Source organism: Corythoichthys intestinalis, chromosome 13 (assembly GCF_030265065.1).
Source record: "Corythoichthys intestinalis isolate RoL2023-P3 chromosome 13, ASM3026506v1, whole genome shotgun sequence".
In the NCBI taxonomy this organism is placed as follows: Eukaryota; Metazoa; Chordata; class Actinopteri; order Syngnathiformes; family Syngnathidae; genus Corythoichthys; species Corythoichthys intestinalis.
The window spans coordinates 48,893,702-48,948,290 of NC_080407.1; the positions used below are offsets into that span (position 1 = coordinate 48,893,702).

General features: G+C 38.9%; 2 protein-coding genes across 2 annotated transcripts; one reads left to right on the plus strand and one right to left on the minus strand.

Moving 5' to 3' along the window:
• The first annotated feature begins 17,044 nt into the window (after positions 1 to 17,044).
• zgc:194930 (uncharacterized protein LOC557813 homolog) lies at positions 17,045 to 45,724 on the plus strand. Its single transcript, XM_057855364.1, has 4 exons — positions 17,045 to 17,390; positions 23,447 to 23,504; positions 23,749 to 24,490; positions 45,427 to 45,724. Exons 2-3 carry the CDS (start codon positions 23,473 to 23,475, stop codon positions 24,464 to 24,466), a joined length of 750 nt encoding a protein of 249 aa, XP_057711347.1. The 5' UTR covers positions 17,045 to 17,390; positions 23,447 to 23,472; the 3' UTR covers positions 24,467 to 24,490; positions 45,427 to 45,724.
• Positions 32,163 to 53,372, minus strand: rell1 (RELT like 1). The gene is made up of 8 exons (XM_057855363.1): positions 53,214 to 53,372; positions 49,425 to 49,655; positions 43,573 to 43,644; positions 43,121 to 43,175; positions 40,065 to 40,313; positions 39,861 to 39,987; positions 36,473 to 36,501; positions 32,163 to 34,005 (listed from the first exon to the last, which is right to left on the minus strand). Exons 1-7 carry the CDS (start codon positions 53,236 to 53,238, stop codon positions 36,484 to 36,486), a joined length of 777 nt encoding a protein of 258 aa, XP_057711346.1. The 5' UTR covers positions 53,239 to 53,372; the 3' UTR covers positions 32,163 to 34,005; positions 36,473 to 36,483.
• Positions 53,373 to 54,589: the final 1,217 nt, after the last annotated feature.

The window sequence follows — 54,589 nt, forward strand, 5'->3', positions numbered from 1 at the left end:
TATTGAGAAAAAAAAATGACTGAAAAGAATGTTCATTAAATCATTAAAAAATTAAAAATAATAGTTAACTATTAATGTGGTTTTAGTTATTATTGTCTTGTTATAAAGGCGTACATAATAAATCAAATATTTGCTATTTCAGTGCCATTGACGATGATTTTCTCTAAAAACAATTGAAATTGAAAATTCAAAAAAACTTCTTTCGATAAAAAAATAAAAATCGAATGTTTACTGAATAAACTAGAGCTGCAGCTATCGATTATTTTAGTAGTCGATTAATCGCTGAACTACTTAAAAAAAAAAAAAAATCGAGTAATCAGATAAGGAACATAAAAATAAAATAAAATAAAATACTGAGCCTCAAACAGTATTTAAAAAAAAAATGAGGATCTAAGTACAACAAAAGAACACCTGGCTAACTTATATAGCTAAAGTCCGCTAGCTTAAATGCTATAAAATGCTAAAAAAAAAAATTTTTTTTTTACAGTGCTCTTAAGAAATGGTTCAAAAACTGCTAAATTACGAATGCATAAAAAGTCATATTAGCGCAAACAAAAACTTTTGTTGGTCTTAACAGGGAGCAGCTGGATTCAGCCATGTGAAATGATATCATATTCACTGTTGCCGCTAGAGGGCAGTGTATTCACCCAAATCAATAAAACTAAATGAAAACACATTCAAAAACAAACCATTACAACACCACTTTAGTTTAACCAATATTTGAAGCAGCAAAATTGAATTCTAATGTTTTTCCTAATCAAATTACTCGAGTTAATCGATTAATCGTTGCAGCACTAAAATAAACACATTCAAATTTACTAAATAAAGTTAAAAACAAATACAATCAAATTTTCTAACTTTAAACGGATTGGACGTCCGTCATTGTCAATGGCAGCTGATGAGTTAAAAGCCTCAAAAACGACAAAATTATAACAATTTGAGTTTGACACCCTTGCTGTACATAAAAACAGTACCTTTACTACCCGTTGTTTTGTTTTTTTAGACGCTATATACAGAAACAAACGTCCATTCTCATTCTGGCTGCTGCAATTTGTGCAACTCTTTAAAACGTTAAGTTGTGCTTAATGCAATCAAAGTGAGTGCCTGGAATTTCTTAACGTCCTTTACGTGCAGACTACAAGATTTACGACAATGCAGGGAATTTGTAAACACACACACACACAAAAAAACGGCGAGCTCTTTGTAGAAATCTCACAGAACGTTCGACCGCGGATCTACGGTTCCGTTAACGTGTAAACTGTGTGTTTTAAAGGGGAACGCCACAGTGTAGCAGAGCACCATACACAGTTACGCCTTAATTAGTGTACTTGCTTTGGGTCTAGTGGAGTTCAAGTGTTGAAATAGAAAAAGGACAGATATTAATTAGCCGTCCGTCGGGTCACTAAAACAATTTGGCCGTGTGCTTATACTGTAGATTTAGCGGTTTAGACACAAGGTGGAAGCACTTTAACGGTGGTTTGTGAAGATAGTGGATCATAGTGTTGACTCATTCACTGCCATTGACACTGATAGACATCAAATCCATTTGAATGATCATGTTTCAGAAGTAAAATTCAAGCTGATTTGACAATCGGGAGGTTGTTGATGTGTTTCCGGGTTGTAAGCGATCAACAGCGCTTGCTAGCATGCCCATAGAAAACGATATAAACAGATCTAATTGTTCAAACGAAGCCATGTCGTGGTCAAAGAGTCAACAGTACAGTAGGTCAGGATGGTTAATTTGGGGTTTGGGAAGTCCCTTTTGTTCCCAGCGGTGAAAAAAACAATGTGACCTCACTCCATTCTGCTTGGTTAGACTGCCTGTTCCCTGCAGAGCTGCTGGCTTACAAATGTTGCTGTTCATAGTGCAATTATTGTAAGTTTTAATAATTTTATCCTGAAAACATAGCCAACACTATTGATTGCATCGGTCATTGGTGATCCTAATGCATGCAAATGTTGTTTTTTAGTGGCATGCTAGCAAACAAATTGACTCACGCTAGCTTGGCTAATCCGGAGCCCTGAAACGAACAACAAAGTAAACTGAATTTTTTTAAAATTCAAACACCACCAACTCCACCGTATAATTAAAACCTTGCTAATTCATTTTGAAAGCAACTCTAGTCCCTCTATCACTGAGCTGACTTTTCCACTTGGATTTTGCCAACAGATACGAACATTGTCATTTCACACGTGTCAGGAATTGACGTTCGGACACGAGTGCAATTTCTAAAACGAAATTGACAGATTCCTCAATTTCGATAGCCCTAACGTCCTTTTAACACATTGGCTGCTATTGACGGCGATTGAGTCCAAATGTATGAATAAACTCACCTCAGAAACTTTCACTGGCTTAGTTTACACGGACAAAATTCCTTTAATCCGGATCGGAGATGATTGGATGCTCCGTTTTTGTGGACCAAAAAAAAAAAAAAAAAAAAAAAATGGTAACATTTTATTTGACAGTCATATCATAAGACTGTCATAATCACTGGCATGCACACATAGACGCCAGGTGGTGCTCAAGCACTGGCCTTTGCCCTCTTAACTGAGCAAGTTCCTTTACCAAGGTTAAGTCATGAGCATTATTAGGGCCCGAGCACTAAGCGTGCGAAGGCCCTATTGTAATGCAAAGGATTTTTTTTGGGGGGGCCAATTTGGAGGCCTGAACATGCACGAAAAGTCACCAAAATTTGCACATACATCCGGCTTCGCATAAATTTCCGTAATCTTGCGACGTTATGAAAAAATGTCACAATATGGCTCAGTGGCGCCCACTTGAATTTTTTAAAAAAGTCCTCTCTTTTTAGGTTTTTTCAACGTAGAGCAATGAAATTTGGAGAGTCAATACCCTGTGCAAAACTGCTCCAAAAAGTCTCTTGCACCCATATTCCAAACCCAACAGGAAATCGGATATTTTTGATTGAATGTGAAATTTTTATCGATTTACAGGGTGCACATTTAAGACCTTGTTGCCGAGGGAGTTAGTTAGATCGTCTTCAAATTTGGTGAGACTGTTCAGGAGACATATGCGATCTTAAGTTTTCAAAATGGTGCATTTTCATTCATGGGTCTGACCTGGCCGGGGTGCCAAAGTCAGCCATTTTTTTGGGCAAAAGACAAATTCAGTAAATGACTAAAAACTCCTTGATACAAGGTTCAGTCGTTTTCATATCTGGCATGTATGTGAAGCACGACTGCATTTAAATATTCCCCTTTAGGCCTTGCGCCCCCTGCTGGGAACAGGAAACACTCTTTTTTACTAGACAGGCTCCTACTCCAAAGGTAAAAAATCAATTGGCCTCAAACCTACTTCAGGGAAGCGTTTCGACATGTGTTCAGGTGCCTGATGAAAAATATTGAGGTTTCGTTGAAGCGGAGGGGTCCAAACAGGAAAGTGAAAAGACACCATTTTGTCTCACTACAAATTTTGAACAGTCATAACTTGGCTGATATACAACATATCTGCACCCGTGCTTGTTGAGAGTCATACACTAAAGGCTCCTGTATGGGTCATTTGCATCAACTCTGTAGCGCCAACTAGTGGCAGCAGAATTTGAGCCTTTAACAAGCTCACCAGAATTTGCACATTCTGTACAAGCAGCTTGGCGTAAATTTCGATAATTTTGCAACCTCTCGAAAAACCTTAACAAAATGGCTCGGTGGCGCCCCCTTGAATTTTAAAAAAAGTTCTCTCCTATTAGGTTTTTTGAACATCCAGCGAATACATTTTGGTTTTGAATAAGAGCATGGCTGCACAGAGTCTCCTTTTTTGTGGAACCCTCTTCAATAGGGTTTTTTTCTCCTAGGTGTATGTATACATTTTTAACCCCCCCTCCCAAAAAAGAGGTGAGTTTCAAGCAAGTTAGGTTCTCATGAGATGATGAGAGGGGGAAGATCTGCCACAACCCTGTCCTGCCTGACGTCAGAGTTGCGCTAAACTGCGAGGGCCCGTTTAGTACTGCTTGCAGGCCTAGTTATATTTGTAATGCATGTTCCCCCAAAGCACAAAATTACTGATAGAGCGCCCTCTGTACTCCAAACTCGGAAACACATGCCCGCTTGTGTGCCCAACTGCCCATCGTTTGTCAACGTGAATGTGCAGGCGGCACATTACTCGCAGCAGGAGCAGTACAGTACAATAGCTTCAATCCACGCCCTTTCTTCGGCTCCGCCTGCAGCCCCTACGCAGAGGTAACACATAATGTGTATGTATGTGCCCCCCTAAACTTCCGTTGCTTAACTATTTATCTCAAGAAGTAGCCTTCGTCTCTGTGCAGCTCTCCAAATTACCCAAATGCCCAGTCCCACCTGTTAAATAAGCTAGGCTAGCCGCTCTTCATAAATCAATTAGTACATGTTTATCCTGTTTTTATTCCGATCGGTCTTTTTAATGAGGGAAAAACTGTGTCCGTGTAAGCGTTGGCACTGCGAGAAATTCATTTCAACTCAAAACGCCACAAAATTGGATGTCTTATCGTGTTCAATGGCACTGAAAGAGTTAACGAGGTAGCAGCATTAAGCTTTAAAATGTCTCTTGAGGATATTAAAAAGATTGACCATAATATGTACTTACCAAAGTGGTAGTTGGGTTTATTTTGTTTAATAAGGCTTGTCATGTAATTATATTGTTGCCAAATTGTTTTAGTGTTGGACTGTGATTTTGTTTATGATTAAGAAAATGTGTGTGTAAAAAAAAATGTTTAAAAAAAAAAAAAAAAAAGTCCTAATATATTGGAATGCCAATTTAAGCGTATATTTGAATGTGGCTATAAGGACGCCAGTAAATGGTATTAATTGTGTGTTTAAGAAACTTGAATGACTTTTAATAACTTATTTGTTTGCAACTTATAGTTGGCATACTGGTGATGAATGTTTCTATGGTATTCTTTGTATTGTCAGGATTGATTACCTGTTTAGAGATTTATATTTTCATAAATGTTGTACTTTGTTACTGAGTTATTAACTGGCTCTCAAGCAGAAAAAAAAACAACAAGTATGTCCGAAGCAATATCAAACTAGTGTGTATGCATTGTTTGTATGGAATATTTGAAATGAAATAAAATCACTTTTATTGCCGCCACGCGGTTGCGACGTCTGGATTTTTTGGGTAGGGGAATAAACCCTCACCTCAGAAACTTTCCTGATCTTGAACTAGCGCTCCCACAGTGAAAATGGATAGGACGTCTATCTACAGTTAATAATGTGGCCTTAATGCCCAGATGATTATCTATCCATCCATATATATATATATATATATATATATATATATATATCCATATACAGTGCTGCTCAAAAGTTTGTGAACCCCCTCAACATTTTGGAATTTTCTATTATTTCAACCTGATTTCCTAATCAATCAATTCAATAGTTTTTTTTTTGTTTTTTTAACAGTTGTGTTGTCGAGACTAAATTAAAAAGAGTTTTCATCAACTGATGTAGGTGCAAAATTGAACTGTTTGGTCACAACCAAAACCGCCATGTCTGGCGAAAAGTCAACACTGCATACCACCAAAAGAACCTTCTCCCAACAGTGAAGCATGGAGGTGGGAATGTCAAGATCTGGGCTTGCTTTTCATCCTCAGGACCTGGACAACTCCACATAGTCCAGGGAATCATGAATTCTGAGGAATATTGTCAAATCCTAGAACATAACCTGACGCCATCTGTTTTGAAGTTAAAGCTTGGCAGAAGGTGGATCATGCAACATGATAATGATCCAAAGCATTCCAGCAATACAACCAAGGAATGGCTGAAAAAGAAGAAGATTCGTGTTCTGGACTGGCCCAGTCAAAGTCCTGACCTAAATCCCATTGAAATGCTGTGGCGGGACCTGAAGCGAGCAGTTCATGCCAGACGCCCATCAAACCTCTCTCAACTGACTGCGTTCTGCAAGGAAGAATGGGCAAAAATCCCCCAAAGTAGATGTGAGAGGCTGATTAGTCACTACAGAAACCGTTTGGTTGAGGTAATCTCTGCAAAAGGAGGCGCAATATCCTATTAACTGAAGGGGTTCACATACTTTTGCACACATGATATCTGAGTTTTTCTTAAATCAACCACTTTTGTTAAATAAAGAATGACAATATAACTATTTCTTTTGTTTCAGTCCATTATTTGGAATGTCAGTATTGTGGATTTGGGTATAACTTAACATTTAATAAGGTTATTTTAGTTTTTTTTTCAAAAAATCTGACCATCGCTGTGGGGTTCACAAACTTTCGAGCAGCACTGTATATTATATACAATGTAAAAAAAAGGCTTACTAAGATTGGACTTTCAAAAGCGCTATAAATGCGTACACAAAATAAAATTCCCGAGTCTTTCTTTAAAAAATGCAGAATTGCACTTTCATTTCACAGAAGCATAAAAAGCACTTAAAACTAAATTACAATACAACAAACGTTGAGGATCTAAGTACAACAAAAGAAAATTGCCTAACTGCAAATGTCTGTTAGCTTAAATGCTATATAATGCTAACATTTTTTTTTTTACAATGCTCTGAACAAATCATTCAAACTCATTCTGCTAAATATACCTATAAACTAAATTACGAATAAATAAAAAACATTAGCTCAAACAAAAACGTATCTAATGTTAGTCTAAACAGGGAGCAGCTGGATCCAGGGGTTGTATAAGAACTTTTGTTTGGTGCTGTTCCAGTGAGATTTACAAAGATGACTGCCTGAAGAAAACATCAAAATCTAATGCAGATTCTTGACTCTTGACAAGGTGATGATGCTGGAACTTTGGTTTGGTGCAGTTCCAGTGAGATTTACAAAGACTACTGCCTGAAGAAAACATCAAAATTCCCTCAGTCCTTGATGATATGGGGCTGCATGTCAGGCATAGGCACTACAGAGATGGCTGTGGTTAAATCTTCAATAAATATTAGACAGCCTTCTTATCCTTTCAATTGAAAATATGCTGTTTTCCAAGATGACAATGCATTATGCCACAGAGCTAAAACTGTTAAAGCATTCCTTGGAGAAAGACTCATCCAGTCAATGTCATGGCTTGCAAAGAGCCCAGATCTCAACCCTATTGAAAACCTGTGGTGGAAATTGAAAAACAATAGTCCACAACGAGGCTCCGACCTGCAAGGATGATCTGGCAACTGCAATCAAAGACAGTTGGCACTAAAGATGTCCCGATCAATCGGGATGCCGATCGACCGGGTCCGAACACGTCATTTTCAAAGTATCGGAATCGGCAAAAAAATATCGGACATGCCTTTTTTTAATACATATACAGTATATATTTTAATTGAATCGTTTTCTAATTGTATTTAACGTTACAGGCGAAATGTCTTACACTCATCAGAGTCTTCAGTTTTGGCTTAAAGTAGGGCTATCAAATTTATCGCGTTAATGGCGGTTATTATTTTTTTTAAAAATTAATCACGTTAAAATATTGAACGCAATTAACACATGCGCTGCACGACCTAGTCACGCATTGTCGCGTTTAATCTATAATGGCGCCGTTTTACCTATATATAGAGCTAAAAGGCAGCATAAATGAGTAGAGTGAATTTTGGCAGTCTTTGGAGACTTTTTTTTAAAATTGGCTAAAGCCTTACAATCCCTTTCACAACAATTAGAAATATCATGGGAAGCAATGTGGGGAAGCAAGGTCGTAGTTGATCTTTTTCTGAACACCCTATGTTATTTCCCAACGAAGAGAAGATATATCAATTGGTGCCACTACACACAGTCATGGTTGCACTTCCCATCATACATTTGGGCAGAACAGTTAAATGGCTACAGTCTAATTTACTGAAAGCTCAACAAATACACTAGATGGCAATATTTAGTCACAATATACATAGTCACATTTATCCTTTAAGAATTACAAGTCTTTCAATCCGTGGATCCCTCTCACAGAAAGAATGTTAATAATGTAAATGTCGTCTTGAGGATTTATTGTCATAATAAACAAATATAGTACTTATGTACTGTATGTTGAATGTATATATTCGTCCGAGTTTTATTCATTTTTTTCTTAATGCATTGCCAAAATGTATATGATCGGGAAAAATTATCGGGAATGATTGGAATTGAATTGGAAGCAAAAAAAAAAAATGCAATCGGATAGGGAAATATCAGGATCGGCAGATACTCAAACGATCCGGATGGGGAGCAAAAAAACATGATCGGAACAACCCTAGTTGGCACTAAATTGATGAAGAATACTGGTTGTCACTCGTCAAGTCCATGCCTCAGAGAATGCGAGCTGTCATAAAAGCCAGAGGTGGTGCAACTCAATACTAGAGATGTGTTTTGATTGTTATTTCTTTGTTTGTTTCTCATGATTCCATATTTTTTTCCTCAGAATGGAGTGATTCCATATATATATTTCCCTGCACTTGCTCTATAAAATTAACATTTACTGACCACCACAATGTTTTTTCATTCCTTTTCTTTAGTGTTTCTGACTGCCAAGGAGTTGCACTTTTGAACTAATTACTATTTTTTCAAGCTTTTTATCTTAGTTTGTTCTACATAATAAAATGTCTGAGTGAGTGCTCGTCCGAGACTGGTGATTCCATACTTTTTGCTAGGGGTTGTACTGTACTTCCAGAACCAATAGATTTCGTAAGTCGAGGTACCACTGTATATTGCACAGCTTGTAAAAGCATCCGTTTGGCCGGTAATTGCACGTCTCCGCTTGGCGGAAATGCCGGACAAGCGTGTCCAATCCTTCCCCGCCTCCGGCTGACACTGTCATTAGAATTAGGCACCGTGTGTGGTTTGCACCTGTAAAATCACATGCTTGCCAACAAATCCAGAATGATTGGCCAATGAAACGCCTTGGGGCTCAGAGCTGCTGTTTTAATTTCCCTGCGGTGTCACTGGGAGCCAATCTGCGCGGGTGCGCTTGTCTCCACGGCAACGTGGGGTCCGCCGGCCGGCTTGGCCGCGCCCTTCGTTCGCGTGATGGTGAGATCGCGTCTGTAGAGGCTTTGTTTTCCTTCCTGCTGTGCCAAAACACCTCTGTATGTACTCGGATCGGAAATAGCCTCGGCACTGTCGTCGGTATTACACTGTCTGCTTGGACCCTTCTTTTGTCCTCTCAGGTTTTTCCGTCCGTAACGTGTATTCATAGCAACGGGGAAGCCTCTGACTCACTTGGTTATTCTCCCACCCTCCCACCCAGGAGCCTCTGGCAGTCACTGATAAAGCAGTCAAGACTAAACAGGTTAACCTTAGCCACAGTCGTGAGTGGAAAATACTGCAGTGTTCCAATGAAAATGAGACATATGTCATTGAAAAATGAATAAATTGGACGCTAACACACCTCGTTATCGATGCTGGCTTTTCAACTTGGTGTTTTAACAATCTGGATGGTCCTTTTCATCTTAGGCCCAGAGGGCAAAACAGCATAGTGATTTCCACAAATTGACCTCTACAGAGTTGATCATCTTAAAATACAGAACTACACAGAAAACTATGGGTGTAATAAATCACTACATAAGACATATGGTGCAGAAACACAAACAGTTAAGAAAAAAACTTATGAGGTGAACACATAATACAGACCCTAATTTTCGGACGATAAGGCGCACCTGACGACAAGCAGCCACCCACCAAATTTGATACAAAAACAGCATTTTTTCATAGATAAGTCTATAAGTCTGGACTATTAGACACAGCTGTCCTCACTGTGTTATTGGATATTTACACCAAAAGATAATAACCGATAACATTTTATTTGACAGCGGCATTATAGGACTGTCATTAGACCAAATGAACCATAAGCTTCATTTAGCCGTCACTGCCCCCTATGGGGAGACATTCAACCTCTGCTGCCACCTGCTGTCAACACTGTTGTCATCCAACATGCCTTCTAGCATGCATTGCAGTGCAACAGATGTAAATAACAATCAAAATTCACGTTCTGTGCTTATTATTTCTTCAGTTACTTTTCTAGTTGTTTCACTAATTGCTAGTTATGCTATTAACACGTTATTTGAAATTGGCCATAAAACTGTCATAATCTTCTTGAGTCCAAAACCTGCAATAAAATTATTTCCAAATTGCATAAAATTATTAGACTAACCAAGATGGAGAACACTCAGTATATAAAACAAAAATGGGAAGGGGAGGGAAATATGCGACTAGACGAAAAAAGCTGGGAGAACATGTGCCAACTGCAATGGACTATAACGAGCTCAAATATATGGCGTGAATTCTGCTGGAAAAACATCATGAGGTACTTTATAACCCCGATCCAAAAACGACACCTGGGTAAAGGAGATGCCTGCTGGAGAGACTGTGGAACAAATGGAGCGGACCATTCACACATATTTTGGAAATGCAATGTTATTAAACCATACTGGACTGAGATTCACACACACTTGGAGAATATTTTCGGGCAACATATCCCTTTTAAATGTGAATATCTGTATTTGGGTGATTTGAAACTGAATAAGCTGAAAGTCAATGATAAAAAACTGTTCAATATTTTATTAGCAGCCACCAAGAAATCTATTACCAGGAAATGGCTCAAGAAACAATCACCAACCATTGAGGAATGGATAGATATTATACATGAAATTTACATTATGGAGAAGCTGTCATTTTCACTTACATTGCAGATGGATAGATTTTACTTGATATGGTCCAAATGGACTGAGTACGTGAAACCAGTTAGAATGGATTTCAATTGACGCTCAAACAAAAAAGTACATCCCTATCTTGCTGGGTAAGAAAACAATTCCTGATGTGCTCCCAAATTCTTTATTTATTAATTAATTAATTTTTTTCTGTTGTTTTTTTTTTTTTTTGTGTTTTGTTTTTTGTTGTTGTTGTTGTTGTTGTTTTTTTTCAAGTTATTGTGTTATTTTTTTCTCGTTTCCTTTAAGAGGAAAAGCAATGAATCGAGAAATGGACGATCTTTATTCACTATTGTAAGTACAAAGTACTGTGTATTATTTGTGAGTCGGAAAAAAAATAAAAACTTAAATTATAAAAAAAAAAACTGTCATAAGACCAAATGAACCACCATTAAGCTTTGCAGCCAATTGGTTCATTTATAACCGATAACATTTTATTTGACAGCGGCATCATAAGACTGTCATAAGTCCAAATGAACCACCATGAAGCTTTGGCTGCAAAGCTTCACTGCTTCAATAAGCTTCATTTAGCCATGACTGCCCCCTATTGGGAGACATTCAACCTCTGCTGCCACCTGCTGTCAACACTGTTGTCATCCAACATGCCTTCTAGCATGCATTGCAGTGCAACAGATGTAAATAACAATCAAAATGCATGTTCTGTGCGAATTATTTCTTCAGTTACTGTTCTAGTTGTTTCATTAATTGCTAGTTATGGTATTAAAACGTTATTTGACAGTGGCCATAAAACTGTCATAAGAACAAATGAACCACCATTAAGCTTTGCAGCCAATTGGTTCATTTATAACCGATAACATTTTATTTGACAGCGGCATCATAAGACTGTCGTAAAACCAAATTAACCACCATGAAGCTTTGGCTGCAAAGCTTCATTGCTTCAATAAGCTTCATTTAGCCATCATTGCCCCCTATGGGGAGACATTCAACCTCTGCTGCCACCTGATGTCAACACTGTTGTCATCCAACATGCCTTCTAGCATGCATTGCAGTGCAACAGATGTAAATAACAATCAAAATTCACGTTCTGTGCCAATTATTTCATCAGTTACTATTCTAGTTGTTTCATTAATTGCGAGCAATGGTATTTGTTAACACTTTATTCGACAGTGGCATCATAAGACAAAATGAACCACCATGAAGCTTTGCAGCCATTTGGTTCAAAGCTTCATTGCTTCAAGAAGCTTCATTTAGCCATCACTGCTCCCTATGATGAGACAGTCAACTTCTGCTGGCAACACTGTTGTCGTCCAACATGCCTTCCAGCATGCATTGCAGTGTTCCAGATGTAAATAACAATCAAAAATCATGTTCTGTGCTAAATATTCCATCAGTTACTGTTCTAGTTGGTTCATCAATTGCTATTTATGAAATTTGGTAACACTTTATTTGACAGTGGCGCCGCCATGAGATTGTCATAACACCAAATGAACCAGCATGAAGTTTTGCAGCCAATTGGTTCAAAGCGTCATTGCTTCAAGAAGCTTCATCTAGCCATCACTGCTCCCAATGGGGAGACAGTCAACCTCTGCTGCCACCTGCTGTCAACACTGTTGTCGTTCAACATGCCTTCTAGCATGCATTGTAGTCCAACAGTTGTAAATCCATACACAGAGTCAAAGCGGGACGAAAAGACAATATTTTCTTGTTTTATAAAATTACCGAATTTAACAACATGGTCAAAATTACGTCGGTCATCGTTAAGAATTTCAGTAACGGTAAATTTTCAGTATACCGCCCGGCTCTAATATGTAGCCTATTAAAACGTACATGATATGTTAGAAAACGTTCGGGAAGAGTAGAATGAAGTTTTTTTCAGGGTATTTTTCCCTCCAGAAGCAATTGAGTGCCCCCTCCACTAGATGGCGCCCTAGACAACTGCCTAATTCGCTTATACCCAGAGCCAGCCCTGATAATACCAATACTAAAACAGAATCAGACACGATTTTTTTTTTTTTTTTTAAAACACAGAACTCAACAGTTTTTCGTTCAACACGATATTCTCAACTCAAAGGAATTGAAACATCATATCAACATTTAAGCTTTTTTTACAGGAGTAAGATTGTTGTTCTATCTCCTCAGTTTCAGTAATGTCAGTTTGAAGATGCCAAAGTTAAAAGCAGTTCATGTAAAAACAGCTCATTTTCTAAGCAACTCTAGTTCGTCTATCACCCTCAGTGGCAGCCAATTAGTGAAGAACCAGGGGCGTCACTCGTTTTTAAGAATGGGGGGGGCTTAGCCCCCAGGAGATTCACAGGATGAAAGTGAACGTAGCATACAAGCACAAAAGACTGATCATATATTCATTGTTATTATTATTGTTGTTGCCGTTTCAGTCTATTTTTAAACAGTAAAACAACAGGGAGAAAATGGCTACAATCGCAAGTTACTTGGTAGATGGAAGCATCAAAGAAGTCTGTTTTAAAGGGTGGCAAATCGTTCTATCACTCTGCTCTGATTCCTACAGGTCAATAAAGGTGGTGGAGTGATTATTATAAGTGTATTATTATGACTATCCACTGATGATAATCATAGGTGAATGAGCTCGGCTCCTGTACTCGTCGATGCGTAAAGTGAGAGAAACAGCTGATACTCCAGAAGGAAGTCACCCCAAAGATAGTGGTAAAAGGAGTGTACACTAAACTCTATAAACAATCAGGACCTTCACAATGCATTTCAGACTAACTAGCTAGCAGCAGCTAAGTAGCAGCATTATTTTAGAGATGGGATGTAAATTTTGGCCGCAAAACAACTATGTGCGTAGAGATTGTAGTGTACAAGCCAGCATTTTATTTGTCATCCTTCATCCATGTATTCACGCTCTGCTCTGTGTGCATCAGAGCTACACTCACATATGCCGGTAGTCCGGTACAGACTGCAAGCAAGGTGACAGGGAAAACGTAGACTGGATTTTCAGTGATGTGGGCGTTCTCTATGTGAACAAGTGGATTGGATAACGACACACTGAAGGGGCTGTCTACTAATGGATTTCCCAAAAATCGATTATTAGATGCATCGCGATTCGACACGTGACGATTGGATTACAATTCATAAAGGTTCAAAAACGATGATTTTCCCTAATAACTTTATGACAGCCGTTCGTAACGGTACGGAATTCCCGTCAGCCGCATGGACACCTTTAACAGACGCACGCACAACGTTATGATGGATGCTGTCGGTTACTGAGCGAGAGATATACTCCTTTTCAAAAGACTGGAAAATAAATTTGTGTATGAGACAGGCAGGCGACCACAGTTATTTTTTAGAGGGAGAGGTAAAGAGAGAGTTCTTTGCTCCTTGTCTTTCAGTTGTCCAGCAGTAATTTTATGTCATGTCAATTGAAAAATGTCCTGAGTGTGTTGGTAAGACCCGTGTGCGTCTATAAGAGGTGAGTACACGAACCCTCTTGTACTGTGTAGCCTTTATTGTTGTTGTTTCTGAGATATTAACAGTTAGAGTCGAGCGCTAAGCTAATTAGCTAACGTGTATTTCATATGCAGAACGTGTAAAACCATGATTAAGTACAGCAGTAACACTACAAACATGTGAAATAGTGCAGAAATCTGTGAAAACAAAGTACAGTGGTTAAAAGAAATCTTAATTTTAAAGACTTTGTTTACAGATAATGTGGAATTCATTCCACCTGTGTAAATCTTATTGTATTGTTGAGAGAAATAAGTACTGCCTTTAAAATGGTTAATGTTTTTGTACATTGTTTTTAAAAAAAATAATTTTTTTTAAAGCAATTTAAGGGCAACTTTTTGTTGTATGGGCATGTTTCCATCGTGCCTGTTGAATTATTAGGATATTTTAAATAAATAATGGACATAAATTTTGTCAAAACCGTGATCATCGTTGAAGAATCGAATCGTAGCACGCTGAATCGTAATCAAATCGAATCGCGGGGTGCCTAAGATGGCACACCCCTATCTACCTTACTCTATGAAGTGAGGGGAAACTGACAGATTTATGATTAAATTTAAGTTAACAATGATAGGTTTTATCATTATTGATTTAAACTAATATCCTCGCAACTTCATAGTGAAAATGGCAGCATTTTTTTGTAAAAAAATAGAAAAATTAGGGGGGGCTTAAAAATATGAAGTCCCCTCCCCTAAAATTGGCCTAACGACGCCCCTGATAATAACGTTTCTTTTTCAGCTTTATTTTCACTTGAGTTCAATTTTCTGAAATCGTGAAATACTAAATAAATTCAAAACAATTAGTTTCAAATTACCTTGACAAACATCTCATTCATCATTTTCTTGAAAACAAACTCATTGAAGGTTAAATCCTACCTTGAGCAATCTGTGTCACTTCACTCCAGATGATCCTCTTTTTCCAAAACGTCTCATAACTAGAAAAAATTCACACACAAAAACTTAACTTCTCTGTCAAGTACGCGGTTTTGGAACTAAATTACTCATCAGTGTCATTTTCATGATTGAAATTTGAGTAACAACTTACTGAATCCTTGTGGGGAAATGACATGTTCATGTTACGTTAGCTTGAATTTCCCACTCTTCTTCCGGAAAAAAAACATAGCGCCATTCTGATTGGCTGCTAGGCGAGCGCCGCCTTAAAGCTACAGTACATAATTAACATGAATGGGCTTCGGTTAAAAAACCTAATTCACGTGATATTTCTGTTAATAATCACGCAGAACATAAATAACATGAATTAGCTTCGGTTAAAAATCCTCATTCATGTGATATTTGTGTTTATAATCACGCAGAACATTTGTTTGTTTGACTTTTTGAGTCCTAACGAGGATGACAACCAGCTGCTATCTCATCTTACATTTAGCCCAAATGGAGCAGATGTTCAATTTGGCCCAACATTACAGTTCATATCATCAAGTTGTCACAGATGGTTCGCCTGAATTTTTGACACATGTCAAGGAGACAGGTGAACAAATTAGATAAGCGATAAGATCGCTTTCCTTCGCAGACAACCCTGTCTCATTGCATCTGTAAACAGTGGGAACCGGTTTTTCGGTCGTGTCTTCAGGCATGTTATTTTTCAGTGAAGTCACCGTCAGGCCGGGACAGGGACTAACATTTTCTCAAATTCTTCTTTGTCGTGGACTACATTGGAGTTATAGCCAATTATCAAATCCATCGGCAATTTTTTTTTTTTTTTTTTTTAACTGTCCTGTTCAGCTGTTTGACACGGAGAATGGAAGTCTAAGTGTCCGATTGGTCTGAACAGTTTTAATGTTTCACATTGAGAGTATGACATACTCCCATTATGATCATTCAACATACCTCGTTTATTGTGACAAAGCAGCGAACAGGAAGAGGTTATGGGGGAACAGAAGACAACAAATAAAAGAAACACAAACAACAACAAGAAACACATTGAACGCCTACACTAACTATGAATATGTCGGTGCTATCGTCAACTGGATGTATTTCCGGTTGACACCATGTTGACCAGGGAAAGAAGGGGAGGGGGGGTGGGGGAGTCTATAAGCTAAGTGATTGTATGAGGTGGAGTGTACACAAATCAGCTCTGTGAACTAAAAAGCAGTAATCATGTGAATCCCTTGTGAGTGTAAGCCCATCGGCAACCGACCCTACGTCACCCCATCGCCAGTCCCGGCACTGGGTCCCCGCATCTGAACGCGCACAACCACATCCAGCAGCGCGCAAGCCCCACTAAACACGCGACAGCCACGCAGACGGGCAGCGACGGCGCACAGGCGCCACCCCAGGGCCACGGCCCCCACCCAGCCAGCTTTCAAATGCATTTTTTGAGTTTCAAATGTATTTTTGGATTCAAACACATTTTTTTTATGAAGTGACTTTTTTTTTAAATTGACATTATGGATTTTGATTGAAGCAACTTTTTTGGGGGATTGAATAATGAAGACACAAATTTACCTCCATATGGCTACGCCCAGGGGATACAGTTTTTGACTGGGGTAACTATATTGGCACGACACCGACAGGCGTACCATATTCAATGGATGACGATTATGGCGAAAAGTATAGCTATCCTAAGCAGCCTGATTTAGAATTCCCCTTCAAAAAAAAAACAAAAATGCTCATTTTCAACTTATTATTATAAATATTCTTGTAAGTTATTTTTATTGCTTACACTGCGTTTTGGAGTCATCAACATGTTGTGCCCCCACCGCCCCAAAAGTCAAACTCCGCCTATGGTGCCATTACTTATGTCTGGCCCATTTTTGGAGTTTTGTGTAAAATGAACATGATTTAATTTTTTTCCCATTCTCTTTTGTGTTTTTTCATTGCAAGCAAAATCACTGACGATATTACTAGCAAAGCAATTGTAATTGCAATCATTTTCTGGGAGAAATTGTGCATTATCTGACAGAATTGCAGGGGTGCCAATACTTTTGGCCAGCAGTGTATATCGTCCCTAACAATATTGAGATCAAACCTACGCCCTTGGTTTAACTCGTTTTTCTCTACGGAAAATTTCATCTCGTTTTAAAGCGTTAGTTTGCTTAGCGGCTTTTATTTTGTTAACAGGAAACGCGTGTGCATCACTAACTCTAACCTGACGCCTGTCCGCTCGACTCGTGAGTCTTTTCCTTACAATCATCCGCGCTCAGGAGTCCGGACGGGAGACATGGGACTGATGATTGTCCGAGGTGGGGGCGCCCCAAACAACTTCACTCGAGGAACGGAGGTCCTCTCATCACAAAGTTGAGATCTTTTCAAAAGAGCTACATGATAAGAGCTTTTGGGATACCTTGGGCAAAGTGCCACACCTCGTAGCGCAGCAGGTAAGTCAAAAACTACATTTTTCTCCCCAAAACAATTTTTATTGTCAAAAAAAAAAAAAAAAAAAGTGTTCATTGACCATCAACATTTATGAATTAATTTTTAACGTATAGGAAAAAGGCACTGCTAGAAATGAATGTTTAAAAGTCAATACACCTGTTGCGCTCTTATTTTTTATTATATAAAAATGAACGGATTTTCCCCTTCAGTTTCAAACTGTGTCAAACTAAGTACCAGCGCATTCAATAATATATCCAAAACATTGGTATTAGATCTTCAGTGAGTAGGTTAATGAGTGAAGGGATCTCGTCATTGATGGTGGTGGGGGTTGTTCATTACCTGGGAAGCGCAGCCTTGAGCTCTGTTTGCACAACATTCCAACCTGCAACATGGCGGCGCTCATTCCATTTTTTGACCAAACAGTGGAAGCAAAAACTGTTTGCTCATGGCGGGTAAGTGACACGCAGCAGAAGATGAACATTCGTTCTTTGCTGCCGCTCTAGCGGCGACAGTGAATATGACAGAACTCGTCTAACATGGCTCAATCCAGCTGCTCACTGTTAAGAGCAACAAAAGCTAAGTTATTGTTTGAGCTAATGTTTTAGGTTTGTAGGTATTATTAGCATTTTTTTGTGGGAATATGTGTTTGAACCATTAGTTAAGAGCATTGTGAAAAAAAAAAGTTAGCATTTTTTAGCATTTAAGCTAGCGGACTTTTGCTATGTAAGTTAGCCAATTGTTTTTTAGTTGTACTTAGATTTTATACTGTTTGAAGCTCGGCTCAGATATTTTAATTTTTTATGTTCCTTATCAGATTACTCGATTATTCAATGAAGTAACTGTTCATCAATTAATCGACTACTAAAATAATCAAGCTTCGAGGATTGGTTGGAGAGATGTTGGAGGTGGTGTATTTAGTTTCATTGATTAGGGCGAATACACTGCCCTCTAGCGGCAACAGTGAATATGCCATAACTCGTCTAACAGAGCTGAATCCAGCTGCTCACTGTTAAGACCGACAAAAGCTGAGTTATTGTTTGATCTAATGTTTTTTTATGCATTCTTAATTTAGTTTATAGGTACTATTAGTCGTTTTTGTGATAATATGTATTTGAACCATTTGTAAAAAAAAAAAAAAAAAAAAAAGTTAGCATTTTTTAGCATTTAAGCTAGCGGACTTTTGCTATGTAAGTTAGCCAATTGTTTTTTAGTTGTACTTAGATTTTATACAGTTTGAGGCTCGGCTCAGATATTTTAATTTTTTATGTTCCTTATCAGATTACTCGATTATTCAACGAAGTAACTGTTCATCAATTAATCGACTACTAAAATAATCAAGCTTCGAGGATTCGTTGGACAGTGAATATGCCATAACTCGTCTAACAGAGCTGAATCCAGCTGCTCACTGTTAAGACCGACAAAAGTTGAGTTATTGTTTGAGCTCATGTTTTTTTTAATGCATTCTTAATTTAGTTTATAGGTATGATTAGTCATTTTTGTGATAATATATATGTATTTGAAGCATTTGTTAAAATAAAAAAATAAAAAAAGCACTTTTTAGCATTTAAGCTAGCGGACTTTTGCTATGTAAGTTAGCCAATTGTTTTTTTAGTTGTACCTAGATTTTATACCGTTTGAGGATCGGCTCAGATATTTTAATTTTTTATGTTCCTTATCCGATTACTCGATTATTCAACGAAGTAACTGTTCATCAATTAATCGACTACTAAAATAATCAAGCTTCGAGGATTCGTTGGACAGTGAATATGCCATAACTCGTCTAACAGAGCTGAATCCAGCTGCTCACTGTTAAGACCGACAAAAGCTGAGTTATTGTTTGAGCTAATGTCTTTTTTTATGCATTCTTAATTTAGTTTATAGGTACTATTAGTCGTTTTTGTGATAATATGTATTTGAACCATTTGTAAAAAAAAAAAAAAAAAAAAAAAGTTTGCATTTTTTTAGCATTTAAGCTAGCAGACTTTTGCTATGTAAGTTAGCCAATTGTTTTTTCAGTTGTACTTGGATTTTATACCATTTTAGGCTTGGCTCAGGTATTTTGATTTTTTATGTTCCTTTTCCGATTACTCGATTAGTCGAACTAAGTAGTTCATCGATTAATCGACTACTAAAATAATCGATAGCTGGGACTTAGAGACGTTGTAATGGTTTGTTTTGAAAGTGTTGCATTTAGTTTTACTGATTAGGACGAATACACTGCCCTCTAGCGGTAACAATGATTATGCCATAACTCGTCTAACATGGCTGAATCCAGCTGCTCACTGTTAAGACCGACAAAAAGCTAAGTTATTGTTTGAGCTGTTTTTTTTGTTCATTCGTAATTTAATTTATAGGTATATTTAGCCGTTTTTGTGGGAATATGTGTTTGAACCATTTGTTAAGAGAATTTTAAAAAAAAAATAAAAAGCATTTTTTAGCATTTAAGCTAGCGGAATTTTGCTATGTCAGTTAGCCAATTGTTCTATCGTTGTACTTAAATGCTCATTTATATTTTTTTTATACTGTTCGAGGCTCAGCTCAGATTTTTATTTTTTTATGTTCCTTATCCGATTACTTGATTATTCAACGAACTAGTTCATCGATTAATCGACTACTGAAATAATCAAGCTTCGAGGATTCGTTGGAGAGATGTTGTAATGGTTTGTTTTGTAGGTGGTGCATTTAGTTTCATTGATTAGGGTGGATACACTGCCCTCTAGCGGCAACAGTGAATATGCCATAATTCGTCTAACAGGGCTGAATCCAGCTGCTCACTGTTAAAACCAACATAAGCTAAGTTTTTGTTTGAGCTAATTTTTGTTTATGCATTCGTTATTTAGTTTAGAAGTATATTTTGCCATTTTTTTGTGGGAGTATGTGTTTGAAAGATTTGTTAAGACCATTTAATAGCATTTGCAAATTAGTCAATTGCTGTTTTGTTGTACTTAGATCCTCATTTTTAAATGCATTTTTTTCTCTTGTGAAATGAAAGTGCAATTCTGCATCGTTTGAAGAAACACTCGAGAATTTTTTTTTGCATTCGCATTTAATGCTCTTTTGAAAGTGTCATCTCAGCTAGCCAAAATAAATATTATTGCAAGCATAAACACTTGTTTTACATATCCTATATAGTATTCATGTTTATCCATTAAATGTTTGTAATCTCGATGTTTCAAACCAGCTAATTGATAGAGTAATCTGCGGCTAAACATTATGTTTAATGCGGAAAAAAAATGTATACCGACTACTTTCAGGGAAAACTGCAGGTTTGGTGTCGTAATAACAGTTGTTAGATCATATGTACGTTATTTCCAAGTACACTTAGAGCTGGAGGGGTTCAAGGTCTGTGGAAGAGAAGAAAACGACGGGTCTGTTTGCAAAGCGAGTGGCACGACAAGCTGCGAGCTAATCGAGCGGTTTTATCACGCTGCAGCCTGAGGCCTCTATTTTGGAAAAGAGCGTTAGCGCTTGGCACATGGCTGAAACATATGATTTCAGAAGACAGCGTGTCCAGGGCGTTCTATATTAGTCCTGTGACATAAGACCTCTGTGTTCGAGAAACAAACATTCATACATATTCAAGCTGAACCGTTAGCTTAATGCTAATTTGTAAGGAAAATTAGCATTCATGGTGGTGATAAACCTTCCAATAATAGTAGCACATTAGCTTCTTGTCATTGTGTCCAACGTTGGACACAATCATATCAACACGGAATGATTATTTGTGGGAGTGAGGGGACAACAGAGCGAGACGGAGGTCAGACCAGTTTGCCCACTTTTCCAACGCCACACCCACGCTAATACAGTCAACCCCCGAGGCTGGCGAATGACATTTTAGCATCTACTGCCCACACCGTGTTTGTATTTCTGCGCTTGGCTTGACTGACCTCAGACCAGCTCGTCCCACGAACCAATTTTGCCTTGCAAATAAATCCTCAACACTCATTCCGATGCAAAACAATCGCTCCGGTTGAATGTTTTTCGTTTCAGAGTTCTAAGTGGTAATCTGGTAACATTTAGGTCAACTCATTGACGGGGCTAGATGTTGAGCCGATGTACATTTGCTGCCACCCACCCATTTCAAATGGATTGGACGTCTAATAGCACTAAACTAATGTTAAAAAATACGGTGGAACCTCTGCGGAACACCTAAAGGGGCATCGACAGAAATAAAATACATTTAAACAATCTGGTGAGCACGAGAAACAACTATCTGTTAACTTTTAACTATAAATTAACTATCGGTTAAACATGAGCATTATATAGAATTTAAGCTATTGGACTTTTGCTATGCAAGTTAGCCAAACAATTGGCTAACTTGCACAGCAAAAGTCCGCTAGTTTAAAGGCTAATGTTTCCAACAGTTGGCTCATGTGCACAGCAAAAGTCATTTAGCTTAAATGCAATATATTGCTAATGTCCACAACAATTGGCCAACTTGCATAGCAAAACTCTGCTAGCTTAAATGCTGTATAATGCTAATGTTTACGACAATTGGCTAATTTGCATGGCAAAAGACCTCTATCTTAAATGCAATAAAACGCTAATGTTTACAACACTTGGCTAACTTGCAGAGCAAACATACGCTAGCTTAAATGCTATATAATGCAATGTTAACGACAATTGGCTAATTTGCACAGCAGGTCCACTAGCTTAAAAGCAATATAATACTGTTGTTTACAACAATTGGTTAACTTGCATAGCAAAAGTCTGCTAACTCAAATGCTATATATTGCTAATGTTTACAACAATTGGCTAACTTGCATATCAAAAGTCCGCTAACTCAAATGCTATATAATTCTAATGTTTATGAAAATTGGCTAACTTGCATGGCAAAAGACCTCTAGCGTGAATGCTATATAATGCTAATGTTTACGACAATTGGCTTACTTGCATAGCAAAAGTCCTCCATTTTAAATGCAATATAATGCTAATGTCTACAACATTTGGCTAACTTGCATAGCAAAAGTCTGCTAACTCAAATGCTATATATCGCTAATGTTTACAACAATTGGCTAACTTGCATAGCAAAAGTCCACTAACTCAAATGCTATATAATTCTAATGTTTATGACAATTGGCTAACTTGCATGGCAAAAAACCTCTAGCGTAAATGCGATATAATGCTAATGTTTACGACAATTGGCTTACTTGCATAGCAAAAGTCCTCCATTTTAAATGCAATATAATGCTAATGTCTACAACATTTGGCTAACTTGCATAGCAAAAGTCTGCTAGCTTAAATGCTATATAATGCTAATATTTATGACAAATGGCTAACTTCATTCATTCATTCATTTTCCATGCCGCTTTTTCCTCACGAGGGTAACTTACATAGCAAAAGTCATTTAGCTTAAATTCAGTACGCTAGCTTAAATTCTATATAATGCCAATGTCTACAACAATTGGCTAACTTGCATAGCAAAAATCCTCTTGCTTAAATGCAATATAATGCTAATATCTACAAGGTACAACAAGTGGCTAACTTGCAAAGCAAAAGTCCGCTAGCTTCAATGCTATATAATGCTAATGTTTACAACATATGGCTAACTTGCATACCAAAAGTCTGCTAGCGTAAATGATATATACTGCTAACGTTTGTTTGTTTGTTTCGTTTGTTCGTCTATTTTTTTTTTCCTCATGTCCAAATAAAGAATTCATTCATTCATTCGTTTACTACATTTGGCCAACTTGCATGGCAAAAGTTTGATAGCGTAAATTATATATCATGCTAATGTTTAGGACAATTGGCTAACTTGCCTTGCGAAAGTCCTCTAGCCTTATTGCAATATAATGCTCATGTTTACGACACTTGGCTAACTTCCAAAGCACAAGTCTACTAGCTTAAATGCTAATGTTTACGACAAGTGGCTAACTTGTATAGCAAAAGTCCTCCATCTTAAATGCTCATGTTTACAACAATTGGCTAACTTGCATTTCATAATGCGTTCGTAAGTAGAGGTACACCTGTATTTATAAAATGTACATTCACAGATAAGCGTAAATACAAAAATCTACGTATAAATTATGCAGATTCACTGACATTGGTTCCTCCGCAGCTCCTCCGTGTCTCTCAGCTGGCCAAATGGGTTGTCGATGCTGCCGGATGGTGAAAAGGTGAGAAGACATTTTTTTCTTCTGATGAAAAAAATTAAGCTAGTGAAAATACCAAGTAGCGTAAACATTAGCATGGGAAAACAAGACACCTGGAGAGGTGCAAGATGGACGGTAAACAAACACCGGGAAGAGAAGAGTGTGAAAAACACGTCGGCGAACAGTCTGTTCGAATTCAATCTCTCTGCCAACAAATGCGCTTCCTGGCTAGCCGCGTTACCGCCGCTGATTTTCTGTCTTTTCTCAGCTACGTGTCTGAGCCCTCCGAGGAGGTGGACGTCAGCAAAATTGACGCCCTCTACCGGACGCACAACCTCTCCGCCGGGGAACACTCGCAAAGAGAGGACAAGGAGGGCTTCCACAACCTAGCTTACAGCATTTCTGGCGATAGTAGCCTCAGACTGGAGGTGGACAACAATCACGTCAATTACAAAATGCACCTTCCTCCGCCCGTCCACCAGCCGCACCAGTGGGCGAGCGCGCCCCCGGTAGAAGACGGACTCTACATAATCCAACCGGACGTTCTGGGGCCGCAATGGGTCATGCATGACAAACGGCACAGCCAGGTGCCGGTGTACCCCACATCGGAGGGCTTCGACCGCCCCGGACTCTGGGAAAGCCCGGTCGACGTGACTGCGAACGACAACCTGTCGGCGGACGAGGTGGACGAAGGCGTAGGGGGGACGCCGGAGTACCCGTGCGACACCGGGGACGAGGAGAGCGTCTTGTCGGCGGACATCCGGACCAGCACCGCCAGCTTGTGGTCGGCCGACACTACTGATGAGCGCGGATCCAAGGGGGCCGACGTGTCCACGGTAGAGAGCGGCATCGGGGTTACCAAGAGCGAGGACGAGGAGGACGAGCCGAGGAAGGAGGCGGACGAGGTCGGGAGCGTCACAGACTCCATGGTGGCCGAGGCCCTCAACGCCCTGGAGGCCGCCACAGCCGGAGAGGATGAGGAATGACAAACTGTTTACAAGGGCTCGCAGGTGAATAACACTGTATGAACACTCCATAGAGGAATACATATATATGACCTGGCATAGCAAAATAAGTCGCAAGTACAACCATGCTTGGACAGAGGAAGAACGCAATCTGAACACATATAAATCAAGACTAGTTGGGAAACACGCTCTTGATTGTCTTTTTTGCTGTGCTGGGTAACATACAGTATGTACTAGTGATGTCACAATTGTTACAATTAAAAGTGCCTTAATATCATCATGGTCTTGTCAGACCTACGTTAAGTTGGCCCCCTCATCAGACACAAATTTATATAAAAATGATGCAGCCCCCCATCTACGCCGGAACGGAACCATTTGTTTGTGCTGTAAAATTTTTCATTTAGCATGCTATCGTTTTATAGATATTGGGATATTAATTTCGAGTGATGATGTCAATCGCATCCACTCCTTCGTAGCTAACGGAGCATACCAAGTCTCAATAATTGAGGGGTGTCCCAGCAACTTGCGCAAACGTAGCACAAAGAAATTCCACCCCTTCGGGTCCATTTTGCAATAAATTGGGTGTCATTCCAACTCCCGCGGCTGACGGAACGTACCAACTCTCTTAATAACAGGGGTGTCCCAACAACTAGCACAAACATAGCACAAACAAATGGCAACCCCATTTATTGCCAAATGGACTCAAAGGGGAGTCATTTCTTTGTGTGTTTTTTTTGGGACAACCCTCAATTATTTAGAGACTTGGTACGCTCCATCAGCCGTGAGAGTTGGATACAGAAAAGCTCCAAGTGACGTCATCACTCGAAATTGGTATCTCAAGTCCCCCATTTAATGTAAAATTGACCCGAAGGCGTGCCAGTCGTTTGTGGTACGTTTGCGCTAGTTGTTGGTACACCCCCCCATTGTTGATTGAGTTAGTACACTCCGTCAACCGCAAGAGATATTGCGATATTAATTTCAAGTGATGACGTCATTCGCATCCACTCTGTTGTGCCTGACGGAGCGTACCAACTCTCTCAATGACAGAGGGATGTACCAACAACTAGCGCAAACGTAGCACAAATGAATGCCGCCCCTTCGGGTCCATTTTGCAATAAACGGGGTGCCATTCTAACTCCCGCGGCTGACGGAGTGTACCAACTCTCTCAATAACAGGGGTGTCCCAACAACTTGCGCAAACGTAGCACAAACAAATGACACCCTTTTGGGCCCATTTTGCAATAAATGGGGTGGCCATTTTGTTATTGCAAATGACACCCTTTTGGGCCCATTTTGCAATAAATGGGGTGGCCATTTTGTTATTGCAAATGGGCCCAAAAGGGTGTCATTTGTTTGTGCTAGTTGTTGGGACACCCCCCTATTATTAGGAGAGTTGGTACGCTCCGTCATCTGCGAGAGTTGGACACTGAAAAAGCTGCGACTGACGTCAACACTTGAAATTGTTATTTTAAGCCCCCATTTACTGTAAGATTGACCCGAAGATGTGCAATTTGTTTTTGCTACGTTAGCGTTAGTTATTTGGTACACCCCTCTGACTTGGTATGCTCTGTCAGCAGCGGGAGTTGGATAAGGAAAAGCTGCGAGTGACGTCATCGTTCGAAATTGATATATCAAGCCCCCCAATTCCTGAAAAATTGACCGAAGACGTGCCATTTATTTGTGCTACGTTAGTGCTAGTTGTTGGGACACCCCTCTATTATTGAGAGTTAGTCCAGTCCGTCAGCCGAAAGAGATTATGCGATATTAATTTCAAGTTGTGACGTCAATCGCATCCACTCTGGCAAGAGATATTGCGATATTAATTTCAAGTAATGACATCAATCGCATCCACTGTGTCACGGCTGATGGCGTGTACCAACTCTGTCAGTGACAGAGGGGTGTCCCAACAACTAGTGCAAACTTACCACAAACAAATGGCACCCCTTCTGGTCTATTTTGCACTAAATGGGGTGCCATTCCAACTCCAGCAGCTAACGGAGCGTACTAACTCTTAATAACAGGGGTGTCCCAACAACTAGCGCAAGTGTAACACAAAAAAAATCGCATTTATTGCAAAATGGACCCAAAAGGGTGTCATTTGTTTGTGCTACGTTTGCGTTAGTTGTTGGGACACCCCTCTATTATTGAGAGAGTTGGTATGCTCAGTCAGCCGCAAGAGTTTGAAATGGAAAAGCTCCGAGTGACGTCATAACTCTAAATTGATAACTCAAGCCCCCATTTACTGTAAAATGGACCCAATGGGATGCCATTTGTGCTAGTTGTAGGGACACCCCCCAATTATTGATAGATTTGGTACACTCCGTCAGCCATGGGAATTGGACATGGAAAAAGCTGCGAGTGAAGTCATCACTCGAAATTGTTATATCAAGCCCCCATTTACGCAAATTTGACCCGAAGATGTGCCATTCATTTGTGCTACGTTTGCGCTAGTTGTTGGGACACCCCTCTATTATTGAGAGGGTTGGTAAACTCCATCAGCCACGGGAGTTAGATATGGAAAAGCTACAAGTGACATCATCACTTGAAACTGTTATCTCAAGTCCCCCCCAATTATTCCAAAATGGACCCGAAGACGTGCCATTTGTTTGTGCTACGCTTGCGCTAGTTGTTGGGACACCCCTTTATTATTGAGAGAGTTGGTACGCTCCATCAGTCACAAGAGTTGGAAACGGAAAAGGTGTGAGTGACGTTATAACTCTAAATTGATAACTCAAGCCCCCCATTTAATTCAAAATGGACCCGAAGACGTGCCATTTGTTTGTGCTACGTTTGCGCTAGTTGTTGGGACACCCCTCTATTATTTCAGAGAGTTGGTATGGTCTGTCAGCCACGGGAGTTGGATCCGGAAAAGCTGCGAATGACGTCATCAATTGAAATTGATATCTCAAGCCCCACACTTACTGAAAAATTGACCTGAAGACGTGCATTCATTTGTGCTACGTTTGCGCTAGTTGTTGGGACACCCCTCTATTATTGAGAGAGTTGGTACGCTCTGTCAGCCGCGAGAGTTGGATACGGAAAAGCTGCGAGTGACGTCATCACTCGAAATTGATATATCAAGCCTTTATTTTTCTGCAAAATTGACCTGAAGGGGTGCCATCTATTTTTGCTAGTTGTTGGGACACCCCTCTATTATTGAGAGAGTTGGTACGCTCCGTCAACCGCGGGAATTTGCCACGGAAAAGCTGCGAATGACGTCATCACTTGTAATTGATGTCTCAAGCCTGCCATTTACTGCAAAATTGACTCGAAGACGTGCCATTTGTTTCTGCTAGCTGTTGGGACACCCCTCTATTATTGAGGGAGTTGGTACGCTCCATCAACCCCGAGAGCTGGAAATGAAAAAGCTGCTAGTGACGTCATCACTCGAAATTGATATCGCAATCCCCCGATATTCTGCAAAATGGACCCAAAGGGGTGCCATTTGTTTGTGCTACGTTTGCGCTAGGTGTTGCTACAAACATAACATAAACCAATGGCACCATTTCGGGTCCATTTTGCAATAAACAGGAGGCTGTGTGACGTCATCACTCGAAATTTAATATCAATATGTCAAAGACGATAGCAGCACAAACAAAACCATTTACAGCACAAACGTAGCACAAACGATTCACATCATTTTTATATAAATTTGCGTCTGATTGGGGGCCAACTTCACAGAGGTTATTGTCACATATCGTTATGCATTGAAGTATCATGTCATTATTCTTGCTTAAAGTTTTGGGTAACACTATATTTGACAGTGGGTTCGTAAGACTTTCAGACAGTCATAATTATGACATAACCCTGTCAATGTCAGCTCTTATCATTTCCATCTTTGTCTTTTGGACGATAATACTTATTTCTCATATTTTAGTCATTTCAAAATGTGTCCAATTTTTGTTGACGAAAGCACAGACTGATTTCGTCAAGTTTTACTTGACGTTTACTCAATGTTTTCGTCTGTAAAATTCAGTTTTACTCCAAAAATAAATACATGAATAAAGGTTTCCAACCATTTCAGATGAACATTGATAGTCGAGCACATATTGTAGCATCTACAAGGACAACCTCAACTTGGTGATAATACACGCTCAGCAGGAAAACAGTACATTATTTTCAATTGATTATACCCACCTGGATGCCACGAACTATGTAATAAAAAAATTGTCCGAGTTTAAGAGGACGCTCACAGTTAGCATTAGCATATGAATGCTAACGCTATGAGTTAAACTGGTGTGTGATGATCACTGAGTACAGACCTTTAAAGGCTAACGCAACATTGAATATTCTCTTTTGCGAAGATTGGAAAACAAATATTACCGTGTGTAAAGCGGAGACTTGAGAGGACACTAGTGAGTTGGGAGTGAGGGTCCCGGGGCACGTCACATTAGTAACACCGCTACGATGCAGGCTAACGACACATAAAAATGTTACAAGCTATGGCTTATTTATTTGACTCGTTATGTTTTAGTCTCCTAAGACGTTTTTTTTAGCTTGTAAAATTGTCGACGAAATATTTTCGTTACAGTCATAATCTGCCGGACGACACTTAATGACATCTGTCATAAACATTCACTAATGCTCATGACGGTCTTATGACAGTCTTTTGAACCCACTGTCAAATAACGTGATAGCAAATTTTGGTTTGTGTCAGCTATATTCAGATGTATATTTATGCATTTAGCAACAGTAGCGTTGTGGACGTGTGCGACTATAAACACTGGACAATATCTCAAAACGATTATTCGATGAACTCTTTCATTGCCATTTTCAATGAGATTCTGTTCTGGATTTCAATTATTTCAACATCTATTACAGTCAATGTCAGAACAGCTCATTGTGAACATTCAACGTTCGTAGATTAGACGTCTATTTCCGCCAACGGCAGCGAATGACTTCACGCTGGCCGTACTTTAAGACACCATTAAACTCTTCTGGTCCCCGAGGTGCGTACGCCTGTGTTTGTTTTTCTCAAGGCTTTGTTGCCGTTAATGATGTTACCCTTAATTGCAGCACACGCGCGTCTCAAAGGAGTGAATAGGGCGGGGAAAAAAATAAGCCTCCTTCATCGTCCTCAACGCTCCACTCACTTTAGTAAATTATTACATCCGTTTTAGTGAAAAAAAAAAAAAAAAGAACAGATTGGAATGATGGAAAGTTGATGCGTGATACCCATTCCTGGTTTAAAGCTCAAGTAAACACCATTACGTGTGCAACAGGAGTCAATATTTGCACTTGTGCCTGCGCCTCGCCCTCCCTCTTGTGACCTTGTGTGTTTGGAAAAGTCATCTTTGCTTAAAGCTCACAGCCATAGGCGGGGGTGACGTAGCCGGTCCGGTTCAACCACCCTGACCGCCCTCAAATTACCATCTCGGTTAGCTTGTGGCGTTGTCAAAAGTATCAAAAAGTATAAAAGTATCGATACTGGAATGTTTTTTCCATAGACTTCTTAATATATTGACGGGACACTGGGCGCCATGACTTTGGATTATTCTCAAATGCATGCACGCAGCAATCTAATGCCAGATTTAGGTTGAAAAACAACAAAACCGCATACAAACGGCAACGATCGTCTTCGGAATGATTTGTTCGAGGATTCAAGGTAATTATTATATTTTTCGTACCATGCATGCATTTTGAAACAAATGGCTAGAAATTAGCCGCTACGGCATTGGCGTCATAGTTCGCAATATTTACGTAAAATAAATGCTAACTGCATGTTTTTTTTGCCTTTAACCAAGAATCGAGACCGTTTTACGTCCATGCATTGGTATGAAAAAGTATATGAACCTTTTAGAATTTCTCACATTTCTGCATAAAATCCCCATCAAATGTGATCTGAACATTGTCAAAATCACACAGATGAAAAAACTGTCTGCTTTCACTAAAACCGCCCAAACATTTATAGGTTTTCGGGGAAAAAATAAGTAAGTGAACCATCACATTTAATATTTTCTGGCCCCTACTTTGGCAGCAATAACGTCAACCAGACGCTTCCTGTAGCTGCAGAGCAGCCTGGCACATCGATCAGGACTAATCTTGGCCCATTCTTCTCTACAAAACTGCATTAGTTCAGTCAGATTCCTGGGATGTCTGGCATGAATCGCTGTCTTTATGTCATGCCACAGCATCTCAATGGGGTTCAAGTCTTGACTTTGACTTGGCCACTGCAGAACATTTTGTTCTTCTGAAACTATTCTGAAGTTGATTTACTTCTGTATTGTGAATCATGTAGTATCCATCCTCTTTTTAGCTTCAACGGTCTGACAGACGGCCTCAAGTTTGACTGCAAAAACTCCAGATAAACTTTTGAATTCATTCTTCCAATAATAATTGCAAGTTGTCCAGGCCCTGAGGCAGCAAAACAGCCCCAAATAATGATGCTCCACCCTCCACCATGCTTCACGGTGGGGATAAGGTGTTGATGTTGTTGAACTGTTCCATTTTTCCTCCTCAGATGACGTTATGTGTTATTCCTAAACCAACTTTGGTTTCATCGGTCCACAATATATTTTGCCAAAACTTCTGTGGAGTGTCCTAGTGCCTTTTTGCGAACTTTAAACGAGCAACAAGGTTTTTTTTAGACAGCAGTGGCTTCCTCCGTGGAGTCCTCCTATGAACACCATTCTTGGCCATCGTTTTACATACAGTCGATGTGTGCACAGAGATATTGGACTGTTCCATGATTTCTGTAAGTCTTTAGCAGACACTTAATGGTTATTTTTTTATCTATCATAATATTCTGCGCTGAACTCTTGGCGTAATCTTTTGTGGACGGTCACTCCTTGGGAGAAAAGCAACAGTGCCAAACTCTCCATTTGTAGACAACTTCTCTGACTGTCGATTGATGAACATCCACACTTTTAGAGATGGTTTTTGTATCCTTTCCCAGCTTTATACAAATCAACAATCCTTGATCGCAGGTCTTCAGACAGCTCTTTTGACCGAGCCATGATGCACATCAGACAATGCTTCTCATCAAGCCATTTCTTACCAGGTGTGTGTTTTATAGTGGGCAGGGTAGCTTCAAACCACTCATCAGTGATTGGGCAGTGGGCACACACATGAATTAAAATGTTTGGTAAAAATTGGTTTCAAGTGCTCTTTAAGTCTCCTTAGGCAGAATGTTCACTTGGTTATTTTCACCCCGTCTGTCATTGTTTGCATACTATCCTCATTAAAATATGAAAACCTATAAATGTTTGGGTGGTTTTAGTGAAAGCAGTTTTTTTCATCTGTGTGATTTTGACCAAGATCAGATCATATTTGAAGGTGATTTTCTGCAGAAATGTGAGAAATTCCTAAGGGTTCAGATACTTTTTCATACCAATGTAGCTATAAAGAATTCAAGGATTTAAGCATTTAGTCGCAAAATTTTCAACAGAAAAAGCTCATTTGCTTACTGACCATTATTATAGTTCGCAATATTTACGTAAAATTAATGCTAACTCCACGTTTTCTTTTTGCTTTTAATCAACAAACGAGACTGTTTTACATCCTTATCTATCAAGAATTCAGGGATTTAAGCATTTATTCAGAAAAATTTTCAACGGAAAAGCTCTTTGTTTTCATAAGGCCACAGCTACATTTGCTTACTGACTAGCATCATAGTTCGCAATATTTACGTAAAAAAAGACAGCGATTTATGTCAGACATCCCAGGAATCTGACTGAAATACAGCAGTTTTGTAGAGAAGAATGGGCCAAGATGAGTCCTGATCGATGTGCCAGACTGATCTGCAGCTACAGGAAGCATCTGGTTAATGTTATTGCTGCCAAAGGGGGGAGCACAAAATATTAAACGTGATGTTTCATTTACTTATCTCCCCCTTTCTGTCATTGTTTGTATGCTATCCTCATTAAAATATGAAAACCTATAAATGTTTGAGTACTTTTAGTTAAAGCAGACACTGTTATTTCATCTGTGTGATTTTGACAAAGATCAGATCACATTTGATGGTGATTTTCTGCAGAAATGTGAAAAATTCCTAAGGGTTCAGATACTTTTTCATACCACTGTAGCTATAAAGAATTCAAGGATTTAAGCATTAAGTCACAAAAAAATTCAACAGAAAAAGCTAATTTGCCAAGATTAGTCCTGATTGATGTGCCAGGCTGATCTGCAGCTACAGGAAGCGTTTGGTTGAAGTTATTGCTGCCAAAGGGGGGCACAAAATATTAAACGTGATTTTTCACTTCCTTATTTTTCCCCCTTCTGTCATTGTTTGCTTTCTATCCTCATTAAAATATGAAAACCTATACATTTTTGTGTGGTTTTAGTTAAAGCAGACAGTTTTTTCATCTGTGTGATTTTGACATAGATCAAATCACGTTATTGGGATTTTTGCAGAAATATGTAAAAATTCCAAAACGTTCAGATACTTTTCATACCACTGTAGACTCAAAACACACCTGTTTACTCTTTCTTACCCACCATGATCCTTATCTCGGATTTATCTTGACCTCCTAAATTTTTATTTACTCTTATCCTGCTTTTAATCTAATTTTATGATGATTTGTCATTGTTGTTAAGCTACTGTGTACCCAGCTTTCTTGTGAAGCGTCTTTGCGTGTCATGATAAATTGTCACGCCGCTAGCGATAGAGTTTTGAGTTATTAAGAGCCTCATTATTGGCATTGAAAGAGTTCATCAAGCAAATTTAACATTTCATTTTGTGTTGTTGATCATAATATCCAAGGAGTATTGATAGAGTTGTGTGCTTCATCTGTAATGCTACATGCTAACAATGAGAATTCATGTATACATTCCTTTTTATTTCCATGTTTTCTGTCTTTAAATAAAAAAAACACACACAGCAGAAATGAATAAAACATCCAAAAAGTGATGTGATGACACTGACGTTATAAACAAATACATATATATGAAAAAAAGGAGAGTAACCCTCGGAAAAATGAGAGAAGAGGTAACGCTCTTACTTTGGCATCACTTAAGCTAGCGGCTAACGCTCGCCATGTGAGATAAAAGTCAAACCAAAATGAAGGAAAACAAGATGAAATGGACCAAACAACCTGTAGACCTTGAGAAAATACAAATGAAATGCTAACAGTAAAATTAAGTTGACCTAAAGTCACGTTAAAATAAAAAAAAAGGCATATATGTCTTGAAAAAATATACATTTTTTTGGGGGTAGTGTTGCACCGATAATAGGGCGCTAAAATAACAGATCGAGATCTATTTTTCAATCACTGGTCGCCCTGCCCAAGATGGCCGCTAGCTCATTAGCGGCAGGCTACATCTTGTATACCAATACTAGTATCGGTGCAACACTACTATAGAAGCCATTGTAAATGATATACTCGCACTTATCGATATACACATAAACATTTGACACTTAGCTTAGCTTGTATCCGACTGCTCGTACCGATTCCAGTCCGATTAAACCGAGGAGGCGTTGAAATGAAATCAGAAAGAAACACTTGCGTTGCTCCTCCGTAGCTGCAAACTAAGAGGCTTGCGTGACTACGCCTCGCTGGTCCAGATATTGCTCGTGTGTCGACGTTGTCGTCGGGAGGCTTCAAAAGTGTCTTTGGAAAAAGCTGGCGAAAGCAGGAATAAAGAAAATTAAAAGAAAATCGTTGCCTAGGAATTGTGTGCGATGTGAGCCTGTTGCGATATGCAATGATAATCGTAATAATCGGATAGGGAACATAAAAAAGCCTCAAATTCTATAGAAATATAATGAGGATCTAAGTACAACAAATGAACATTTGGCTAACTTACATAGCAAAAGACCGCTAGCTTAAATGCTATAAATTGCTAAAGTTTTTTTTTTTTTTTTTTTTTTGACAATGCTCTTAACAAATGGTTTAAACACATATTCCCACAAAAAACGGCCAAATATACCTATTAACTCAATTCTGATTGCATTAAAAAAACATTAGCTCAAACAAAAACTTAGCTTATGTTTGTCTTAACAGGGAGCAGCTGGATTCAGCCATGTGAAATGGGTTATATCATAGTCACTGATGCCACAAGAGGGCAATGTATCCATCCAAATCAATAAAACTTAATGCAAACACTTTTAAAGCAAACCATTATAACGCCACGTTAATTAAACGAATAATCGAAGCAGCAAAAATTTAATTAGAATCAATTTTTTTTTTTTGCTTTTAACCAAGAATCGAGAGTGTTTTACGTCCATATCTAAAGAATTCGGAGATTGAAGCTTTTGTTCACCAGAATTTTCAACGGAAAAAGATCTTTGTTTTCAAAAGGCGACAGTTACATTTGCTTACTGACTAGCATCGTAGTTCGTAATATTTACGTAAAATAATGCTAACTGCCTGTTTTTTTTTTTTTTTTTTGCTTTTAACTAAGAATCGAGACTGTTTTACGTCCATATCGATAAAGAATTCGGGGATTTAAGCTTTTATTCACAAGAATTTTCACTGGAAAAGCTCTGTTTGCATAAGGCAGCCGCTAGCTACATTTACGAACAGACTAGCACTGTACTTAGACATATTTACGTAAAATAAATGTTAACTGCACGTTTATTTTTTGCTTTTAACCAAGAATCGAGAGTGTTTTACGTCCATATCTAAAGAATTCGGAGATTTAAGCTTTTATTCACCAGAATTTTCAACGGAAAAAGCTCTTTGTTTTCAAAAGGCGGCAGTTACATTTGCTTACTGACTAGCATCGTAGTTCGTAATATTTACGTAAAATTAATACTAACTGCCCGATTTTTTTTGCTTTTAACCAAGAATCGAGACTGTTTTACGTCCATATCTATAAAGAATTCGGGGATTTAAGCTTTTATTCACAAGAATTTTCACCGGAAAAGCTTTGTTTACATAAGGCAGCCACTAGCTACATTCACGAACAGACTAGCATTGTACTTAGACATATTTACATAAAATAAATGCTAACGGCACGTTTGTTTTGCTTTTAACCAAGAATCGAGACTGTTTTACGTACATATCGATAAAGAATTCGGGGATTTAAGCTTTTATTCAGAAGAATTTTCACCGGAAAAGCTCTGTTTACATAAGGCGGCCGCTAGCTACATTCACTAACAGACTAGCATTGTACATCGACATATTTGTGTAAAATTAATGCTAACTGCACGTTTTTTCTTTGCTTTTAACCAAGAATCGAGACAGTTTACTGTACGTCCATATCTATAAAGAATTCGGGGATTTAAGCATTTATTCACAAGAAGTTTCACCGGAAAAGCTCTGTTTACATAAGGCGGCCGCTAGCTACATTCACTAACAGACTAGCATTGTACGTCGACATATTTACGTAAAATTGATGCTAACGGAACGTTTTTTTTTGCTTTTAACCAAGAATCGAGACTGTTTTACGTCCATATCGATAAAGAATTCGGGGATTTAAGCATTTATTCACAAGAATTTTCACCGGAAAAGCTCTGTTTACATAAATCGGCCGCTAGCTACATTTACTAACAGACTACCATTGTACTTCGACATATTTACATGAAATAAATGCTAACGGAACGTTTTTTTTTGCTTTTAACCAAGAATCGAGACTGTTTTACGTCCATATCGATAAAGAATTCGGGGATTTAAGCATTTATTCACAAGAATTTTCAACGAAAAAAGCTCTTTATCTGTTCTTCCACTTTGTCGGCTTTGACGGTCTCGCCAACAATGCGGCCCCCCTATTTATCGACCCTGTTACCCGTCAATACATTATAAAGTCTATGATTAAACATTGTAAAACGTTTGCACTGGTACATTGCGGCTAATGGCAAAAAGACAATGTACTAACCACTTTAGCCTGCTTTAAAACATTAGCAGTCTTCTCCAAAATTGGTGACGCTTCAAACACGACAACTCGCTGGTTTCCAACATTTGCAATGGGTGTTTTATTAGGACGTATTGTCATGACATTAGTGGTTGAATTTTTTTTGTTTTTGTTTTTTTTTTAAATTGACAATTTTATCGCATATCGGCAATAATTTATGAGACAACATTTCGCCAACGAAAATTTGTTATCACGACAGGCCTAGTAGACGATGCAGTGAATAAAGTCACTCACCTTGATTTCTTTCAGTTGTCTTTGTCCTCCTGGATGAACAAAAAAAAAAATGTTTATGCCAAAAACAACAAACCACCGAAATTTAAATGTGACTTTCGATTTCCACAAAAATAATGGGATAATTATCAGTAAATCTCAATTGAAGTGCCCCGAAACTAACCGGAAGTGACCCAAAAGTGGGATATTCACATCAAAAGATAATAACCAGGACCACATTTTTTGACAGTGGCATCATAACACTGTCATAAGACCAAATGAACCACCATGAAGCTTTGAGAACCAATTGGCTGTAAAGCTTCATTCCTTCAAGAAGCTTAATATGGCCATCACTGTTCTCTTGGGGTCAACAGTCAACCTCTGCTGCCACCTGCTGTCAACACTGTTTTCATCCAACATGCCTCTAAGCATGCATTGCAGCACTAAAGGCAAGGCAAGGCAAGGCAAATTTGGAATTTGGTCACACTTTATTTGACAGTGGCGCCATAAGACTGTCCCTAACCCTATTACTGGTAACCCAAATAAATCAACAAATAAGCCGAACTGGACTATAGACTATGAGGGGAAAAAAGCAGCGGCCTCGAGTCCGAAAATTATGGTCATCTGGAATGACCATTAATGCCCCAGACCCAACTGGAACTGACCCATAAGTACCTCAAAATTAACAAGGAGTAACCCATATTAAACTCATTGCCTGCCATTGACAAACATAGACACCCAATTCATTTAAACTGGGAAGACTGGCTATGAATGCAGCTCTTCAGATGTAAATACCAATCAAAATTGATGTTCTGTTCTAATTATTTCTTCAGTTACTTCAGTTACTGTTCCAGTTGTTTTATTAATTGCTAGTTATGGTATTTGGTAACAATTTATCTGACAGTGGCGCCATAAGACTGTCATTAGGCAATCATAATTGACATGACACTGTCATGAGCATTAATGGATGCTTATGACAGGTGTCGACAGTGACGGAACCGACAGTGAATTTGACAAAGAGTCAAAATTTAAATGGATTGGATGTCTAGTTCCGTCAATGGCAGCAGTGCAGTACAGGTAGTTCCCGGGTTACGAATAAGTTCAGTTCCTACGCTGGCGATGTAATCCGAATTTCTGCGTAAGTCCCGATTAACCCTTTAAATACCCTTAAATCTCAAAATAACTATCCAAAAAGTCCAAAAGTATTGTATTTTGTTTAATGGATGACATGCATAGAGGATTGCTGCGCTCTGGTTTGGCCCACATAAGGCTGTAAGTTATTTCAGCTAATATATGTTTTCGTGTATGCATTTGTAATTCAGTTTAAAGCTACAGTTTGTGAGATATGCATGAGCGGACTTGTGTTAGGTTTTAGACTCATCTAATCTACTAAATTTACATACAGGTAGTCCCCCAGTTACGAACGAGTTGCATTCCTACGCCGGTGACATCACCCGAATTTCTGCGTAAGTCAGAATTAACCCTTTAGGTACCCCAAAATAACTATCCAAAAGTTTTGTACTTTGTTTAATAATAAAGGATACACTGCCCTCTGGTGGCAGCATTGGGTCTGACGTGGATAAAGGATAGCTGCGCTCTGGTTTGGCCCACATAGGGTTGTAAGTTGTTTCAGCTAATATGTTTGTGGATGCATTTGTAATTAAGTTTAAAGCTACAGTTTGTGGAGATATGCGCGAGCGATTTGCTACGAGAATTATAAATACGTTAGCATTTGTAGCATTTAAGCTAGCTGACATTTGTTAGGTTTTAGGCTAATTAAATCTACTTAATTTACATACAGGTAGTCCCCCGGTTACAAACGAGTTCTGTTCCTACGCTGGCGATGGAAGCCGAATTAACCCTTTAAGTACCGCAAAATAACTATACAAAAGTATTGTATTTTGTTCAATAATGGAAGATACACTGCCCTCTGGTGCCAGCGTCGAGTCTGGCTGGACTGTCGCCTTCTATGACTGAGAAGCAGACTTCGACGTCTATGAATAAAGTATAGCTGCGCTCTAGTTTGGCCCACATTATGCAGTAAGTTGTTTCAGCTAATATATTTTTGTGTATGCATTTGTAATTAAGTTTAGAGCTTCGGTTTGTGGAGATATGCACGAGCAATTTGCTATGAAAATTGTGAACATTTTAGCATCGAAGCATTTAAGCTAGCGGACTTTTGTTAGGTTTTAGGCTAATTTAATCTACTAAATTCACATACAGGTAGTTCCCCGGTTACGAACGAGTTCCGTTGATACACTGGCGACGTAACCTGAATTTCAGCGTGAATCTGGATTAACCCTTTAAGTACCCCTAAATCACAAAATAACTATCCAAAAAGTCCAAAAGTATTGTATTTAGTTTAATGATGCAGGTTTCACTGCCTTCTGATGGCAGCGTTGGGTCTGACATGGATAGTAGATAGCTGCGCTCTGGTTTGGCCCACATAAGGCTGTAAGTTGTTTCAGCTAATATATATTTATGTATGCATTTGTAATTACGTTTAAAGCTTCAGTTTGTGGAGACGAGTTTGTGCACGAGCGATTTGCTACTAGAATACATGTAATATATGTAAATACGTTAGCATTCGTAGCATTTAAGCTAGTGGACTTTTGTTAGGTTTTAGGCCAATTTAATCTCTTAAATTTACATACAGGTAGTCACCCAGTTACGAACGAGTTCTATTCCAACGCTAACCATGTAACCCGAATTTCTGCGTGTCGGAATTAACCCTTTAGGAACTGCAAAATAATGATCCAAAAGTAGTGTATTTTGTTCAATGAAGGAAGACACACTGACCACTGGTGGCAGCATTGGGTCTAACATGGATCAGGGACAGCTGCGCTCTGGTTTGGCCCACTTGAGGCTGTAAGCTGTTTCAGCTAATAAATGTGTATGCATTTGTAATTGCGTTTAGAGCTACAGATTGTGGAGAAATGTGTGAGCGATTTGCTATGAGAATTGTAAGTGCGTTAGCATTCGTGGCATTTAAGCTAGCGAACTTTTGTTAGGCAAATTAGGCTAATTTCATTTACTAAATTTTCACATTGATCAGAGTAAATGGATTTTTGAACACCAGTTGTTATGTGTCAAATGTTTTATTGTTAAAATGCGTGTCGTGTTTGAACATAAGTGTACATATGTATGTTACAGCTTAACAAATTGTCAAAAGTGGAGGAACTAAAAAGCTTCAAAAAGCACAATTGCCTTGTTTGCTGTCTGTAAAGCTGAACAACTCCATGTTTAGTGAGGACAGAACACGTCATATTAATGAAGTAAAAAATAAGACACTGTGAGGTACAATAAGACAAAATGGCGGACGATACTCTGGCGTCGTGAAGTTGAAATCGCGTAAATCGAGTCAGGTGTAACCCAGGGACTAGCTGTACTGAAAATTTTCCCAAAAACTAACCTCTTGGGACTCGGATATCGTCCGGCTATTTGACACAGCGTCATCGGATGGGACACTCCTGTTGGGATCTGCTATTAGCAGCGTCCGTCGTTCCCTGGTAGGTTTTTCACATTTTGTTACACGGAACCTGAACGGGAAAACAAAAAATATCCTGTGTTCCACTCAAGAAATGACACATCCCGAAAGTCGGAATGCGGCGCCAACCTGCCCACGGACAGCACCGTGACCTCCCCGTGGTGGGTGCGGCGCTGCTCCACCCTGCGAGCCGCCGGCTTGCTCACGAGCGGCCATTTCTTCTGGTTGCAACGCGTGCAGATGTTTTTGTGACCTCCCACGCCGCCAATGGTGTGCAGGTGGTTGCAGGTGTGCTTGGCGGCCCCCGGGGGCGCTCCTGGGGATGTCGGGGTCATGGGTGGGGAGGGCGTCAGGGGAGATGAGGGGGTGATGGGCGCTCTGCAGAGCAGGGAGAGAGATTCCGCAACAGTTTTCATTCAAAAAAATTGTATTAATTGAAAAACAGATTAACATTCGCAAAGTTGGCTCCCCATCAGATGCAAATTTATATAAAAATGACCTCATTCATTTGTGCTACTATTGTTTTTGAGAAATTAATTTTGAGTGATGACATCAAGCAGCCCCGTTTATTGCAAAATGGAGCTAAAATAGTGCCATTTGTTTATGCTACGTTTCTGCTGTAATTTTTGTTTGTATGTTCTGCTATCGTTTTATAGTAGTGCTGCAACAATTAATCGATTAACTCGAATATTCGATAAGAAAAAAATATTAGAATTAAATTTTGTTGCTTCGAGTATTAGTTTCATTAAAGTGGTGTTTATTTTGAAAGTGTTTACATTTAGTTTTATTGATTAGGGTGGATACATTGCAGTCTGGTCGGCCTCATTTCACATGGCTGAATCCAACTGCTCCCTGATAAGACCAACGTAAGCTACGTTTTTGTTTGGGCGAATGCTTTTTAATGCATTCGTAATTTATAGGTATATTTAGTCGTTTTTTTGAGGGAATATGAGTCTGAACCATTTTTTTAGAGCTTTGTCAAAAAAAAAAAAAAAAAAACCATTAGCATTATATAGCATTTAAGCTAGCTGACGTTTGCTATGTAATTGAGCCAATATTTCTTTTGTTGTACATAGATCCTTACTCATTTTTTTAAAAGTTTGAGGCTCAGATATTTTAATTTTTCAGGTTCCTATCCGATTACTCGATTATTCGAACTAACTAGTTCATTGATTAATCGACTGCTAAAATAATTGATAGCTGCAGCCCTATTTTATAGATATTGAGATATTAATTTCGAGCCATAACATCACTCGCAGCTTTTCCGTATCCAACTCCTGCAGCTGACGGAGCGTACCAACTGTCTCAAAATAGAGGGGTGTCCCACCAACTAGCGCAGATGTAGCACAACAAATGGTACCCCTTTGGGGGGTTGAGATATCAATTTTAGGTGATGACGTCACTTGCAGCTTTTGTGTATCCAACTACCGCGGCTGACGGAGCGTACCAACTCTCTCAATAACAGAGGGGTGTCCCAACAAGGCACAATGCCACCCCTTCGGGACCAATTTGCAGTAAATGGGGGGGCTTGAATTATTAATTTCGAGTGATGACGTGACTCGTAACCACCCCATTTACTGCAAAATGAACCCAAAGGGGTACCATTGCGCCTTGTTGGGACACCCCTCTGTGATTGAAAGATTTGGTACGCGCCATCAGTCGCGACGTAGGGGCTGCGATTGACGTCATGACTTGAAATGAATATTTAAATATCTTCAAAACGATCACAGCACAAACGGGGCACATACCTAGCACAAACGATTAGGATAACTTGCATAGCAAAAGTCCGCTAGCTTTAATGCTAAAAAAAAAAAAATGCAAAAAAAATGCTAAGTTTTTTTTTTTTTTAATGTAAACAATGCTCTTACCAAATGGTTCAAACACATATTGCCACAAAAAGCGGATAAATGTACAAAAAAAAACTAAATTAAGAATGCATTAAAAAAAATATTAGCTCGAACAAAAATGTTGGCCTTAACAGGGATCATCTGGATTCAGCCATGTGAAATGAGTTATGTAATATTCACTTCTGCCACAAGAGGTATCCACCCAAATCAACAATAATCTACATTGCATTGATGCCATTGACGGCCATGTATGTCGAATCTATTGATGCCAATGCACTTGAATTCCATTGATACATATGTGAGTCGATGCCATTGACGGCCATCAACGTCCAAATTTCCCGTTCATTTTCAATGGCAAAAAAACTATGTCCGCAAAACAACAGAAAATGACCAGATATCCATACGACCTGTCCCCCAAATGTCCCCGATTCCATTGACGGATATGTAAGTTGATGCCATTGACGGCCATGGATGTCCAAATTTTCCATTCATTTCCAATGGCATCAACATTGCATTGGGCCAATTTAGATAGATGCCATTGACAGCCATGCATGTCAAATCTATCGATGTCAATGTACTGGGATTCTATTGACGAATACGGATGTCAATGCCATTGCCGGCCATAGACGTCCAAATTTCCCTTCATTTTTCATTGGCATTTACTTTGTTTAATGCCATTGACAGCCATGTTTATTGATTCTATTGATGCCAATGTACTTGGATTCCATTGACGCAATTGTAAGTGGATCCCATGTCAATGCCATTGACGGCCATGGACGTCCAAATTTCCCATTCATTTTTCAATGGCATTAAACAAAGTAAATGCCATTGACGGCCATGTTTGTCGATTCTATCGCTGCCAATTTACTTGTTTTCCATTCACACAATTGTTAGTCGATGCCATTGACGGCCATTAATGTCCAAATTACCCATTCAATTTCAATGGCAAAAAATAAGTGTACTCAAATCAACAGGAAATGACCGTATATGACTAGGACACGCCCTCCAAATGTCCCAAATGACCTGACATGACCAGGACGTGTCCCCCAAATGTCCCCAAATCAACAGGAAGTGACCTGAAATGAGTCCCCAAAATGTCCCCAAACCAACATAATCTGTATGTCCACACAGCAAATTTCTCCAGAAATATCAGTTTCTAGTTTTTATATAAAACTGCGTCTGATAGTGGGCCAACTTCATGGAGGTTTCAGATTGTTGTACCATCAACTTCATAAATCATTCCTCCAAATTTGCCTGCTGTGAATGACGCACAGATTTAAAAAAGGAGTCACGCTGCCATCTAGTGGTAGCGTTCATATATAGCGAGGTTAAGCTTACCCATCAGAATCAATGCTGTTGTCATGAACCATGGCTTTTAGGGCATCAGAGTTGGCTATAAAAAGAAAAAAGGGACATATATTAATTAACAAAATGCAGTAATGACATTTTTTAAAATTATTTTGCAATATAAAGTGTTAGCATCTACTACGCACCACTCTATAGTGAGTACACAAATTGGGATCACAGTGTCCATTTATGCTTAAAACTAGCAATGGGAAGCACAAAAAAAAAACATTTCATAGTTTGACGTCTACCGCCATCAATGGCAGCCCACTTTTATGAAGGAAACCCCTAACCCCAGGACGTCTGACGCGCACCCCTGTCCTTATCGGCCTGCTGCATTCTCTTATCAACGCAAAGCATGGCGCAACACGCGTCCCCGCTGACGTCTCTTGGAACCATTTTCTATCCAGTACAGCTTTAAACACAAAAGTAGGGCAGCCACTCACCTTCATTTTTCATGATGTAATGGACGATCTGTCCAACTGTGTCATTGTTGTCACTGACGGTGTCGTTTAACTCTGCCAGAAGGAAGAAAAAAAAATCAATGAAACTGCAACACGTACTGTCCCTTTAAATGATTTGAGCTACTTATTTTTGAATTTGTGTGGCTTATTATTTTTCCAACAGTTTTTCTCCAAATGGTTTGTATATCAAAACATTCAAGAGCGCAAACGTTTTTGCCAAAAACGTACGGTTTGTCCAAAAATTGCCAAAAACATACCCATTTATTTCTAATGGGCAAAATTCCCCATTGATTACCAATGGCTCTATTCGCCATTCATTTGAATGGCACAAAAACTTCCATTCACTCTAATTGATTTGCAAGCAAAGTGACTCAAAATCAACGGAAAGTGACCCGATATGAACAAAAAAGGACCCCGAAACGCACCAAAATCAACAGGAAGCGATGCAATATCAACAGGAAGTGACCTGGTAATGCCTGATGATTAACCGGATGTGACCCGAAACATCTCGCGTAGAAACCCTGGAATTTGATGTCTTGGCAACAAAGTGCTATCGAGGACACTATTTCTAATTAAAGATTTTGCTCGCAATCTGTTCCTTTTATTTTCAAAACAGCGATCAATTCTTGGTCGAAGCATATTGATAACCTATTGGGATACAAAGTATCGCGATACATCGCAATTTCGATACAGTGGTATGAAAAAGTACTTGAACCTTTTAGAATTTCTCACATTTCTGCATAAAATCAGCATCCAATTTGATCTTATCATTGTCAAAATCACACAGATGAAAAAACAGTGTCTGCTTTAACTAAAACCACACAAACATTTATAGGTTTTCGTATTTTACTGAGGATAGCATGCAAACAATGACAGAAAGGGGGAGATAATTAAGTGAAACATCACGTTTAATATTTTGTGCCCCCCTTTGGTGCCAATCACTTTAACTAGATGCTTCCTGTAGCTGCGGATCGATCTGGCACATCGATCAGGACTAATCTCAGTTAGATTCCTGGTAGGTCCGGCATGAATCGCTGTCTTTTTTTACGTAAATATTGCGAACTATGATGCTAGTCAGTAAACAAATGTAGCTACGGCCTTGTGAAAAGAAAGAGCTTTTCGCGTTGTAAATTCTTGTGAATAAATGCTTAAATCCCTGAATTCTTGATAGATAAGGATGAAAAACAGTCTCGATTGTTGGTTAAAAGCAAAAAAAAAAAAAAAAAAAAAGTGGAGTTAGCATTAATTTCACGTAAATATTGCAAACTATAATCATGGTCAGTAAGCAAATGAGCTTTTTCTGTTGAAAATTTTTGTGACTAAATGCTTAAATCCTTGAATTCTTTTTAGCTACAGTGGTATGGAAAAGTATTTGAACCCTTAGGAATTTCTCACATTTCTGCAAAAAATCACCATCAAATGTGATCTGATCTGTCAAAATCACACAGATGAAAAAACAGTGTCTGCTTTAACTAAAACCACACAAACATTTATAGGTTTTCGTATTTTAATGAGGATAGCATGCAAACAATGACAGACGGGGGAAAAATCAGTAAGTGAGCCCTCTGCCTAAGGAGACTTAAAGAGCAATTGAAAGCCATTTTTACCACACATTTTAAGCCAGGTGTGTGCCCAATCACTGTTGAGTGGTTTAAAGCTGCCCTGCCCACTATAAAACACACACCTGGTAACAAAATGTCTTGATGAGAAGCGTTGTCTGATGTGCTTGGTCAAAAGAGCTGTCTGAAGACCTGTGATTAAGGATAGTTGATTTGTACAAAGCTAGGAAAGGATACAAAACCATCTCTAAAAGTCCGGATGTTTCTCAATCGACAGTCAGAGACATCTACAAATGGAGAGAGTCTGGCACTGTTCCTTCTCTCCCAAGGAGTGGCCGTTCACCAAAGATGAGGCCAAGACTTCAGCGCAGAATACTCAGAGAGGTAAAAAAAGAACCCTAGAGTGTCTGCTAAAGACTTACAGAAATCGCTGGCACAGTCCAATATCTCTGTGCACACATCAACTATATGTAAAACTATGCCAAGAATGGTGTTCATGGGAGGACTCCACGGAAGAAGCCACTGCTGTCAAAAAAAAAAAACATTCGTGCTCGTTTAATGTTCGCAAAAATGCACTCGGACACTCCACAGAAGTTTTGGCATAATATTTTGTGGACTGATGAAACCAAAGTTGAATTGCTTGGGAGTAACACACGACATCATGTGTGGAGGAAAAATGGAACAGCTCACCAACATCAACACCTCATTCCCACTGAGGGAGCATCATGATTTGGGGCTGTTTTGCTACCTCAGGGCCTGGACAACTTGCAATCATTAATGGAAGAATGAATTCAAATGTTTATCAGGATGTTTTGCAGGAAAACCTGAGGCCGTCTGTCAGACAATCGAAGCTAAAAAGTGGAGGGATGCTGCAACAAGACAATGATCCAAAACACAGAAGTCAATGAACTTTAGAATAGTTTCAGAAGAAACAGACTTGAACCTGATTAAGAGAGTCATGCCAGACATCCAAGGAATCTGACTGAACAGTTTTGTAGAGAAGAATGGGCCCTGATCGATGTGCTAGACTGCTCTGCAGCTACAGGAAGCAGCTGGTTGAAGTTATTGCTGCCAAAAGGGGGCCACTAAATATTAAATGTCATTCTTAGCATGTTTTCATTAATTATTAAAATACGAAAACCTGCAAATGTTTGGGTGGTTTTAGTTAAAGCAGACAGTTTTTTCATCTGTGTCATTTTAACAAAGATCAGATCACATATGATGGAGATTTTATGCAGAAATGTGCGAAATTCCAAAAGGTTTAGTTATTTTTTCATACCACTGTATATTAGCTGAAACAACTTACAGCCTCACAAATACATTTTAACTCTACGGCAGCCATAGAGTTCACTTTTGGAACAGGAAAGCAACCAGACGAGCTTGTCGCCGCGGCAACGACAGTACACATGGGCCGCAGCTGTCACAGTTGAAGCCGGTGGCAATTCAAGGAATCTCTGCATGACATTAGTAGCACGACATTAGTAGCACGAACGCACTTCCTGGTGTTCAAAACAAGCTGTGTCAGATAGTACTCATTCGATTATGTAATAAGCGTCCTCGAAACGCACGGGAAGATGCAAAAACTCACTTCCTGGAAAAAAAAAATGAGACGGAATGGCGCAAGTCAACAGTGCAAGGTACTCGAGTTCATTTAGGCATCGGTGACTAAGGGTGTGTCTTTTCATCTGAAAAACCAACAGCTTCTGGCATTGGAAATTTGACTATTTGCTGGGAAAATGCATCGTTTTTCTGGTCTTTGTTTATTCAAATTTTAGCATAGCAATGAGGAGACCTTGTGATTTTTTCTCTTAACTCTTTCAGCGCTATCTTATCATGCAGTGGTCGATCATCCTTCTGCTGGGAACTGAAACCAGTGAGACATTCGCGACATTCGAAATTAATTGGACGTATTTCCCCATCAATGGCAGTCAAACAGTTCATTGATGATAGCTTTGCATGTCATGCAATTTAAGCTGCCATTTTAAAAATTCCGCTGACACCATTCATACAAAACGAGCTGATTTTCAAGCAACGCAGGGTTTTTTTCCCATTTGACACACCCAAAAACACGTTTTTTTTAAAATAAAAAAATAAACAACAACAACAAAAATTCAAAACGCTACTTGTCCTACAATTTGTATCCAAATCACATTACTTATACATAAAAAAAAGAATTCATGGCCCATAAGGAGCACAAAACGGTTTGGCCAAAATTTGTCAAAAACATACCCATTCATTTGTAATAGGCAAAATTTCCATTCATTTCCAATGGCCCTATTCGCCATTCGTTTTTTCGGCACGCTGCGCAGCCCGTACCGTTTGACCGATCGGTCGATTCTATTGATGCCAATGTACTTAGATTCCATCGACACAAATGTAAGTCGATGCCATTGACAGCCATGGACGTCCAAATTTCCCATTCATTTTTAATGGCAAAAAAAAAACGTCCCCAAATCAACTGGAAACGACCAGATATCAATAGGACGTGTCGCCCAAATGTCCCACATTCCATTGACGCATTTGTAAGTCGATGCCATTGACAGCCATGGACGTCCAAATTCCCCATTCATTTTTAATGGCAAAAAAATTAATGTCCCCAAATCAACAGGAAACGATTAGATATCAAAAGGACGTGTCACCCAAATGTCTCACATTCCATGGACGCATTTGTAAGTCGATGCCATTAACAGCCATGGACGTCAAAATTTCCCATTCATTTTTAATGGCAAAAAAATTAATGTCCCCAAATCAACAGGAAACAACCAGATATCAATAGGACATGTCACCCAAATGTCCCACATTCCATTGACACATTTGTAAGTCGATGCCATTGACGGCCATGGACGTCAAAATTTCCCATTAATTTTTAATGGCAAAAAAATTAATGTCCCCAAATCAACAGGAAACGACCAGATATCAATAGGACGTGTCACCCAAATGTCCCACATTTCATTGACGCATATGGATGTCGATGCCATTGACGGCCATGAATGTCCAAATTTCCCATTCATTTTTAATGGCAAAAAAATTAATGTCCCCAAATCAACAGGAAACGATCAGATATCAAAAGGACGTGTCACCCAAATGTCTCACATTCCATTGACGCATTTGTAAGTCGATGCCATTGACAGCCATGGATGTCAAAATTTCCCATTCATTTTTAATGGCAATAAAATTAATGTCCGCAAATCAACAGGAAACGACCAGATATCAACAGGACGTGTCACCCAAATGTCCCACATTTCATTGACGCATATAGATGTCGATGCCATTGACGGCCACGGATGTCCAAATTTCCCATTCATTTTTAATGGCAAAAAAATTAATGTCCCCAAATCAACAGGAAACGATTAGATATCAAAAGGACGTGTCACCCAAATGTCTCACATTCCATTGATGCATTTGTAAGTCGATGCCATTGAAAGCCATGGACGTCAAAATTTCCCATTCATTTTTAATGGCAAAAAAATTAATGTCCCCAAATCAATAGGAAACGACCAGATATCAATAGGAAGTGTCACCCAAATGTCCCACATTCCATTGACGCATATGGATGTCGATGCCATTGACGGCCATGGACGTCCAAATTTCCCATTCATTTTCAATGTCATTTACTTTGTTTAATCTTATTGACGGCCATGTTTGTCGATTCCATTGATGCCAACGTACTTGGATTCCATTGACGCAATTGTAAGTCGATGCCATTGATGGCCATGGACGTCCAAATTACCCAATGGCAAAAAACAAATGTCCCCAAATCAACAGGAAATGAACTGATATTACCAGGACACGCCCCCCCAAATGTCCCCAAATTACCTGATATGACCAGGACACGCCCGGCAAATGTCCCCAAATGACCTGATATGACCAGGACACGCCCCCCAAATGTCCCGGTATGACCAGGACACGCCCCCAAATGACCTGATATGGCTAGGACACGCCCACCAAATGTCCAGAAATGACCTGATATGATCAGGACACGCCCCCAAATGACTTGATATGATTAGGACACGTCCCCCAGATGTCCCCAAATCAACAGGAAGTGACCTGATATTGTCCCGAAATGTCCTCAAACCAACCTGGGCGGGTCTAAGATCTGCATTTGATAATTTGATAAGATCTGTAATTTCTCCAGAAATTGCAGTTTCTAGTTTTTAAAGCAAGTCTGATTCGTCCATCCACGTCAACGGCAGTCAATAACTTAACAATTATATTATAATTGTTACTTTGCATATTAGAAACAGTTAGCTCTCATTCATGACTGGGTTTCCTCACCTCCACCCAGTTCCGGATCCTTTTCCTCTCCTTCGCACGCCTCTTGCACTTCGTCCTCTTCCGGCGCATCGGCAGTGGTGCAGCGGTAACCCTTCCGCTTCAGCACGTGACAGATGACCACCCCTAGCAGCCCCAGGAGGAAGAAAACTGGCACCAGCACAAATGCCATGTACTCGGGGTTGCTCTCCGTCTTGGCCCCATCATCATTCCCGGTTACTGTTGTCTGGCTCGCTGGAAGGGCGGATGGAAAGATGGGATGAGATAGGATGGTAACTTGAGCGTTACAGCCCAGAGATGTGCAAGCGCTACAGCTTTGGAGGTCAAAAAAACTGAGTTGGTCCATTGAGCTAACTCATATTCTGCGATTGAAGGTGCTAAACGACCAATCCATTTGAAGTGGGAGGGATGGCAGCGATTGAACGAACATTGGTTTAAACGTAAATAGCGGTCAATGGCGTTGTAATGGTTTGTTTTGAAAGTCTTTGCATTTAGTTTTATTGATTCGGGTGGATATGCTGCCCTCTAGTGGCAACAGTGAATTTGGGATAACTCATTTCACATGGCTGAATCCAGCTGCTTCCTGCTAAGACCAACATAAGCTTTTGTTTGAGCTATTTTTTTAATGCATTCTTAAATTTGTTTATAGGCATATTTAGCCGCTTTTTGTGGGAATATGTGTTTGAACCGCTTGTTAAGAGCATTAAAAAAAGTTAGCATTTTTTTAGCATTTAAGCAAACGCAATTTTGTTAGGAAATTTTTCTTTTGTTTTTCTTTTGTTGTACTTTGATTTTATACTGTTTGAGGCTCAGCTCAGGGATTTGTTTTTTATATGTTGTACGGTTCAGCCCAAAATTGCCAAAAACATACCCATTCATTTGTAATGGGCAAAATTTCAATTTGTTTCCAAATGCCCAATTCGCTATTTATTTCAATAGCGCAAAAACTTCCATTCACTCCTATCAACAATAATCAATAGGAAGTGACCCAAAATGTACAGGAAGTGAACGTGATATGCCCCCAAATCAACGGGAAGTGACCTGATATCTTATCAGATTACTCGATTCTTCGAACTAATTAGTTCATCGATCAATTGACTACTAAAATAGTCGATAGCTGCAGCCCTAATCAGTGTTTGCATTTAGTTTTATTGATTTGGGTGGATACACTGCCCTCTAGTGGCAACAGTGAATACGGCATAACTCATTTCACATGACTGAATCCAGCTGCTCCCTGTTAAGACCAACATAAGTAAAGTTTTTGTTTGAGCTAATGTTTTTTTTATGCATTCTTAATTTTGTTTATAGGTATATTTAGCCGCTTTTTTGTGGAAATATGTGTTTGAACCGTTTGTTAAGAGCATTGAAAAAAAAAGTTAGCACGTTTTAGCATTTAAGCTAGCGGAGTTTTGCAATGTAAATTAGCCAATTTTTCTTTTGTTGTACATAGATTTTATAAAATTTGAGGCTTGGCTCAGGTATCTTTTTTTTTTTTGTTCCTTAGCGAATTACTCTATTATTCCAACTAACTAGTTTATCGATTAATCGACTACTAAAATAATCGATAGCTGCAGCTCTAATCAGTGTTTGCATTTTAATGTTATTGATTTGGGTGGATACACTGCCCTCTAGTGGCAACAGTGAATATGGCATAACTCATTTCACATGGCTGAATCCAGCTGCTCCCTGTTAAGAACAAAATAAGTTTTTGTTTGAGCTAATGTTTTTTTTTTTTTTTTTTAATGCATTCGTATTTAAGATTATAGGTATATGTAGCCCTTTTCTGTGGGAATATGTGTTTGAACCATTTGTTAAGAGCATTGTTTAAAAAAATAAAAAATAAAAAAAAAACATTAGCATTTAAGCTAGCGGAATTTTGCTATGAAAGCCAATTGTTCTTTTGTTCTACTTCAATTCTATTTTTTTTTTAACACCTTTTGAGGCTAAACTCAGGTATTTCAAAATTAATTTAAATGCATTTATTGCTCTTGTGACATGACAGCGCAAATATGCATCGTTTGAAAAATAAAACATTCTGGAATTTTATTTTGTATTCGAATTTAATGTTCTTTTGAAAGTGCTGTTTTAGCTATCGTTAGCAGTTTCTTGTGGGAATGTGTTTGAATGGTTTGTTAAGAGCTTTGTAAAAAAAAAAATGTTAGCCATTTATAGCATTTAAGCTAGAGGACTTTTGCTATGCAAGTTAGCAATTGTTCTTTTGTTGTACTTCGATTATAATTTTTTTTTCCCACTGTTTGAGGCAAAACTCAGGTATTTGAAAATGATTTAAAATGCATTTATTGCTCATGTGAAATGAAAGTGCAAATCGGCGTCGTTTGAAAAAAACCCCCTGAAATTTTAGTTCGTATTTGCATTTAAATGTTCCTTTGAAAGTGTTATTTTTGCAATAGTAAGCAGTTTTTTTGAGGGAATGTGTTTCAATGGTTTGTTAAGAGATTTGTAAAAACAAACAAAGACATTAGCCTTTTATAACATTTAAGCTAGCGGACTTTTGCAATGCAAGTTAGCCAATTGTTCTTTTGTTGTACTTCAATTCTCATTTAATCTTTTTTTACACCGTTTGAGGCTAACTTCAGGTATTTGAAAATTATTTAAAATGTATTTATTGCTCTTGTGAAATGAAAGTGCAATTCGGCATAGGTTGAAACAAAAAAAAAAAAAAAACACTTTTCTATATTTATTATACGCATTTAATGCTCTTTTGAAAGTGCTGTTTTAGCTATAGTTAGCAGTTTTTCGTGGGATTATAGGTTTGAACGGTTCGTTAACGGCTTTGTAAAAAAAAAAAAAAAGGGAAAAAAAGTTCGCATTTTATAGCATTTAAGCTAGCGGACTTTTGCTATGTAAGTTAGCCAATTGTTCTTTTGTTGTACTTAGATCATCATTTATTTATTTATTTCAACCGTTTGAGGCTAAGCTCAGGTATTTTAAAAAATATTTAAATTATGTATATTGCTCTTGTGAAGTGAAAGTGCAATTCTGCATCGTTTGGACAAAAAAAAAAACTTTTATTTTGTATTCGCATTTAATACTCTTTTGAAAGTCCCATCTTGACCTTTGTTTTGCATCTCCTAAAATTTATTCCGCGACGCGTAAAATGTTCCTAACCCGATGACTCGATTATTCGAGCTGACCATTGATACATTAATCAATTGCTTAAATAATCGATCGTCGGAACCCTAGTTCATTCGCTGCCAGCCTCCCACTTCAAATGGATTGAGCAATAAACTCACCGGCGCAAGCTCGCCTCTCGATACTCATTTCAATTCAGGGTGAAAGTTTCTGAGGTGACAGTTTACTCCTAACGATTTGAATCTCTACGTCGCAAGCTTTTTGTCCGATTGCAAATAGGACCATTTTCCGGTTGACTCACACGATCCATTGTTAAACTTTCATGAACTTTACGCAGATCAGCATTTGTTTACTCAGTGGCTCTCCTGTGACCGCTATGTGTCATGGGTAACCGGTCCGGTCATGCTTGAAATAAAAAAAAAACAACAATGCGGTGTGGAGAAAAGATCATATTCCTAAACAAACAACACAAGTGTAAGCACTTTGATCCACTGGTTTGGGCTTGAGGGAGCATGACATTAGAAATAGAAGTTTGATCTCGCGAGAAATAAACATCCAAGAGATTTTCTGCGCTAACGTCAACATGGAAAAGTCCTTTACTCAGGAGCCAACACTCTTGCTATGTCAGGGGAAGTTAGAAAAATGCTCGGATGGCAGGCGGTTAACACGCATAAGCAAGCCTTGAGATCGGACACTTACCCGTGACGACCGCTTGGTCATCCATCGGGGGAAGCGGCGGCAGCTGGCCGGGATGCTGGTGATGTTTCTGGCAGCCTAACCTTCAGCTCTGCGGCCACACACTCACAACCAGACGAGCTTGAGGAGGGACTTTTTCGTTGAGGTCCAAACGTCAACGTACTTCCTGATTCCAGTGCAGCGGACACGCCCTGCTCTTAAAGTGACAGGCATCTTTTTTGTTGTTGCAAGACAACATTTCAACATTTGCAAATCAAAGACACCCTGGCTGCATATTTATTGGATGAAATATTTGTTTAAAGTAAAGTTCATGGTGATAAACAAACCAGAGTTGCTTGGAAAATGAACTGTTTTTTTCAGTGGTGGATTGAAACAAAGTACCGTAATTTTCGCACTATAAGGCGCACTTCACTATAAGCCACCAAATTTGACACGAAAATGGCATTTCCCCCCCCATAGATAAGCCGCACAGGGCTATAAGCCGCAGCTGTCCTCACTGCATCATGGGATATTTACACCAAAAGACAGTGATGACCAAATGAAGTTTCTTGAACCAATGGAATAGTGCAGCCAATTGATTCAAAGCTTCGTGGCGGTTCATTTGGTCTTATGACGCCACTGTCAAATCAAGTGTCACCAAATTCCTTAACTAGCAATTAATGAAACAAGTAGAACAGTAACAGAAGAAATAATAAGCATAGAACCTGAATTTTGATTTGTCATTTACTAGGGCTGTCAAAATTATCGCGTTAACGGGCGTTAATTAATTTTTTTAATTAATCACGTTAAAAAATTTGACGCAATTAACGCAGATGGCCCGCTCAGACAGATTTAAATGATAGTGCAGTGAAACGCTCACTTGTTGTGTCTATGGAGTTTTGCCGCCCTCTGCTGGCGCTTGGGTGCGACTGATTTTATAGGCTTCAGTTCCCATCAGCATTGTGTAATTATTGACATCAATGGCGGGCTACTAGTTTATTTTTTGATTGAAAATTTTACAAATTTAATTAAAACGAAAACATTAAGAGGGGTTTTAATACAAAATTTCTATAACTTGTACTAACAATTTTTTTTTTTTTTAAGAACTACGAGTCTTTGTATCCATGGATCGCTTTAACAGAATGTTAATAATGTTAATGCCATCTTGTTGATTTGTTATAATAAACAAATACAGTCCTTATGTACCGTATGTTGAATGTATATATCCATCTTGTGCCTTATCTTTCCATTCCAACAATAATTTACAGAAAAATATGGCATATTTTATAGATGGTTTGAATTGCGATTAATTGCGATTAATTACGATTAATTAATTTTTAAGCTGTAATTAACTCGATTAAAAATTTTAATCGTTTGACAGCCCTATCATTTACATCTGT

Bases quoted from the DNA above. Each gene is read 5' to 3' on its own strand.
- rell1 (XM_057855363.1), bottom strand. From the start codon at position 53,238: ATGGATGACCAAGCGGTCGTCACGG. The intron at 43,645-49,424 runs GTGAGGAAACCC...TCCTTCTGGCAG, and splicing joins GGATCCGGAACTGGGTGGAG to AGTTAAACGACACCGTCAGT. The intron at 40,314-43,120 runs GTAAGCTTAACC...CCTGCTCTGCAG, and splicing joins AACAGCATTGATTCTGATGG to AGCGCCCATCACCCCCTCAT.
- zgc:194930 (XM_057855364.1), top strand. From the start codon at position 23,473: ATGGGTTGTCGATGCTGCCGGATGGTGAAAAG. The intron at 23,505-23,748 runs GTGAGAAGACAT...GTCTTTTCTCAG, and splicing joins TGCTGCCGGATGGTGAAAAG to CTACGTGTCTGAGCCCTCCG.